This window comes from Ranitomeya variabilis, chromosome 5 (genome assembly GCF_051348905.1).
Source record: "Ranitomeya variabilis isolate aRanVar5 chromosome 5, aRanVar5.hap1, whole genome shotgun sequence".
NCBI classification, from domain to species: Eukaryota; Metazoa; Chordata; class Amphibia; order Anura; family Dendrobatidae; genus Ranitomeya; species Ranitomeya variabilis.
The window spans coordinates 175,450,925-175,523,013 of NC_135236.1; the positions used below are offsets into that span (position 1 = coordinate 175,450,925).

At 44.3% G+C, this 72,089-nt stretch overlaps 1 protein-coding gene across 2 annotated transcripts; it reads right to left on the reverse strand.

Moving 5' to 3' along the window:
* Positions 1-9,870: 9,870 nt before the first annotated feature.
* On the reverse strand, positions 9,871-42,864 carry LOC143773521 (protein shisa-like-1a). 2 transcript variants are annotated; one of them, XM_077260939.1, is made up of 4 exons: positions 42,409-42,864; positions 33,716-33,887; positions 17,814-18,027; positions 9,871-12,712 (listed from the first exon to the last, which is right to left on the reverse strand). In XM_077260939.1, the coding sequence occupies exons 2-4, from the start codon at positions 33,882-33,884 to the stop codon at positions 12,448-12,450; spliced, it is 648 nt and encodes a 215-aa protein (XP_077117054.1). In that variant the 5' UTR covers positions 33,885-33,887; positions 42,409-42,864; the 3' UTR covers positions 9,871-12,447. The 2 variants fall into 2 exon arrangements, with proteins under 2 accessions (XP_077117054.1, XP_077117053.1); XM_077260938.1 differs by lacking the exon at positions 42,409-42,864 and adding an exon at positions 41,360-41,503.
* Between the last annotated feature and the right edge of the window lie 29,225 nt (positions 42,865-72,089).

A 72,089-nucleotide genomic window follows, 5' to 3' on the forward strand; every position in this document is an offset into this window, starting at 1 on the left:
AGGAAGAGTGGAGAGGCCACATTCCAAGCTGTTTGAGGTCTAGTGTGAAGTTTCCACAATCAGTGATGGTTTTGGTAACCATGTCATCTGATGATAATAATAATAATTTTTATTTATATAGCGCCAACATATTCCGCAGTGCTTTACAACTTAGGGTACTGTCACACTAAACGATTTACCAACGATCACGACCAGCGATACGACCTGGCCGTGATCGTTGGTAAGTGGTTGTGTGGTCGCTGGGGAGCTGTCACACAGACAGCTCTCCAGCGACCAACGATGCCGAAGGCCCCGGGTAACCAGGGTAAACATCGGGTTACTAAGCGCAGGGCCGCGCTTAGTAACCCGATGTTTACCGTGGTTACCAGCGTAAAAGTAAAAAAAAAAAAACAGTACATACTCACATTCCGGTGTCTGTCCCCCGGCGTTCTGCTTCTCTCCACTGTGTCTGCGCCAGCCGGAAAGCACAGCGGTGACGTCACCGCTGTGCTCGCTTTCCGGCTAGCCGGCGCTCACAGTGCAGAGAAGCAGAACGCCGGGGGACAGACACTGGAATGTGAGTATGTACTGTTTGGTTTTTTTTACTTTTACGCTGGTAACCACGGTAAACATCGGGTTACTAAGCGCGGCCCTGCGCTTAGTAACCCGATGTTTACCCTGGTTACAAGCGAACGCATCGCTGGATCGCTGTCACACACAACGATCCAGCGATGACAGCGGGAGATCCAGCGACGAAATAAAGTTCCAAACGATCTGCTACGACGTACGATTCTCAGCAGGGTCCCTGATCGCTGCTGCGTGTCAGACACAGCGATATCGTATGGATATCGCTGGAACGTCACGGATCGTACCGTCGTAGCGATCAAAGTGCCACTGTGTGACAGTACCCTTATAGAGGGGACTTGTACAGACAATATACATTACAGCATAACAGAAATCACAGTTCAAAATAGATACCAGGAGGAATGAGGGCCCTGCTCGCAAGCTTACAATCTATGAGGAAAAGGGGAGACACGAGAGGTGGATGGTAACAATTGCTTTAGTTATTTGGACCAGCCATAGTGTAAGGCTCGGGTGTTCATGTAAAGCTGCATGATCCAGTTAACAGCCTAAGTATGTAGCAGTACAGACACAGAGGGCTATTAACTGCATAAAGTGCATGAGATGATGATGATCTCACTGTGTTTTATCAAGACCAAAGTCAGAGCAGCCGTAAATTTTAGAGCACTTCATGCTTCCCTCTGCCGACAAGCTTTTTGGAGATGGAAATTTCATTCTCCAGCAGGACTTGGTACCTGTCCACACTGCCAAAAGTACCAATACCTCGTTTAAAAACAACAGTATCACTGTGCTTGATTGGCCAGCAAACTCGCCCGGCCTTAACCTCATAGAGAATCTATGGGGTATTGTCAAGGGAAAGATGAGAGACACCTGACCCAACAATGCAGACGAGCTGAAGGCTGCTATCAAAGCAACCTGGGCTTCCATGACTCCTCAGCAGTGTCACAGGCTGATCGCCTCCATGCCATGCCGCATTGATGCTGTAATTGATGTCAAAGGTTCCCCAATCAAGTATTGAGTGCATTTAATGAAGATACTTTTCAGTAGGCCAACATTTCGGATTTTAAAATCATTTTTTTCAAGCTGGTGTTATAAAGTATTCTAATTTACTGAGATAATGACGTTTGAGTTTTCATTGGCTGTAAGCCATAATCATAAACATTAACAGAAATAAACACTTGATTTACATCACTGCCATGTGCAGGCACTGGGCCTCTCTGATCTTTCTCGGCGCCTGCGCACTGCAGTACTTTGCTCTGCCCTCGACAGGGCAGATAAGTACGCCTGTGCAGGAGCGCGATGCCGGGTAGCCTGTGAAGCAAGCAAGAGGGTGGCATCACAAGAAGATGGGAGGCACCGGACCAGCGACACCCAACGGACCAGACCGCCCCGTAGGTGAGTATAGTAAAACGTATTTTTCTTAATATGCAGGTCGGATCGGGGGCTTATCTACAGCATTATAGAATGCTGTAGATAAGCCCTGAAAAGCAGTGGCCACATCTTATATAGGCCAAAACAGCTGACAGATTCCCTTTAACTGAATTACGTTATCCAGGGCTGGTTAGGGTGGGAGTTTAATCATACATAGATGAATGTTGGTGGATTGGAGAGCATAGGAGACCTTTAAATATTCACACACCTTCCCCTCCCAACCTCCCCCCACCAAAAAAATTTTTTTTTGAGGTGTCTCATGTTGAATTGGCAAAAATCCTGCAATAAGACTTAGCAGTTTAAATAGCCTCAGAGGACCTCAGCCGATCCCAAATTTTTTCATCTTAAATTCACTTTTTGCTGAAATAGGTGGTAATGGAATTGAACTGTAGTTTTTGTAATTTTTGCTATGGAGCCCATTGCTACTTGCTAGTTACTTGCCACAGGGCTGCCACTAGGAATTTCCGGGGGGCCCGATACTGACAAAATTTTCGGGGCCCCCTTGAGACTCCGCCCAGGCTCCACTCCTCGAACTGTGTCGGGATCGTCACGACAATAACCCTCATTCACCAGTCATCCCAAATTAGACTATAAGCATGTGGTACCGGGTAAGAATGAGTCAGACAGGTAGCTGGTTCAATCTCAGTGCATGCTCGTGTGACTATATGTGTCAGCCACGGTCACAGCAACTGCGTTTATTTCCAAATACACAGCACTATATTGTTCTAGGAAAAGGAATGCAATAGGCGGGGTTTAAGCAGTATATGTCTAATATTCAGTCCTTTCTGATTTGTCTTGGTGTGTCCTTGCGAATCCTCCTTTCCTCGCATTCCAGAAGTTTCAATTTCAGAAGAAACGATACTTTTTCCTTCAGAGACGAAAACTAGGGTAAAGGTGAATATTGGTAGCCATCTTAAATAGTTATATCTGCAAGCATAGGAAAAACTTATTGTTTCACAGTATAAAAGTATAGCAGTACAAAAAGAGTATAAAGATATATATTTTCACCTTGACAACTGTCCACAGTCCCACCACCCTCTCTTAGAAAAAGTCCACTTCTGTACCATATCCTCACCAATTACACATTAGCAGTTCCCATCACCAGATCACATACATAGCCAGCATCTTTTGTTTTAGTCCACCACCATGACAAGGTAGATTCTTTTGGCCCGGCTCAACTCTACTCTAACCTATTAAACATTTGTTAAAATATCCAATATAATTTAGGTATATTTTTATTTATTTTTCAATATTTAAAATGACCAATAATATCACATACAAGTGACAAATGCCACCGCACCATGACCAGACCACATATTACCACCACATAGTGACTGAATACTACAATACTGATCATTCATAAAAAAAATACAATACTAAGTGCTATTATACACAGGAGCTCTGTATATAGCATATAGTGTATATTGTCAGTGTACAGGTAATACAGTGATCACTGGTGATATTAAACACAGGACCTCTGTATATAGTGTGATGCAACGGTATGACCATACACAGTGAAAACGGCAGTGACCCAAAACAAGTTCAAACAAAAGTTCTTTTATTGTGTTACTTCACACAGTCAATATAGTATTCAGCTTCTTCATACAGTCCATTAATAATGCATGGCTATATGACGCAGTCAATACACAGGCCGAACTTCCCTCTGTCCAGTTTCCCTGGGTGACCGCACCCGATAACAAGTCTCTGTACTCACTCAGCGCACTGCACTCTTCATCCTCTGGAGTGCAGCCGGGTACACATAAGACAGCCCAAGACGCAGGGTGTCAGTCTCTCTGGTTCCTTTAGCCTCTGTGTTGCTCCACACAGAGAGAGCTCTGCAGACATCTGCCCTGTCTGCTTCCAAGAACACACTGACACACCTCCCCCACTACTACAGGGCTTTTTAATCAGTCACTGCTTCATTATTCTAGTTACAGCCACATCTGTGTCTGTAGTACGCCCTCATGGCCTCACTACACTTCCATGCACATTCTGCAGAGCACATACAGCGCCCCCTAGCTGTAACAGGGGTCACTGCCTCACAATAGCATATAGTGTACAGGTAATACAGTGATCACCAGTGACATTGTACACAGGAGCTCTGTATATAGTGTCAGTGTACAGGTAATACAGTGATCACTGGTGACATTATATACAGGAGCTCTGTATATACTGTCATACTGTCAGTGCATAGGTAATACAGTGATCACTGGTGACATTGTACACAGGAGCTCTATATATAATATACAGTGTATAGTGTGCATGTACATGTAATACACGCACTCACCAGTGACGTTTCTAGGTGAAGTCTTTCATCTTCGCTTTTCATCTTCATCAGCATAGCCCGCCATCACTTCTTCCAGCCAGGACTCGTCTCTGCAGGAAATAACACAGTTATCTAGAGCACCACTTGCAGAGCACATTACTTAATTTTTTCCCAACTTCTACACTACAACAGATGAAGAAAAAAAGGCGACAGTGTCGCTCTGCACAGTAACAGGACCTCCCCCCATTGAAAACAGTATCCTCAAAAAATAAAATATATCACTGCATTAATAATATCCCTTAATCAGCCCCTACAGTAACAATATACCCCATATTGCCCCCTTGTGTCTCATTTCTAGTTCCAGCTATATGTTCTACCATCCTGACCCCATATGTTCTCCCATCCTGCCCTGATGAGTATTCATTCTGCCCCCATTTGATGTCCCATCCTATCCCATCTGTCTCCATCCTGCCCCATTTGTCCCATGATCCTGCCCCATCTCTCCCATGATCCTGCACCATGTGTCTCTGTCATATCCTTCCTGTCCCATATGTCTCCATACTGCCCTGTGATACTGCACCATGTGTCTCCATCCTGTCCCATGATCCTGCCCCATCTGTCTCCATCATGCCTCTTCTGTCTCCATCCTGCCCCCTCTGCTCACCAGGCCCCATATGCCAGTCAGTGCAGTAATGCCCTGATTGCGGCCCTTTTTATCCACCAATGATGACTGTTCTTCACTCGAGTCACATCGTCTGGCTAACTAGTCATTTAGAGAGTCTTGTCAGTAGACCAATCAGAGGACTGGGTCAGATGCCAGTCAGAAGTCCTGGAATCCTAAATATTCTAATTATTTTTGTTCTCGTTCTGTTTTTATCACTGTGTCCATTATTACAGTTAGGTCCAGAAATATTTGGACAGTGACAGAATGTCCATGATTTGGGCTCTACATGCTACTATTTTGAAACAACTGAGGTGCAATTGAAGTGTATACTTTCAGGTTTAGCTCCTTCACCCCCAAGCCTGTTTTCACCTTCGTGACTAGGCTAAATTTACAATCCTGACCAGTGTCACTTTATGTGGTAATAACTCTGGAACGCTTCAATGGAATCCAGCCGTGCTGAGCATGTTTTCTCGTGACATACTGTACTTCATGAAAGTGAAATGTAGTGATTTCTTTGATATGACTTGCATTTATTTGGTAAAAATTTGTAAAATGTAGCAATTTTCAAATTTTAATTTTTATGCCCTTAAACCAGAAAGATATGTCACACAAAATAGTTAAAAAATAACATTTCCCACATGTCTACTTTACATCAGCACAATTTTCGAAACATAATCTTTTTTGTTAGGACATTATAAGGGTTAAAAGTTGACCAGTGATTTCTAATTTTTCCAACAAAATTTACAAAACCATTTGAAGTGAGTTTGAGTTATTCTCCAGAGGTAGCTGAGACCCCGGAGAACATGATTCGGGTCGGTTTTTATCTTCCTCAGTGTTGCGATCGCCGTTATTCACGGAATAATGGCAAGCGCAAAAAAAAGTCAGATTTCCCATTTATTTCTCTCTCCTCTGATATGATCTATCACATCAGAGCAGAGAGAAATAGCTTCCGCCGGGCCCCCCGGTACCTCCGGTACCTCCTGCACCCCCCCGGTCTTGTCCCCCGGCCCTCGGCGTCTTCTTCCGGGAAGAAAATGGCCGGCGCATGCGCCGTGCGCCCGCTGAGATCTGCCGGCTGCCACATGGCAAGAATAGGAGATTTTTCCTATTGGTTCATTGTTATCACTGTGATAGACCCTATCACAGTGATCAAAATATAAAAATGTTAATTAAACCCCCCCTTTATCACCCCCTTAGTTAGGCAAAAATAATAAAATTAAAAAATGTATTTTTTTCCATTTTTCCATTAGGGTTGTGGCTAGTGTTAGGGTTGGGGTTGGAGCTAGGGTTAGGGTTGAGGCTAGGGTTAGGGTTGGGCTAGAGTTAAGATTGGTGCTAGGGTTAGGCTTGGGCTAGGGTTAGGGTTGGGCTAGATTTAGGGTTGGGCTAGGGTTAGGGTTGGGGTTAGAGCTAGGGTTAGGGTTGAGACTAGAGTTAGAGCTAGGGTTAGGGTTGAGTTAGGGTTGGGGTTAGGGGTGTGTTGGGGTTAGGGTTGTGGTGTTGGGGTTAGGGTGGTGTTAGGGTTGGAGTTAGAATTGGGGAGTTTCCACTCTTTAGGTATATCAGGGAGTCTTCAAACGTGACATAGCGCCCACCATTGATTCCAGACAATTTTGCACTCAAAAAGTCAAACAGTGCTCCCTCCCTTCTGAGCCCTGCTATGCGCCCAAACAGTGGCTTTCTCCCACATATGGGTTATTGACGTACTCAGGAGAAATTGCACAACAAATTTTGTGGTCCATTTTCTCCTCATACCCTTGTGAAAATAACAAAGTTTGGTTCCCAAATACATTTTTTGTGAAAAAGTAAAATGCTCATTTTTTCCTTCCACATTGCTTTAGTTTTCGTGAAGCACCTGACGAGTTAATAAACTTCTTGAATGTGGTTTTGCGCACCTTGAGGGGTGCAGTTTTTATTATGGTGTCACTTTTGGTTATTTTCTGTCATATTGACCCCCCAAACTCACTATAAATGTGAGGTGGTCCCTAAAAAAATGGTTTTGTAAATTTGCTTGGAAAAATTAGAAATCGCTGGTCAACATTTAACCCTTATAACTTCATAACAAAAAGAACATTATGTTTCCAAAATTGTGCTGATGTAAGGTAGACATGTGGGAAATGTCATTCATCATTTTCCGTGACACAACTCTCTGAGATTTAAGGACACAAAAATTAAAAGTTTGAAAATTGCAAAATTTTCGTAAAATTTCAGTTTTTTTCATATATAAACGCAAGTCATATCGAAGAAATTTTGCACACTAACATGAAGAACAATATGTCACGACAAAACATTAAGTACAAAATTGGCTCTGTCACAAATGGCTTAAAGTAGCAAAAATTTATATTTTGAACACCATTTTGTGGCTAATCATCAAAATAATTTTTGATATAAAAAGACTGCTGTAATTGATGCAATACATTCAGTGCTATGTATCTATAATCATATTACCTCGCTGCTAATTATTTTATCATGTGAGTTTTCCATGCCTCCTCTTACCTAGTACCTTTTCCTGAATTTGTATCTTATATAATATATCTTTCTAATACATGTATAAATAAAATTTATTTAGTTTTAATGGTATCTTGTCAGTTCTACTTTTTTGCTCATTCATACCTAATCCTGGAGTCTATGGCAAATATCTCTTTGTGAATATTTATGCTAACATAGAAGTGCAACTCATTATGATGAGTTAGTTATGATTTGTTGATATCTATCTGCAACCCATCAGTTCATGCCTAAGGTTACACTCCAGACAGTGTGGGCCCAATTGAAGCCAGCCCTGGCAATCAATGAACAGGGCAGGATATGGGCAAGAATGACTGACAAGGTGCTTCGGACTGCCCATGGCTCTCCAGGAGTCCTATTAGCATATCATCATTATCTGGGAACGTTGACAAATCTGGTACAATTTTTCTCAGTGCAAGTTGATGTGTCCAGTTCAGAAGGGTTTTTTTTTGCCATGACTTTTGATAGTTACTCCGTAATGTCTGATTTTTTTAAATTTGTTCCGTCTGATAGTTTCATTACCAATATTATTACTCATTATCATTTCTATAACACATCATCGCTAAAACATGTTGGCCCTGATTCTTCCAGACTGGCCATTTTTATGCCAGTCTCAATGAGGGGCTACAATGGAGTCAAGACACTCCTGATTTATCAAGAGGAGCATGGCTCTTAATGAATCAGGAGCATCTGAGTAGTGGTGTGTGTAAGGTACTGGTGAAAGATTTCGGCATAAGGAATGTTACAATTCATCATGAATTTGATGAGCTGTGGTATCACGCTCCCACTGTGCCCCTATCCTAGCTTCACCCTTTTTGGCTGGGTTGGGCGAAACTAGTGTAAAAATACCTAAAATCAAACCAGATCTCACACTATGCACTGACGAGGGTCAGTACCCCGAAACACAGAGTCTGCAAATTGAGATTTTGGTTTGGCTTTTATCCTAAGTCATGTAGCAAGGCTCGTTAGGGAGTCGATATTGACTTTTAGGATTGACACTTCCAGTAGGTGGCACTAGAGTTCTAGTCCTCTTCCTGTCTGAAGAGACAATTTGCATAACACCTAAAGTCACAACATTTTTGCGGAACTCTGAGTTCTGCCATTTTGTTGCGACTTTTCAAAGCTTTTTATGCCAGCATCACTTTGAGTAACCGGGTTTGTTATGTTGAAAACACAAGATGTATTAATAAGTAGATTGTCACAACTTCATACAAATTTCTTTCATTTTATTATGATCCATATCAATATTTAAATCCATATATTAGTTTCTAATGGTTATTGCTAGAAATCACAAAACGGCATGTTTACCAGTTCTGAAGTACCCCTGCCTCAGTTACTTGGGGACAAGGCTCCAGGCCTATATTTTCCATGGAATGATGATTGGTAAATGATTTAGCAGCAAGTGGCATATTGCTCCCAGGGCTGTGCTTACTTCATTTTCAGCTCTCATTCCTGCAGTTTACCTGCTGTGCCGTATCATTAACAACATAAATATCAAATATCCTTCAATTAATTAGTAAAGTTCAGGAATACAATTTTTTTTATGAGCCGCCTTGTCGGAGAAATGTGCAGTTCTGTCTAAGAGTGATCAGAAGAATTAAGGTTGCTGAGGGCACATTTCGCTACCTTTGGATTCATAAGATATTAGACTAATAGGCGACATGCATCGCATTACGAGGTTTCTGTACTCTTTCACCACAATAGCTTTGCACTAAGCTGAGAAATATTTAGCTATGAGAAGGTTACAAAGCATCTACCTCCATAAAATGACCCAGTGATTGCGCCTTCTGGACATTATGAGCTGCTGTAAGGCATCAGAGAGGAGCGATCAGCCACCGACTTCTCCCAACATTAGCAGTACCCTACTATTCCTGACAATTGTATCCACATGTTTATTGGTATTATTTGCTGTTAACCCCTGATCCAAAAGGACAAAATGGATGGGCAATAAACAATATATTGCAATGTTTCCTAGTTTGTAAGTCATATATATATTTCAAAATGTGTCTAGAAATGTAACCTTTACTTTAAATGGAAAGTGTCAGCAGGTTTTTTGCCATGTAATCTGAGAGCACCCTAATGTAGAGGCAGAAACCCTGATTCCAGCTATGATAAAACCCCTCTTTTCTCTGTTGTATACGTGACAATAGTCAGAATGCTGAGCTGTACATAACCGCTGCCACAGCACTGATTGACAGCTTCCTGTGTACACTGTGAAATCTGCCAATCAGTGGTGGGGGCGGAGTTACACACATTAGCCTGACTGGCCTGCATGTGCAACCTAGTCAGGCAGTCATAATCTCCTGCTGATTAAACACTGATTGTATTTAAACTACATGGGGAGAACTAGATGGACTTAAAGTCTTCCTTCAACCTTAAATACTATGTAAGGGTATGTGTCCACGTTCAGGATTGCATCAGTATTTGGTCAGGATTTTTCATCAGTATTTGTAAGCCAAAACCAGGAGTGGGTGATAAATGCAGACGTGGTGCATATGTTTCCATTATACTTTTCCTCTAATTGTTCCACTCCTGGTTTTGGCTTTCAAATACTGATGAAAAATCCTGACCAAATCCTGATGCAATCCTGAACGTGGACACATACCCTTACTATGTTACAGCACACATCCCAATAAGTGACACGTCCCTGGAATCAGGTTCTCTGCTCCTACAATATGCTGCTCTCCGATTAAATAGCAAAACTATGTTGACAGATTCCCTTTAAAGGGAAGCTGTCACTCGATTCTTGGTGCCTGTGGTTTGGGAACATTGGCACCCAGGAATGATTAAACATCGCCTGAAGGGCTGGTCCTGGACTATTTATTTTATTTATGTTACTTTCTTATAGATCACCATTATTTTCCACAGCACTTTACAGACATTATCACAACTGACCCCATTGGTGCTCACAATATAATTTCACTATCAGTATATCTATGGAGTGTAGGTGGAAACAGGAGAACCCGGAGGAAACCCACGCATGTATACACATGGGAGAGACCTGTCTATCGACTAGAGCTAGGAAGCCAGGCTGTGACTCATGCTACCTGTGATTTGGCCAGCATGATTCAAGTGATAGTTTTGACATTATTCACCATAACCAACGGGGTTATGAAAGATAGCTCGGAAATGCTAGATTCAAGTTTACCAAGTTATCTAAAACTATATTGTTGAACGAATGCTTAATATCAAATTATTGTAAAAGGAATGTTACATTTCAAAATGTAAGATGAATGTAAAAATATTATTTTATGATGGGTATTCAACATAAATAAAACACTTTAAGATTTAAGTTGATCTATTGGCAGATTTCTCAATACAAATTGCAAATTGCAGTGTTAACTAGATCTGTGATGTACTTACTTTGAAAAACTATTTGTCAGAATGGCCGTACAATCCACCCAAACTAACTGACATCTTCTCAGTGTCTCTCCTCCTCTGCTACTGAATCTCCATCCACCCAGTGTGATTGACAGCTCCTCAGTGTCCCTCCTCTGCTGCTGCTGAATCTCCATCCACTTATTGTGATTGACAACTCCTCAGTGTCCCTTCTCTTCTGCTTCTGAATATCCATCCACCTAGTGTGATTGACAGCTCCTCAGTGTCCCTCCTCTTCTTCTGCTGAATATCCATCTACCTAGTTTGATTCACAGTTCCTCAGTGTCCCTCCTCTTCTGCTGCTGAATATCCATCCACCTAGTGTGGATGACAGCTCCTCAGTGTCCCTCCTCTGCTGCTGCTGCTGAATCTCCATCCACCTAGTGTGACTGACAGCTCCTCAGTGTCCCTCCTCTTCTGCTGCTGAATATCCATCCACCTAATGTGATTTACAGCTCCTCAGTGTCCCTCCTTTTCTGCTGCTGAATATCCATCCACCTAGTGTGGATGACAGCTCCTCAGTGTCCCTCCTCTTCTGCTGCTGAATATCCATCCACCCAGTGTGATTGACAGCTCGTCAGTCTCCCTACTCTGCTGCTGCTGAAAATCCATCCACTTATTGTGATTGACAACTCCTCAGTGTCCCTCCCCTTCTGCTGCTGAATATCCATCCACTTATTGTGATTGACAGCTCCTCAGTGTCCCTCCTCTTCTGCTGCTGAATATCCATCCACCTAATGGGATTTACAGCTCCTCAGTGTTTCTCCTCAATGCTGAGATCTCACACTGCTCAGTACAAGCTGCAGCTGTCAATCAGGTTGGGTGGATGAAAACTGAAGACATTTGGACTTTTGAGCTATTTTATAGCTGGACTCTTAATATGCTCATTTTCATAGTGGGATTATACAGCCATTTGGACATGGATTTTAGAAATCTGTTTAATAATTGATGCTGTTCACATTACATAACCTGACAACAGAGCCACTTATAATAGGCTAAATAGGTTACACTGTAAATAGCCTGTAGTGGCTGCATAAAACTCTTTTAAATAGTTTATGTGAACTCATTGTGGTCTCCTCTATATTTTACCAACAGAGTACAGGAGATATCTAGTAAAAGTGTATGCAGCCCCCTTATCACATCGCTGTAATGACCCCTCGCCATTATAGTTTGATGTATTTCACTATGATTTTTTACACTTTTTATGCTTTGGTCCTTTACAAAGCAGAATTTTAAAGCACAAAAGAATTAAACAATGCGCCCTACCTTACCCTGTTTGTTAATACTGTGCTATGTAGAGGAGGAAATGCATAATTGATGCAATACAAAAACATCAATTATGCAATTTCTTAGCACTAACTAATGTAAAGTATTTCAGCTTAGTGTTGAGCAAGCGGGTGGACGTTAGAACGCTGTGCCGTTCAGCACTGTTGGCTAAACACGTATGTCGTACATTCTTAGAGCAGATTAATCTCTACATTCATCTGACAGGTGTACATCCACTAGCCCAGTGTGGCAGAATAAATGGAAATATTGTCCTCATAAGGCTGCTGATTGTCATATCGAGAAATAAATATATCCTTTATAGTGAGCGGAGCAATATTTCTCAGTCATCCATTGTGAATCCGCCCCCGCATCTTCCTCACACATTGCCTTCTAAAGGTCTGTGCTCGTCATGTCTGGCATCTGCTGTCATTCTTGCTGTTGCACCTTTGTTCCTTTGCTGAATATCATTTCCCAGGCTTCTCTGGAATATAGGAAGGATTAGATGCTTCCCAATCCACGTGTGACTCAACATGTTGTGGAAAGCTGTCTTATTGAGTCTGTAGTAATAGATGAAGTCTACAATCATCAAGGAAAGGATTAAGAGTCCATAGAAGCCAATGCCAAGAAGAGGAAGAGGGCTCCTAGGAAAATGACAAGAAAAGTCAGTTGACCTCAGATGTAAATATGTCTGATCACGGTTCTGTGTCATCTATACAATACAACATGTTAACTTGCTGTTCTTGTTTCATGTCTCACATTAATGGATCATCAGATGATAAATACTGATGGTGTAATCTGGGGACAGCGTGAGGCAGGGGTTAAAACACTGATCTCAACGGTGTGTCACATGTCAGGCTGTGTGCTGTTGTTTACTTACACTGAACGTTTTATCACCTGGTGACTATTATTGTCTGAACTACAGTAGCTATAGCAGCATTTGCATGCTAGTTTGACTCTGCCCCTTCTGCGATAAGCAGCTCACTGACAATAGACAATGTACACATTGAGCCTGGTGTGGGTGAGGGCAGCTTTTCAGCGCTGCTGTATTGCTAAATCTAATAGCTCTGATTGTGTGAGAAATGATCGTACATCGTACAATTCAGAGTCTCTATGTCTACATCAGGCTGCACTCAGAGGAAAATAACCAAAAGAGAATGACGCTACAGCTTAATTAAAAAATACAGTCTTTATTCCGAACAGGTAATTTCCGTTTAAAAACAACAAAGTCATATAGATAAATATAATGACTCAACAAATAACATGGGGGACGACACACAAGTACCACGTACATGCCAAGGAAGGACCGAATAAGATTGATATACAAAACAGCCAGTACTAATTGTAATATATACGTAATGGTATGCACACAGCTGTATGCAATGAGAGCACATCAAAAATACCATAAGTAGTCAGAGGTAGAGTTGAGCGACTTTTACTTTTTTTCGGATCGAGTCGGGTTTCGCGAAACCCGACTTTGTCAAAAGTCGGGTCAGGTGAAATCGGCCGATTATTGCGAAAAGTCGGGGGCCGACTGAAACACGAAACCCAATGCAAGTCAATGGGGAAGCAAAGTCGGCAGTGAGCGGAGGACAGGAAAACACCTACAGTACCCATTTTAATGCCAAAAACATCAATTCTTGTTACTTAAGCTTGTCAATCTTAATTTACTTTATAATAATAGTTAGAAAACTGGGGGTCATTTGGCTAAAGTTGTGGGGGGGTAGGGCTGGCTCAAGATTTTCGTGGGCCCAGGAAACGCGGAATACGGCGCGGTGGTGGAGCAGGGAGAGGTAAGTATTTCAACTTTGCAAGTGCTGTGATCCTGAGCAAGCAGGGGAAGCCCACTCGTTGGCACTGGCACAGGACCACTCATAGTACGGCGGTGTGTTTGACAGCGGGTGGCGCCTCCCACTGGCATAGACACTTTTGCATACTATGAGGGGCCCTGTGTTAGTGACGTCGCCAACCAGTATGCCCCCCCCCACCTGATGAAGGAACCTGCACTTTCATCTGCACCTTCCTCTTTGTCCCCGTGTAAGGTGGTATAGTATGCGGGAAGGGGAACCTGACTTTCAGCAGGGTCAGATTCTGGCTGTGTAGAGTGCAAGGGGAATGTAGTGGTCTGGGTCAATGTACCAGCAGACTCATCTAGCAGTGGCTGGGCAATGGGCAGGATGAGGAGGAAACACAGATATAGGCCCAAAGAATAAAGTGGGCTAAATGCAGTTCAAATGTGGTAACAGAACTAAACAGGCGGCATTGCTTTGTTCAGTGGAGGACAACTGTAATGAGTGGCAGACACAGTCAGTAGGCCCAAATAATAAAGTAGGCTAAATGTCTGCCAAAAAATTGTTCATAAATAAACAGGTGGCATAGCTAGGTACAGGGGAGGGCTCCTCTGCTGAGTAGCAGACAGTGGTAGTAGGCGCAAAGTATTAACTGGTCTAAATGGAGGCCAGGGCCCCTGTATATTTTAACTGTCATCTATCATTTCAACAAATTTGTATTGGCAGTGCCATTGAAGGATTTAACAGCACAGACTACACAGTGGTGGAGCAGGGAGAGGTAAGTATTGCAAGTGGTAGAGCACTGTTCGAGCTAGGGGGGAACACTCTCTCGTGGGCGGTGGTACTGGCACAGGGCCCCTCATATTACGACGGTGTGTCTGACGTTGGTTGTGCACCACCACCGCCAGAGACACTTCATTGTACTATGAGAGACCCCGTGCCAGTGCCGTCGCCCAAGAGTGGGCCCACCCACCTGTCCAGGCAAACGGCACTTGCACGGGTGCTTGCGCCAGACTTCCTCATTTTTTGGAAAATCTAACCAAAATAACAACCGTTATATGGTACTGTAAAACAAGGTAGAAGGTGTATATAAACTTGTTGAGAATTTAAATCTCCCTTTTTTTGGGGGGAGACTGAACCAAAACTCAGGCCCTGTGCATAAGGCCTGTTTCACACATCAGTGGCTCCGGTACGTGTGGTGACAGTTTTCTCACGTACCGGAGACACTGACACACGTAGACACATTAAAATCAATGTGTCTCTGCAGATGTCAGTGATTTTTCGCGGACAGTGTGTCTGAGTGCAAAACACGGAGACATGTCAGTGTTCGTGTGAGCGCACAGATCACACAGACCCATTAAAGTCAATGGGTGCATGTCAACACGCACCGCACACGGATGCCGTCCGTGTGCCGTCCGTGTGCTGTCCGTGTGCCGACCGAGGACCACACGGACCGTGCAGGAGACAGCGCTAGAGTTAAGCGCTGTCCCCCCTGCGTGTGGTGCTGAAGCCGGCATTCATTTCTTCTCCCCAGCAGCGTTCGCTGGAGAGAAGGAATGAAAAATCAAGGTTTTTGGGTTTTTTTTTGTGTTTAAAATAAAGTTTGTGGTCCCATAGGGGTGGAGCCGCATATTCATCACTGTAATGAGCGGTATCACGTGATCGCTCACACAGGACAAGCTGCCAGGGCTGAGAGGAAGCATCGTGGGAGCTGGGTGAGTATTTTAATGCCAGCGGGCGGGCGGGCGCACAGGGGGTGGGAGGCGGGAGGTGACCACGAACTTTATTTTAAACACACACAAAAAAAAACACCTTGATTTTTTATTCCTTCTCTTCAGCTAACGCTGCTGGGGAGAAGGAATGAATGCCGGCTTCAGCACCACACACAGAGGGGACAGCGCTTAACTCTAGCGCTGTCTCCTGCACGGTCCGTGTGGTCCTCAGTCGGCACACGGGCGGCACACGGCTGCCGCACGTGTGCCACACTGATGTGCCACGTGAGCACACGGACACACGGACACGGATAACTCTGGTACCAATTTTTCCGGTACCGGAATTATCTGGACGTGTGAGACTGGCCTAATACAACACAATGTAAGTGGCAGAAAGTGGCTGGCTGATATACGACAAACTAACAGGACTGAAGTATATCCACTTTGTGAGAATTTTAATCTCACTTTTTTGGGGGGGAGACTGAACCAAAACTCAGGCCCAGTGTATAAAACAACACAATGTAAGTGGCAGAAAGTGGCTGGAAGATATATGAAAAAATACAAGGACTGTAGTACAATTTCAATCTCCCTACAATGATCTCAGGACAAGTATGGCAGCAATAAAAAGGACTGCTGCACACAAAAGTGTGGACAAATAAACAAGATAACTGTGCAGAAAGGAGCAACAGGATTTTTGCTTTTAAAAAAGCAGTTGGTTTGCACAGCAGCGTGCAAACAGCAATGCAGCTATCAGGGAGCCTTATAAGGCAGCCTAATAAGCTACAGAGCTGATACACAAAAATATAGCCTCCACTGTCCCTGAAAAAAAAGGTGGTGTTGGACAGTGGAAATCGCTACAGCACAAGCAGTTTGGGGGTTAATCTTCCGTCCCTAACTATATCCCTTCTTCTGATGAAGCTGCAGCAACCTCTCCCTATGCTAAGATCGGCAGAAGTAAGATGGCGGTCAGCGTGCACTCCCCTTTATAGCCCCTGTGACGCCGCAGAAAGCAAGCCAATCACTGTCATGCCCTTTTCTAAGATGGTGGGGACCGAGACCTATGTCATCACGCTGCCCACACTCTACGTCCTCCTTCATTGGCTGAAAAATGGAGCGGAAAGCGTCATATGAAACGCGACTTTTGCGCGCAGATCGGCGACCTCATGGCCGATCCCACACTAGGATCGGGTCGGGTTTCATGAAACCCGACTTTGCCGAAAGTCGGCGATTTTTGAATTTGTCCGATCCGTTTTGCTCAACCCTAGTCAGAGGGATTATCGCAGGCATATATCCACCACTATAATCAGTGGGATATATATGTGTGAATAAGAATGGCTGAAACTCCACAGGGTAATCAAGTTATATCAGAGTGTATAGGCAAAGATAAATATAATAAAGTGCAGAGTGCATTGTGCAATTTATAACTTAATGTCAATATACAAATAAGTACCATTGGCAAGTGCCATAAGAAGTTCCATTATTAGGACAACATTTAGAATGCACTAGCCAAATACAGTCTATACACTCAATGTATGACACCCGCCCCCCGAAGAAGCGTAGAGCGAAACGCGCGTAGGGGTCTTCTCTGTCCACGTGTACCTCAGGTTGGTTCTCGTATTCTCCTATTACGGGTTACTCTCTATAAGTGGTATACACTTTATGTCATCCAGCATGGATGGGACCTACTCACACCTAATCATAGGTGTCATACATTGAGTGTATAGACTGTATTTGGCTAATGTATTCTAAATGTTATTCTAATAATGGAACTTCTTATGGCACTTGCCAATGGTACTTATTTATATATTGACATTAAGTTATAAATTGCACAATAACTGGTGACGCCACATCCACACTACGACCATTATGGGTGAGGTTCAATCCTGTAACTTTTTTTATGCCTGTCTATACTAGCAAAAGTAGTGGTGATGATTTTGCATATGAGCATATACAATTGTGCGAACTTGAACCTCGGATTGACTACATTAGTGTGGGAGTGGGGTATTTTTACATGGATCCTTTGCATAGGGAGTTAACCCCTTTTTTGTAATTGTGTACACAAAAAAAGTTTCTTGTGATTTTGTTATAAGATGTTTATTAAATAAATACTATACCTTTTTACCTTAACAGTTCTTTTGACTCCAGTTATCTGATTATGTATATACACATACACATACAGTATACTATAGTTACTTTACAATCACCCCAGAACGTCATGGCTGTATTCTGTATTCTGGCCATACCTAGAGATATACGTGGCAAGCTTCTCTGACAGGTTGACTTTCATCACGGACTCAAACTCTTCTTGGTTACAGCAGTACTTCAAGGATTCGTTTCCCGGCCAGCAGCAGTACAGGTGTTCTTGAGAGTCACTTAATCGCGGACAGTAAAATCCTGAATGGTAAACGTCACCTTGCCCAGGATAACCCTCACAAGTCCGCACATTAACAGTCGAAGCTAGAAGACAGATGAAGACTGGTTATTACTCCAATATTCTTAATTAAGACCCACCATCATTATATTGGTCTTCTGTCATTGATTTGGCCTTTAGTAAAGGTCACAACTTCTTATACTAATTGTAGAGATAGCATTTAATGGGGATCCATCTATCTACCCATCAATGTTGTATCTTATTTATTTTATATCTCGTCTAGTGCCCCCTGCCATTTTTTCATTTACTGTGAAAATAAGTGCTGCATTTTTTTTATGATGCTACAAATATAGCAAAGCCTTTAAAAAAATGCTATTAGCTGAATTACATATTGCTTAAAATATGTGTTAGACTTTTAGGAAGAAATTTGAATGTAAAACTCCAGTATTTTTGTTTATGTTTTTTAATTTTGTTATCAGATATGTAGAGTGGATGCAGTAAAATACCAGTCACTGCCAGTTCCAGCGCCGCTCCGGTCCTGTCCTGCACCATGTGCCTGCAGCTATGACTAACCGGCTCTCTACAGCCTCTTCTGTGTGACCGGAAGTCACTTTCTCAATGTAAGTCTATGAGAATCAGACCGTTGCATCCGTAGACTTACAATAAGAGAGTAACTAACAGACCACGGTGTGAGTTGGTTAGCCGAAAGTGCAGTCACATGACACAGGAGAAAACTGGAACAGTGCTGGAAACGGGAGAAGACGGCAACCAGAAGTATTTTAATGCATGTACCGTACATATATTAATGATGTTAGTAGTATTTTACCCATATAGCGCCATTAGTTCCACAGCACTTTGCAGACATTATCATCACTGCCCCATTGGGGTCACAATCTAAATTCCCTATCAGTATGTCTTTGGAGTGTGGGAGGAAACTGGAGAACCCAGAGGAAACCCACGCAAACACGGGGAGAACATACAAACTCCTTGCAGATGTTGTCCTTGGTGGGATTTGTACCCAGGACCCCAGCGCTGCAAAGTAACAGTGCTAACCACTGAGCCACCTTGAAATCTAACGGATTGGTAAAATTAAAAAAAAAAAGAAGCTGAAATGGGACTTTGAATGTTGCCAGTAGCATTTCTGCACTATGTAGAGATCATTTCTACTGTATTTTTTTAAAAGATTTTTTGGGGATTATATTTCCTAGAAACAGGAAATGGTGCAAAAACTAACCAACAATCACCTGGTAATTCCTCCTGCACTCCACTCCCTCCATTCCGGTGGTTCCTGTTGATAATATGCAATGATGTCACATCCATTATTCACATTTCCACTGCAGCCAATCATAGACCTCAGCAATCACTTGTAAGTATCACCGCTGAGACCAGTGATTGTCTGCAGCAATTACCTCAATAATGGACACAGCGTTATCACTGCAGGACTAAAGGAGACCACTAAAGCAGAGTTGTTGGGGGATTTTAATGGGTTAGTAATTCTTATTTTTATACTCCCTGCAATTTAAATCAAAGACAACCCCGTTAGAGGGTTGGGAAGTGCGGTTATAATGTGTGAGCAGGGCCAGCTCCAGGTTTTCGTGGGCCCCGGGAAAAAGAGTCTCAGTGGACCCCTGTAACGCATGCCACATGATACACAGACACGGAGAAATATAGGTATAGTACAATGCCAAAGATTTCACTTACTTTCTACATTACATAAGTGATATCTATAGCTCAGAAACCAGACAGTATAGTCCTCTATATAGTAGTATGGGCACCACATAGTGCTCCATACAGAATAATGAGCCCCATATATTGCTCCAAACAGTATAATGAGCACCATACAGTGCTCCATACAACATAATGGACCCCATATAGTGATCCATACAATATAATGGACCCCATTTCATGCTCCATAGAGAATAATGTGCCCCATATAATGCTACACATGGTATAATGAGCCCCGTATAATGCTCCATTCAGTATAATGAGCCACATATAATGCTTCGTACAATATAATGGCCCAGATATTATGCTCCATACAGAACAATGAGCCCCATACAAAGCTTAATATAGAATAATGTGCCCCATATAATACTCCATACAGTATAATCAGCCCCATATAATGCTCCATACAATATAATAGATCCCATATAATGCTCCATACAATATAATGGACCCCATATAATGCTCCATACAGAATAATGAGCCCCATATATTGCTTCATACAGAATAATGGACCCCATATAATGCTCCATACAGTATACTGAACCCCATATAATGCTCCACATAGTATATTGAGCCACATATAGTGTTCTATACAGTATAATAAGCCCCATATAATGCTCCATACAATATAATGGACCCCATATAATGCTCCATACAGAATAATAGACCCCATATATTGATCCATACATAATGAGCCCTATATAATACTCCATACAGTATATGATGGGCCCCAAATAGTGCTCCAGTATACGATTGGCTCCATATGATGCTCCATATTTAATGGGCTCCATATGATACTCCATATATAATGGGCACCAAATGATGCTCCAGTATATGATGGGCCCCATATGATGCTCCATATATAATGGCCCCCATATGATGCTCCATATATAATGGTCCCCATATGATGCTCCATATATAATGGCCCCCATATGATGCTCCAGTATGTGATGGGCCCCATATGATGCTCCATATATAGTTGGCCCCCTTTGATGCTCCAGTACATGCTGGGTCCCATATAAAGCTCCATATATAATGGGCCTCATATGATGCTCCAGTATATGATGAGCCTCATATGATGCTTCAAACATAAAAAAATGAAATACTTCTCCTCGCTGGCCGCTTTTCTGCTCTGGACTGTTCAGGCAGAGGGCGCACAGACGTGACATAATCACGCCCCCTCTGACCTGAAATGTCAGAGTCAGAGGACGTGGAAGACACTGCAGCACAGGAACGGGGAAAGGTAAGCATTGCAAGTATCGAGACCCTGAGCAAGTGGGGGGCCCACTTGCGGGTACTGGTCCTGGGCTCCCATAGTGCGCCGGTGTCCCAACAGCGAGTGGGCCCCTCCGCCTGCTCAGGGCTCCAGCACTTGCCCGGGTTTTGTTAATCCTGGAAATCTTTTTCAAATATGTCCTAAATTCAGATGTCATTTACCCAATCCACCCACTATTCTGTCAATAAACATGCATTTCTAGGTTGTTTCTAATACAACTCTAGCTCTTAATCTTTAGAAACAAAAAATATTGCTCCATCATGACAGTAGTCAGCATATATAGAACTTATTGTCATCATTACTTGCACAAGTTTTTGACTAATAGGAGTCCCCCATTGACAAGCAGTGGGACACAAGGTTGTAGCCTATGTTCACGCTGGGCATTTTTTGCTGCTTTTTTATGCTTTTTCATGCTAATTTTCAGCTGCATTTTACAGTACAAACTATGTCTATGAGATTTCAGAAAACTCATGCACACATCTTGGTTTTCTTGTCATCAGTATTTTGTGCTTTGCATGTTTTTTTTGGACATAGAGCGTGTTACTTCTTTCAGGGATTTTTCAGCAATTTTCACCCATTGAAAAGTATCGCACCAAAAATGCAGCAAAAAAAACGGACCAAAACCTGTTTTTTGTTGCAGCTTCTTTCTTGCCAAGCATTCAGGTTTTGGTGCGGAAAAAAAACAGCAAAAACTCCCAGTGTGAACTTACCCTTACACCACGTTATCTTAAGCAATCAATTGTGTTCTGGGAAGAATCATTTGCCAGAACTGCCCGATGGCCAGTCCAGCCCTGGTCATGGCATAATGGTTCATTTTCCTTGTTATAGTGCCATGCAATTGTTACCATCCACCTCTCGTGTCTCCCCTTTTCCTCATAGATTGTAAGCTTGCGAGCAGGGCCCTCATTCCTCCTGGTATCTATTTTGAACTGTGATTTCTGTTATGCTGTAATGTCTATTGTCTGTACAAATCCCCTCTATAATTTGTAAAGCGCTGCGGAATATGTTGGCGCTATATAAATAAAATTATTATTATTATTATGCATGACCATGATTAAGGGAGCTTAGTCTCCAGAAACGCATTGAGATTCTTACCCATATGGTTCGTGCTGAAGTCTGTATCCTCTATGTTTAAAGTTTGTGAATAAAGAAAACTCTTTTTTACGGATTCGGTGAAGCTGGACATTCTCTTCTTACAAAGATATTATACAGTCACCATGCGACAAGTGGGCCTGTGTAACCTCAAATTCCAGGGCTGAATTTTAGTCCCAGTCTGGCCCTGGCCATGACCATCAAAGTAATGTGGAGGTATGGCAGGTTGTGAGAGATGTGGCCAGTAGATGAGAGTGCTAAACGCCAGCTCTCTTTCAATCACTTTTTTAAAATAGGTTTCCTAAATTTGTTAAAATGTTTATTTTTTCCCCATTCTGTTTCTAAGATTATAACATATTTGTCAAATTGTTTTAAATGATTACTATAATTTCAGCAAACTTTGCATAAATCAATAGTACAGGCAAATATTCAAAATGTTGTAATATATCTTATCAGAGAATTCTGCATTTTTCTCCACTTTTGACTACTTTTTACCCTCTTCTTGCCTCCTGACCTCACCATCCCTAGCAATAGCTCAAATCCATCTTGGTCAAAGCAAGAGGAATTGCCATCACAGTGAGGTGTTAGGTTACAGCTCCAATTATACTGAAGAGAGAAATGGAGGAAAACGCGACCATAAAGTCCATATACAAAATATGTAGTGAATAAGTATTGATTTTATTAAATTACATCAGGTGACAACAATTGAACATAAAACAATATAAATAGAATGATTAAAAAAACTATGTTAAAAACAGGGCTGCACATCCAGATATACAAAAGATAGTAGTCAAGAAGGAGCAAGAGAAAATGTACTTTGGTGACTAGTAAATCACAGTACTAAGAGTTATGTAGTTAGATAGAAATAAATCTGTCATGCATTTGAAGATTTAATTGAGGTAGTAGAAGTAGCTGTAAAGTGCTTGTGCAAAATGGCTGTAATAAGTATCTCTACTAGTCCAAGATGTAAGTACATATAATCACAGTACTGGAGGATGGCATGGGAGTGTGGTGGTAGGAAATGTTATCACTACCGCATAGTAAGTACATCAGCTGGTGGTGTACAAAAAGTAGTGAATATCACTAGTTGTAATGAATGTACTTATGGCAGAGAAGGTTCCCTCTCCTGGATGGCGTCCACCCCGACACGCGTTTGGGCAATCTGCCTTCGTCAGGGGGAATAAGCCAGTAAGCCAGGAGAAATAGACTGTTATCTATATGTTGACTTTTGAATGTATGTGTTTCTTTATGTTGGTCAAGAAAAACAGACTTTTGTTTGTATAAGCCTGTAATATTGACTTGTAAGTTGACGCTCCTTGTAACATCTTGTGCTGTTATCCTGGATAATGGAGACACAGGATAATTTGACAAGGATGTTTGCTGATATGTTGATTACACATTGTCCATGCCAGCTAGCTTGTTGACTTGCAGAACAGAGGATTAAAAAACTATGCAAATAGATTACATTATCAAACAATGCGAGTTGATCTCATCACCATTCTTCACCTTTACCTCTGGATGCTGGCTTGAAGGACAGTTGTTAACTATAAAAAGAGGATATATGTGCCTCTGTAACAGATACCTCCATATACAGGTATACATCCAGTCATCCAGACAGCCAAGAGATCCAGAGATCCAAACACTCTACAGAATGTCAGCTTTGGGACCACGGTCCCAGCTGGAAGAACACAGAACTGCTTCATTGTCCATCACTGAACCCTCAGACACGAAGAATCCAGGTTGGGACAATAAGGTCACCTGGCCACATACCTCACTGCTCTCAGTTAGCTTCCTAAGCTTGTCATTACCTCCTCTCTGCGGGGGCCCACCAAAAGCAGGGTGCCACTGGTGGGGGTAGTCAGCCCTGGAAGCAGTGGAAGGGTGAGACTCTGTAATTTGCACCATCTTGGGTATTTGCTGGGACTGTTCTATATATTATTGCCTGTTGGTGGTTAAATAAATCATTGCCACACTGTTTTACCCACACCCTGTGTTATCTGAGTAGTGTTCTGCCCTCAAAAAGGGAGAGCGGGCGTTAAGTCGTATGAGCCCTGGTCCATGCAGTCTTTCTAAAGACAGCCGAGCCAGCAGATGAGAGCACCCACTGACCCTGTGTTTCCACAATAATGTAAATTGCAATTACACACATACTTAGATAAAGTTAAAATGCAATGTTTCTGCATAGATTGTTTTCAAGAAGAAATTAGTCTCTGATGTAAATTTCCATCCAGCTACTAGACTACTCCAATTGCTTGAAACTCGTCCAACAGGTCCACATAGCAGCCAATCCAGATATATGTAAGAAATGCTAAAGCACACATTATCATTACCGGTGCTCTATTCCTAATAATTACGGATTTGCTGTCATTACATGTGGCCCTTAATCCCATCGTATCCCAATGACCTGCAGCAGTTCCTCCAACTCAGTGTCACCATGTAGAAAATCCCCATGCCTGAACCGTGATCCACAGATAGACTCATGAATATCACAATTACTGCTCTGTTATCAAGTATTACATTTAAGCTAATTTGAGATCAAGACTAGGGCATTTTTCTCATCATCTTTAAATGAATGTGACTGGCTCACCAAAACTGCATGGTGGAAAGTAGAAAATTATATTCTCATTTATAATCTGAATATAAAATACATGCAGATTTCCAGTGCCATTTCGAAAGAGAAAATCATTAGAATAGATATAAAGAAATAATAATTAAATAATATTGGTATATTTATATTATTTAGTCACCATTACGGAAATATCCGAGACACTCCATAGAGACTTGTCAATATCCACCATCACTAGGGAGGGTTTACATGCCAACAATCTTAGCACAATCAGGCTCATTTGGATCTCATCCGGAGATAATTACTACAATAAATGATCTGTAGTGACTGTTCTCAGTTTACAATAATCACTGCTGTTGGAGTGGAAATTAATCTGAAATGAATGCCCTCCCATTGTTAAACCCCAATCATGGCTATTAAGGAATCGTATGCAATTTAATGTAAAATGTTGGTCTTTTTAAGTTTTTAAGTTTTCAGCAGAATAAGTTTTATCACATGTGGCTTTGGGTATGTTTCTATGATAACCAATCTGTATACTTTACATCCACTTCTACTGTATCTACTTGTCTATCCATATCAGTACAAAAATCTTCAAAAAACACATTATCAATCCAGGCTGGGGACTAAGGGTACCGTCACACAGTGCCATTTTCATTGCTACGACGGCACGATCCGTGACGTCGCAGGGTCGTATGATTATCGCTCCAGCGTCGTAGACTGCGGTCACACTTTGCAATTACGGCGCTGGAGCGATGCCGAAGTCCCCGGGTAACCAGGGTAAACATCGGGTTACTAAGCGCAGGGCCGCGCTTAGTAACCCGATGTTTACCCTGGTTACCAGCGTAAACGTAAAAAAAACAAACAGTACATACTTACATTCCGGTGTCTGTCCCCCGGCGCTGTGCTTCTCTGCACTGTGTAAGCACCATAGCCGGAAAGCAGAGCGGTGACGTCACCGCTGTGCTGTGCTTTCCGGCCGGCAGGCGCTCACAGTGCAGAGAACCTGAGACGCCGGGGGACAGACACCGGAATGTGAGTATGTACTGTTTGTTTTTTTTACATTTACGCTGGTAACCAGGGTAAACATCGGGTTACTAAGCGCGGCCCTGCGCTTAGTTACCGGATGTTTACCCTGGTTACAAGCGAACACATCGCTGGATCGGTGTCACACACAACGATCCAGCGATGTCAGCGGGTGATCAAGCGACGAAAGAAAGTTCCAAACGATCTGCTACGACGTACGATTCTCAGCGTGATGTCTGATCGCAGTAGCGTGTCAGACACAGCGATATCGTAACGATATCGCTAGAACGTCACGAATCGTGCCGTCGTAGCGATGAAAATTTCACTGTGTGACAGTACCCTAATGGTACATAGTCCCCCTTAAGTAAATATACCAAATAAATAGTACAGTACTCCCATAACATTAATAGACCTGAAGACCAAGGCAAACAATTGGAGTCAACATAAACCACCAAAGGAAGAAAAATAAAATTAACTTTTATTAAATAAATGTTCAAAAATGTATACATTATCATCAATAAAGGAATACAGTAAAGGTCTAATAAGGCAATGCAAAATATATACGGTAAGTGATATTGGCAAGCACAATATAGACCAGTTCCTATAGGAGCACTTAGAACTAGGCAAAAGAGTATATACAATAGTGATAGAAACAAAGTGACAGTGACATAAAGTGCCATATGCTGCTCAGTATATAATGTAGTGCTTACCCATGACAAGGGAGGATTTTGATGAGTGCACCACAGCTGCCCCGACGCGCGTTTCATGCTATGCTTTCTCAAGGGGAGGTGTGACCTTGTTGCAGTCCTGCCATGTGTATATATATATATATATATATATATATATATATATACATATATATATATATATACACACCCCGAACCTCAAGTGCCACGTAATGCAGCGCATGCACTCCGTGCTATTCTAAGTGCTCCTATAGGGAACTGGTCCATATGGTGCTTGCCAATATTATTTATATGTTTGCATTGGAATTTATTGGAACTTTATTGTATACCTTTATTGGTAATGAATTTTTAAGCATTCAGTTAGTAAAAGGTGATTTTATTTATTTCTTTGTTTAGTGGTTTCTGTTTATTCCATTTTGTATTTACGTTAATTAATAGGAAGAACCTGGTAACAGGTTGGGGAAGATGTTTTATGATTAGCTTACAAAGGTGACAGCAGAAAAGCCAGTAAAGACAGTAATGTAAGGATAAGGACAACTCACATTGAAGATCACTAAAGGTACCGTCACACTCAGCAACTTTGCCAAGAGAACGACAACAATCCGTGACGTTGCAGCATCCTGGTTAGCGATCTCGTTGTGTTTGACACGCAGCAGCAATCTGGATCCCGCTGTGCCATCGCTGGTCGGAGCTAGAAGTCCAGAACTTTATTTAGTCGCCAGGTCGGCGTGTATTGTCATGTTTGACATCAAAAGCAACGACGCCAGCAACGAGCATAGGGGGCATGTTTGACATGGAGGTAACAACCAGCGAGAACGAGAAGTGAGTCGCCGTTACGTCACTGGATCGCTCCTGCATCGTTCTGGAGCTGCTGTGTTTGATGTCTCTACAGCGACCTAAACAGCGACGCTCCAGCGATCTAGTTTAGGTCGGCTCGTTGTCTATATCGCCGCAGCATCGCTGAGTGTGACGGTACCTTTAGGCCACGTTCCCACCATGTGTATTTGGTAAGTTTTGATGTTGCAGATTTTCTGCAGCATTTCTGCACCTATTAGCTATATTGGTTACTTGCACTTTTATTGTGTTTTGTCGCTGTGGTTTTTGTTCTTTTTGGTGTGTCATGGTGTAAATAAAGCTGCTTTGTTTTTAGTACTTCCTCGTATTTGGCTTTGACAATACCTTATTATCATGTGTGGATTACATGCGGGTTTTTTTTGTAGATTTTCCGCAACTAATGCAAGTCTATGGGAAAAATCCACTCATAAAACTCAGAGTACCCTCAAGAGATATTGACATGTTGTGGATTTCCAACATGGACCGCAGGTCAATTTATACTGCATAAAAAAAATGGGTCTGAGATTTCTATAGATCCCATCCACTTTGCTAGAAATGTAAGAATACCAAAAAGGGGGATGGCGAAATAATTAAGGTAAAAAAATGGAAGCAAATGCAACTAGCTACATAAATAGTAGAAATCTTTATTAGCAATTAATCTGACATAAAAAGTTTAAAAAGGGGAGAAATGTGACAAAGAAACCCCACCAATCCAGTGAACAGAACAACATAAAAAAATACACACAGAATCCCAGTGGATCATGTAAGGCTTCTTTCACACATCCGGTATTTGCCTTCAGGCATAATCCGGCTATTTTTGAAAAAAACGGATCCGGTACAAATTGTGAAAAACTGATGCACCGGATCCATTTTTTTTGCTGGATCTGTTTTTGTTTACCGGGCCTAGATTTTGGACTTCCTGTTTCGGGGAAAAGAGAGAGAGAGAATGGAAAACGAAGCTACGGGGCATGCTCAGTGTGAAAATACTGGAATCGGTAGACAGATCCAGTGATTTCATCTCACGTTTCATCCGTTTATCGCTAGAACCGTCGCTGTGCGTTTTTTTGCCAGACTAAAAAAAACGTTCCTCTGTACGTTCCTTCCGTCCGACGGAAGAATAATTTTTGACGGATACGGCAAAACGTGTGGCCATCAGGCGCAATTCGGCGCTAATATAACTCTATGAGAAAAAAACGGATCCATTTTTTTCAAAACTCGCCGGATTGTGCCTAACGGCAAAAACCTGATGTGTGAAAGTAGCCTTAGACTAAACACTGCATCTGATAATCAAGCCTTGATCTGGTATGAAAAAGGTACAACAGAGTACACAGTAAAGTACCTTAAGGGGTAATGTAAATTATATGCCAGTAATAGGTGCAATCACAGCAGAGTCCACAATGATAATTCTAAGTGTGGAGAGCTACCCCAATGCACATTTCGCATTAGCTTCTTTAGGGGGTATTTTTTTATGTTGCTCTCTTCCCTGGATTCAGGGGCAGACATATCAGTGGTGCAACCTGTGTGGCCGCACAGGGGTCCAAAAGGTAAGGGGGCATTTCTACCTCCAAAGCAGGTGCAATTTTGTATTTTAGGAGCTCTTGGGTTGCAAAGGACCCATACAGTATATTGTTCTTGAACAAGGGCACCTTTCTGTCTGTGTCTGCCAGTGTCTGGATTGGTGGGTTCTCTTTGTCACATTTCTCCCCTTTTTAAACTTTTTATGTCAGATTAAATGCTAATAAAAATTGCTACTATTTATATATCTAGTTGCATTTGCTTCCATATTTTGGGAGATTTTAGAACTATAAGAAGCATGCATGTGCATGGGGGTATGTCAGGAGGATTATCTGTCTGTCACAGTGCATTCTTCCCACAGCTATTGATGGTATATAGCCAGCTTTATAGTATACGTATGATGGTAGAGGCATCGAAGATCACAAAGGAGGATCTACCTGTAGGGCCTCCTGTAAGGGATCTTATAGGGAAAGGCGGGCACCTCCTTCGCCCACCTCGGGGGAGGGAAGGACCCGGCAGGGATCGGCTCTTTGGCACTATCACTTGCCTCAGGTCAGTCAGGGAACTGCACCGAGGGCAAATAGTCGCCGGAAAGGATTCCCTTATAGGTACGAGTTAGTGAGGCGCTCCCAGTGAGGGGGATATACAGTGCCTTGAGAAAGTATTCGGCTCCCTGGAAATTTTCATCCTTTTCCCACATATCATGCTTCAAACATAAAGATACCAAATGTTACTTTTTGGTGAAGAATCAACAACTAGTGGAACACAATTGTGAAGTTGAACGAAATTTATTGGTTCTTTTAAATTTTTGTGGAAATTCAAAAACTGAAAATTGGGGTGTGCAATATTATTCGGCCCCTTTACTTTCAGTGCAGCAAACTCAATCCAGAAGTTCATTGTGGATCTCTGAATGATCCAATGTTGTCCTAAATGCCTAATGACGATAAATATAATCTACCTGTGTGTAATCAAGTCTCCATATAAATGCACCTGCTCTGTGATAGTCTCAGGGTTCTGTTTGAAGCACAGAGAGCATCATGAAGACCACAAGAACACAACAGGCAGGTCCGTGATACTGTTGTGGAGAAGTTTAAAGCCGGATTTGGATACAAAATGATTTCCAAAACTTTAAACATCCCAAGGAGCACTGTGCAAGCGATCATATTGAAATGGAAGGAGTATCATACCACTGCAAATCTACCAAGACCCGGCCGTCCCCCTAAACTTTCATCTCAAACAAAGAGAATACTGATCAGAGATGCAGCCAAGAGGCCCATGATCACTCTGGATGAACTGCAGAGATCTACAGCTCAGGTGGGACAGTCTGTCCATAGGACAACAATCAGTCGTACACTGCACAAATCTGGCCTTTATGGAAGAGTGGCAAGAAGAAAGCCATTTCTCAAAGACATCCATGAAAAGTGTTTTTTAAAGTTTGCAACAAGCCACCTAGGAGACACACCAAACATGTGGAAGAAGGTGCTCTGGTCAGATAAAACCAAAATCGAACTTTTTGGCATCAATGCCAAATTATATGTTTGGCGTAAAGGCAACACAGCTCATCACCCTGAACAGACCATCCCCACTGTCAAACATGGTGGTGGCAGCATCATGGTTTGGCCTGCTTTTCATCAGCAGGGACAGGGAAGATGGTTAAAATTGATGGGAATATGGATGGAGCCAAATACAGGATTATTCTTGAAGAAAACCTGTTTGAGTCTGCAAAAGACCTGAGACTGGGATGGAGATTTGTCTTCCAACAAGACACTAATCCCAAACATGTCCTAGCTCTTTTAATTAAAAGAAAACAATGAGGAGTGAAGGAGTACTAATGAGTATTACACTTGATTCACAAAGTGCAGAAGTAGGTATAGTCGAATCACCTCATTAAACAAGTTAGCCAAGTTAATACTACAAAAAAGCAAAAGTAAATTTGTGTACTTGTGTCAGGTTATTTTTGCATGTAGCTGAACAATGGGCCCCAAGGACCAATCAATGTTACTAGTGGGCCTTTGCCAACCCAGTCAGATACTGGGTACATGTGGCATCGGTGAAAAAAATGGATGCCACACGTACTGCAAACTTGGACATGTGAAGGAGGCCTTATAGTCTGCTAGAAGCCACCTTATATCATTCCCCCCAAATTACAGAATAACCTGAGCAGTCCCATCACCCCTCCCCAAGACCTGCTGTGGCTCCGATGACCTGTAAGACCCAATTACTAGAATTATCTCCCTTATCGGAATATGTTCATGGGTAATTTACAGAGAGCACTGGCCAGGGTATTATATAATTAATTAGAAGTTATGCTTATGCCTTACTAATGAACAGCCCATCCCTCATTATCTTTATTATGGAAAAAAAACCTTAGTTGGCAAAGACTAATTATTAAATGGTATTAAAAGGAAGCAATCACCACAGGCATATAATAGTGTGTGTCCTGGACCTGCCATGTGACTCGCTTACTGACAAGGTATACATAATTTAGCATAGATTTACATAATCACAGAAAATATATAAAAATGAAGCATAAAGCAATTAGTGCCATTACTCTAGTACAGGTTTAGTTTCCCTGTAGGGTCATACAGTGCTGGCATATATTGAAAGGAAATCTGTCAGCAGGATTTAAAGGGGGTATTCACTTTCAAATATTATTACTCCAGAGGTTCAGGGAGGGAAACAGACTGAGCTGTTAGTTAACTTCTCAGGTTCCAGCGCTGCCTCCCGCCACTGCTTCGATGATTGTGTACAAGCTGCGCCAGTGATGTCACATTGCCAGGTTTGCAGCCAATAACTTAGCTCAGAAGCTCGTGTCATCTACACCGGGATGACCTCTGAGCTCAGTGACTGGCTGCAGCGCTGTCGACATGATGTTATTGTAGCAGCCTTTACACAATCACCGAAGAAGCAGTGCGAGGCAGCGCTGCACCCCGGGAGGGGGGTGAGTAACAGCTCAATTTCATTTTCTTTGCCTTCTTGAGCCTTTAGGCTATGTTCGCATTATAAAAATTTGGTAAGTTTTTGATGTGGCAGAATTTTTGCACCTATTATTTAAATTAGGTTACTTGCATTTTTGTGTGCGATTTTATCGCATTTTGACGCTGCATTTTTTGTCTCTGTTTGTTGTCACAATCTTTAAATAAAGCTGCCTTGATTTTGAAACTGCCTGGTATTTTGATTTAACTGAACTTTATTGCTATAGTTTGGTGCCAATTACATGTATTTTTTATGTAATTTTTGCTGCGGAAATGCACTATAAATGCATGTGCATTTTCATTTAAATGTATGGGGAAAATCTGCGCATAAAACTCAGTGTACCCGCAAGAGAAATTGACATGTTGTGGATATGAAAAAACTGTCAGTGTATGCAGCGTAAATAAGAAGCCCCAGTGGTAAAAGAGTTTTCTATATATCCCACCCACTTTGCTGGAACTGTAAGACCCAGGGAAAATGCTTAGCGTCAAAAACGCAATAAAAGCTCATCGTTGAAAAGTAGCCTTAGGCCGGTCCCTCTTGAAACTGCAATGCGAGGAACTCGCGCAAGTCTCTCGCCTCAAAACCTGGCACTGCGGCCGGCGGTTCGGACTGGGGCGTTCAGCTGCATTGAAATACATGCAGCCGCACACTCCGGTCCTGAATGCCTGCGGCGGTGCCGGATATTGAGGCAAGAGACACCGGCCTTATAGTCTAACCTTGTAATTCCCCACCAGCACAGTATCAGCGTCCTAAAAAAGCTTTCTATCACACCCTTATTACAGGAAGGCAGTTTTGCTAAATATGAATGTCATTATCACCGCACATCAAATATAAAGTACGGTAGCTTGCCTTGTCAAACTGGCTGAACCTAGCCCAGGGACAAACTGAGGCCACGTTCACATGTTCAGTATTTGGTGAGTTTTTTACCTCAGTATTTGTAAGCCAAAACCAGGAGTGGCTGATAAATACAGAAGTGGTGACGTGTTTCTATTATTCTTTTCCTCTGATTGTTCCCTCCTGGTTTTTGCTTACAAATACTGAAGTAAAAAACTCACCAAATACAGAAAGTGTGAATGTGGCCTAACAGTAATCACACTCAAATATCCATCAAATATCTCTGTCCGCCTCCCCCTATTGCTTGAAGTCTCATTTATGTATGTGAGCTGAGCTGTGTCTTAGTTGCACATATGCAGTGAAGTAAGGTGTATGTCTGTAAGTTTCAATTTTCCGCCGCATGCCCAAAGAGAAGACAGCTCACGCACATGATTGGCATTGCAAGCAATGGAGTTGAGGTGATCAGTGACTTGTCAGACGTCATTCACACCTCTTTGTTCCTGGATGAGGAGCAGCCCCTGTGAACCAGTCAAGCTACTTTATATATGACATATGGTGTTATTAGACTATGGCCCCAATTTTTTAAAGTTTTCTATGCCAGAAAAAAATTGACATGAACAGCTTTGAAAAGTCGTAAAATATTTGGTCTACACGAGATTAGGCAATCATTTTGTGACTTTTCTTGTTTTTATGCCATTTATGTTGGAGCAGAGGTGGGACGATGGCTGAGCATCCACCACTCCTCAAATTCACGAGGAGCGATGGCGTTCCTTACACCACAAATCTGTCACTGATACATTAAGAGATGTGCGCCTCTTAGTGAACCAGGCGCCTCGCACCCCACCCCATTACCTCATCACGACCTATGTTTTTTTGCAAAACAAATTACTGTGTCTACCTGCTATAATAAGGGCATGATAGGAAGCCGTTCTGTTAGGCTGATACGGCCCTGATGGTGGATTCCTGCTGACAGGTTCCCTTTAAGTCTGAGTTTCTACTATAGTCACCCCAATTATTCAGTGCTACAACCCTGCGTCTGTCACTTCTTGTCTCAGTCTAATACCTATACAAAAATAAGACTACAGGTTAAATAACATTTCTCGCCATTATAGCTGCGTATGACGTCAAGGATCTGAATACATGAGGGAACAAAACCAGATCTGATAATGGCAGAACTGGCGTCAGCGATTCTCTTGTGTAGTCAAAAATGTTTCCATACAGAGAGGAGGAGTGAAATCAGCAGATACCTTTCCAGAGATAATTGAGGAGCAGCACACTCAGGCGAAGCAGGTTAGCTGAATTCAGCCGCTTCATCTTCTCAGGAGTTCCTGTGTGCTGTGGACATTGTTTGCCAGAGCAGTGGGGTGGGAAGAGGGATACAAAGAAACCGCAAGCAACATTATCTTTTGCATCCATTACCTGTGACAATAAACAGAGAACAAATGCCATTAAGGCTTGCCACACGAGCAAATACATTTTATTGTTCCAGTTCAATTAGTTTCTCTTTTAAAAACAATACTCCCTTAGAAGTCTTCTGGGTGCGAGCGTTTTATTCCAGCAGCATTACTTACCTGGCAGGTCACCATTCAGGGATTACCGTACATTTCATTCTGGTACATGAGTGATCTACTGCTGGGCACCACACAATCAGCTTCTATCTATCTATCTATCTACAGTTGAAACCAGAAGTTTACATATGTTATATAAACAGACACATATGCACGTTTTTTTCAATATCTGACATGAAATCAGAATAAGGCTTTCCCGTTTTAGGACAATTACAATTACCATAATTATCAATATTTGCCAAATGCCAGGATAATGAGAGAGAGAATGTTTTAAGGCATTTTTATTACTTACTGCAAAGTCAAAAGTTTACATACATTTCTTTAGTATTTGGTACCATTGCCCTTAAACTTAATGACTTGTGTCAAATGATTGGTATATCCTTCCACAAGCTTCTCACAATAGTTGGTCGGAATTTGGGTCCATTGCTCCTGAGCTCCTGATAAAACTGGTGTAACTGATCCAGGTTTGCAGGTCGCCTTGCTCGCACCTGACTTTTCAGCTTTGCCCATAAATTTTCAATAGGATTGAGATCAGGACTTTGTGATGGCCACTCCGAAACATTGACTTTGTTATCCTTAAGTCACTATGTTACCATTTTGGCAGTATACTTCGGGTCATTGTCCATTTGGAAGACCCATTTTCACCCAAGCTTTAAATTCCTGGTTGATGTTGCCTCAGTATTGCCACATAATCTTCTTTTCTCATGATGCCAGCTATTTTGTGAAGTGCACCTGTCCCTCCTGCAGCAAAACAACCTCACAATATGATGCTGCCACCCCAGTGTTTCACAGTTGGGATGGTGTTCTTAGGCTTCCTAGCTTCTACCTTTTTCCTCCAAATGTACCAATAGTCATTATGCCCAAAAAGTTCAATTTTAGTTTCATCAGACCACAGGACATGACTCCAAAAAATTAAGGTCTTTGTCCCTGTGTGCATTTGAAAACATTAATCTGGCTTTTTTATGTTTCTTTTGGAGTAATGGCTTCTTCCTGGCAGAGTGGCCTGTCAGCCCATGTTGATACAATACTCGTTTCTCTGTGGATATTGACACACTCTTACCAGCTTTGGCCATCATCTACACAAGATCTTTTGCTTTGTCTTTGGGTTGATATGCCCACGTCGGACTAAAGCACATTTATCTCTGGGACACAGAACCTGTCTCCTTCCAGAGCGGTATGATGGCTGGACATTCCCATCTTGTTGGTGCTTGCATATAATTATTTGTACAGATAAACGAGGCACATTCAGGTATCTAGAAATTGTACTCAAGGATGAGCTAGACTTGTGTAAGTCCACAATTCTCTTCCTGATATCTTGACTGATTTCTTGAGATTTTCCCATGATGCTGCACAAATAAGCAGTGTATTTCAGGTGCGCATTAAAATACATCCACAGGTGTGTCTCTAATTAAGTCAGATGTTGCCAAAAAACTTATCAAAAGCTTCCAAATACATGACATCATCATATGGGAAGTCGTTGAATTGTTTAAAGGCATGATAATCTTAGTGTAAGTAAAATTTTGACTTTGGCATTTGGCAAATATTAATAATTATGGTAATCATAACTGACCTAAAATAGGAAAGGTTTATTCTGATTTCATGTCAGATATTGAGGCATGACCCCCTGAGGAAGCCGACACAAAATGCTCGTTGGGGCTTGTGGCGTGTCATCCTATACATAACATCATGGGTAAAGGTACCGTTATACAAAACGATTTACCAACGATCACGACCAGCGATACGACCTGGCCGTGATCGTTGGTAAGTCGTTGTGTGGTCGCTGGAGAGCTGTCACACAGACAGCTCTCCAGCGACCAACGATGCCGAAGTCCCCGGGTAACCAGGGTAAACATCGGGTTACTAAGCGCAGGGCCGCGCTTAGTAACCCAATGTTTACCCTGGTTACCATCGTAAATGTAAAAAAAAACAAAACAGTACATACTCACATTCCGGTGTCCGTCAGGTCCCTAGCCGTCTGCTTCCCACACTGACTGAGTGCCGGCCGTAAAGCACAGCACAGCGGTGACGTCACCGCTGTGCTCTGCTTTTACTTTCCGGCCGGCAGTCAGTCAGTGCGGGAAGCAGACGGCTAGGGACCTGACGGACACCGGAATGTGAGTATGTACGGTTTGTTTGTTTTTACATTTACGATGGTAACCAGGGTAAACATCGGGTTACTAAGTGCGGCCCTGCGCTTAGTAACCCGATGTTTACCCTGGTTACAAGCGAACGCATCGCTGGATCGGTGTCACACACACCGATCCAGCGATGTCAGCGGGAGATCCAGCGACGAAATAAAGTTCCAAACGATTCTCAGCAGGGTCCCTGATCGCTGCTGCGTGTCAGACACAGCGATATCGTATGGATATCGCTGGAACGTCACGGATCGTACCGTCGTAGCGACAAAAGTGCCACTGTGAGACGGTACCCTAAGAGCCTGCGGGGACATGGTGGGGCCTGACTTGATTAGGGTTGGATTGATTACAGGCACAGGCTTACTATGACGTAATCATACCTCCCCTACTATCTTCTAATGTCTCTTAGGTCCACATAAACCCCATTTGATGTAATATGGTTGTACATGCCGCTCTTTACCTGATCTTATTTCTGTATTTTCTCTATAATTGATTCATTTTCTGCTTACATGTACTGATATATATTTTATGTTTATGTAATAAACTTATACCTTTTTATATGCATCACATATTGGATAGAGGGAAATTTAACCCCATGCGCGCGAGGGAGGCGAATAGACGCGCCGGTCCATGCCGGGAACGCAGAGCGTCGGAGCGCATGCGGACTCCCACTGAAGCACCAATGATAAAAGAAGAAATAAGAAGGAAAAGGATAGGGGGCTGCTCATAAGTGTAACCCACCACTGGATATCAGTAGAAGCGCATACGCTGTTATATTAGAGCCACCATTGCTGTAAATCAGATTATTTACATAAAGTATACATATATGAAATCATATTCAACAGGTAAAAATACATTACAAATGAACTAACACAGTTCACATACAGTATAAAGAAACAGTACATATATATATATATAAATACAGCAGGAAGCCAACGTTGATAAATAGGCAAATCCAGTGGTAGGTTGAAAGTTGCAGCCATCAATCATACACATACATTAAGGATAGGGGAAGCCAAAAGGACCTGCTGAAAACCGATATATACAAGTAAAGATTAATTGACATCAATAAAAAACAAAAAAAATTTAAAAACCATAAAAACCCCTACACCAAACAGAAGGGGTATATAGAGAACAAAAACAAAATAATTGTACATATATACTAAATAATATCCAGAAACAGTTATCTAACTTATCAAACCCAGTATTTAACATGAAATAGGACATGTCTTACCAACTCTGGGAGGCATGTAAGACTGCATTCTTTGCTATTCCTGATGACTTCATTAATAAATTGTATGAATCATTGTTGAACCGCATGATGCAGTCTTTCAAGCTCATGGAAGTCACACAAAATATTAAATATGACTAATAGCACCACAACTTCATTCACCAATGTTAGGCAACTTATATTTGTATTTTAAGTTAATTATTTGTTTGAATATCACATTAACATCTGTGGGTGACAAAACTTTTGTCTTGCCAAAGTCTGACCCTTCTGTGTCCATTAACTGATCAATATTTCTGCATTGATGCCAATTTATTTTCTTAACCTAAACCACATTTCGGAGGGTTTCAGCTTTCAAAAGAATAATTTGTACAACCAATGGATGAATTTGACGTCAGGTTATAAGCTTTTATTTACATAACATGGATAAGCGACATAATTTCTGTCAGGGAGTGTATTTCATCTACCTGTCTAAAGCTGTATTTACATGATAATTATACAGTCTAAACACACTAACGATCACTGGACGAAAACGCTCTATTTTTGGGTGAAATTATTTTTTGGTTCTCGGCAGCGCATCTTCCTCAGTAAACAGGTCCTGTGCTGCAGAGAACAATGGCAGCCTGCTACAAATGGCAGTCTATGGCAGGTCATTCAGTGTGCGTCTGATGTGCGGTCTGCCTGTGGAAACAAGCTAGGAAACAGTCACCGATCTGCAAACTACCTGACCGGTGCTGCCAGTGGACTAGTATATACAGACACTAACTATCCTCATCTTTGTATTTAATCTGTCATTCTCTATTCTTCAGACATAATTTTATAGAGCATTTTACAAAATCAAATAGCCTAATCAGTAAATAGGCGTCAAGCATTACAAATATTATATTGGGCTTTAACAGTACTGTATAGTTAAAGGGGTTGTCTAATCTTCTTACATACGTAAAATGGAAAAGTGTTTATAAAGACAAGCAACTTTGCAATTTACTTGCTATTAAATTTCCTCCCTGTTCTCAAGAATGGAGGGATTTTTACTTTTAATGTTTGCTGCTCGTTGCCTAGGTTACTGACCACTGCTGTAGTCTAGAGGCGGTTGGTCTCTTAGACAAGTTGCACAGTGATTACAAGCTTTTTTTCTATAGATTTTGCATGTGCTGCTCTCAAGCTTCCTAGATTGCTGCACTTTCAATCCTACAAATCTGCCTCTGTTGGAAGCATCGGAGAGCACAGAGTTTGGGCCAGAGACTGAACTATGCCACTGGTCCGAACTGGGAGTCATCCTGGAGCAGATCTGTCACCAGATTTCACAATGCAAACAGGAGACATTAGTAAATGCATCTCTTAGACCTGAGGAAGCTGGTGTGCATTACTTTGAAAATCCATGTCAGAATGGCTGTATAATCCTCTTACTAATGTGAGCATTTTACAAGTGGAGCCAGAACTGGTCTCATAAAATGCTCATGGTAGGAGGGAAACGTTCAGAATACATTGTACATACAGCTATTCTCCAACTAGGTACATCAGCCTCATCAGTTCAAACAGTTCAATCCATTTACTCTTTATAGGAAATCTGTGACCAGGTTTTAGCTATGTAATCTGAGCACAACATGGTGCAGGGACAAAGATCCTGATTCCAGAGATTTGTAACTTACTGGTCTGCTTGGTTTCATTTTGATAAAATGTCTGTTTTAGGCTACTTTCACACTAGCGTCAGGCTCGGCCCGTCGCCGTGCGTCGGGCCGAGGTCCCCGACGCTAGCGTTGTCCCCGCCGCACAACGGGGGCAGCAGATGCATTTTTCCCACGCATCCGCTGCCCCATTGTGAGGTGCGGGGAAGTGCGGGGAGGTGTGGGCGGAGTTCCGGCCGCGCATGCGCGGTCGGAAAAAGCGGACCGTCGGGAGCAAAAAACGTTACATGTAAGGTTTTTTTTTCCCGATGGTCCGCTACCACACGCCCAAGCGTCGCAAAACGGACGCGACGTTTGGCAATGCGTCGCAAATGCGTTGCTAATGCGTCGCTAATGTTAGTCTATGACGAAAAAACGCATCCAGCAAGAACTTTTGCTGGATGCGTATTTTCGGCAAAACAACGCATTTGCGACGTATTGCAGTTAACGCTAGTGTGAAACTAGCCTTATTTGCTCTAGACCTATCAGTCCTCTGAATGCTGAGCTCTGTATAACCCCATCCAACACTGATTGGCAGCTTTCTGTCTATCCACAGTGTACATAGAAACCTGCCAATCAGTGGTGTGGGTAGGGTTACATAGAGCTCAGCATTTGGAAAACTGATAGATCTATAGCCGATAAAACAGTGATTTTATAAAAAGTTGCAGCAAGTAGCCCAGTATGACACATCACTGGAAGCAGTGTTTCTGCCCTACAGTATATCATGCTGCTCTAAGGTGTGGTAGTAAACACCTGGTGACAGATTCCCTTTAAACTTTCAACATTTATTATATAGCCATTCAAGAATGGATTTTTACAATAAGTACATCAGGCTCATCCAGTCTAAGAAATGTGCACAGTATCATTCACACTACAGCTGCTGAAGTATCTCATTTTAATGAAACAGACAATATACTATGTCAGCTAAGCAGTGGCTGTCACAAGAGAAGGAACTTCAGACAAAGTGATCTATGCATGGTTCTGCTGGAAAAGATAAGTAGTGTCCAGGTAGCAGCTCTACTCTCTACAATTGTCAGCTCCTGACATGAGAATATAATGTTTACACAGATATTATTGACAGACACGTCCACCGACAAATAGTAGGATAATAGAAGTATTAATATTAGTTAAAGAGAATCTGTCACCAGGTTCCTAACTTAAGAGCAGCATGATTTAGGAGCAGAGACCCTGATTCCAGTGATATATATCACTTACTGTGCTGCTTGCTGCAGTTTAGATAAAATCCGTTTTATCTGCTTTAGATCTACTAGATATCCAGCTGCTGAGCTCTTTATAATCCCGCCCACATCACTGATTGACAGCTTTCTGCCTGCACTGTGCATAGGCTGAAAGCAGGCAATGAATTGTGGGGACAGGGTTATACGGCGCTCATTAATTTAGAGGACTACATGGCAGCAGGTTCACTAGTCCTCTAATAATAATCTCCTGCTGATAAAGCAGGTATTTTATCAAAACGGCAGCAAACAGACCAGCAAGTGACACATCGCTGGAATCAGGGTCTCTGCCTCTATGTTATGGTGCTCTCAGATTAGATAGCAAAAAGCTGGTGACAGATTTCTTTGAAGATGGAACTTGTACTACACGCTGGAAAGGTCCAAAGCTAAACAGTTTGTTTAATTAAAATTAAAGTTAAAATCAAAAGTGCTATAGACAATACCGTAGATTTTTTCATATATTCAGATCATAAAGTAATACTGTAAACTGCAGGAATATGGTCTGACCAAGCAATAGCCATGATAAACGGGAGCAGGTGAAAGGGTAACAATAAACCCCTGATGGGGCGAACAATGACAATTCTGGGGAACTCTGTTGATATCTTTCTGTTTAGCTGAAAATCATTACAGTGGTGATGAAATGATATCGTTAGCTATGCTGCATATCTATATAGCAGGCCCTATGGAGGGGCCACATGGGAAGGGAACCCTAAACAGTGACAGGTAATAATAAAGAATAATGTTATTTATATAGCGCCAACATATTCCACAGCAATGTACAACTAAGTGAGGGATGTAGTCCTGTCATTTCAATCATCTCTTAATAACCTATATATAAGGCACATTCCGTAATGAGCAGCACAATAGATGACTGATATTAAAAAAAATAAAATAAAAAAAGTTGATTTTTTTTAACCCTTTTTCTGCCACCCTGTAGGGTGCACAAGCAAAATCTGCATTTACGGTCTGAACGAAATGCAGCAGCTTTTCTCTACAAACAGTAGGCAACAATTCCAGTAATGACAGCGACAGGCACAGGGTGCATTAGGATGGAGACTTACGTGTAGCACCGAGGGATGGCTGGAAATCCATTCTCTTTGGACAGCTCCTTTGTTGAGGCAGCCTTGAAGAGATCTCCGCTACTTTGTAACGTGTAATGTAAGGAGAGGTGTTTTGTTCTGTCTGGTCCTGACCTTTGCCCTTCCCTCTCCCACACAAAACCAAAAAATCAAAAGTCTGTGACTCGTAGCCCCCTCTTCTGTAAAAGTCATTTATTAAAATGTATTCAAGGTCTAAACGCTTTAATTAAGCCCGGACTGAAGAAGCGGATCTCTAAGAATGACACTGCTGGTGCAAGTCTCAGTCTTTGTGGGATTTTAGGGAAAACTCTGGACATGAGGGATTACATTGTAAACCCTTCTGGACACAGGGAAGAGATTACAGTGTTTAAAAAGAGAATTCATAGAAAAATGCAGGAAAAAATTCTTTGGATAGGAAGGTTTTGGTGATTTTGGTGCAGATTATCCCCAGAGACATATGGACGTGGTTGCACAGGTGTGTGGGCGGAGGAGGTTCACTACTTGCCTCTCTGACCTTTGGATGATCACTTTATCTCTATGTGCTGTACATTTAGCACAAATATTCATTTACAACAGGGGGAAACATTACTTGTCTTCTAAGAGCATGATAAAGCTTATTTCATGCCACAAATAATATTTACTATTGGGAAATTTTGAAGTGAAATCATGTCGTAAATAAAAATATCGGGATAAAAAAATAATTGGGGGAATCCTCTACCTTTTTTTGTCTACTTAGTAATTTACTTAATAATAATTCATCCAATTTAAAGGCTGCTTTATGGAAAAAAAACATATAAGGCTATGCAATGCATGTAATGTATGATTATGATAGGAGCACACATATAAGGCTATGCAATGCATGTAATATAATGTATGATTATGATAGGAGCACACATATAAGGATATGCATTGCATGTAATATAATGTATGATTATGATAGGAGCACACATATAAGGATCTACAATGCATATAATGTATGATTATGATAGGCGCAGTACATAGAATATCATGCATGCCGCCTCTGCACATACCTTCCATGTACCGGCCTCATTACTCGGGCTGTTCCTGACGCAGCATGGTCCCTCGTCATTCTCCTGGAGTTCCCGCTTACTCAATCCCCTGTAGTTAGGAACTTCTGTTCGGAAACTTGTCCCCCAGAAGCCGTAATTTGACTCCAATCCCACCAAGTTTCTTCAGAGACGTTTTTGGAGGAAAAGACAAAGCAGTGACCTCAATTACACGACACAGTTTTCGGCATTTCTTTTTGAAAATGTTTAAAAAAAAGCCATTAATATGGAGGAAATCCTCCCTTGCATCTGCATATGAGCTGAGTGCAGCTGCTTTTCTGGTTTCTCTAGGGTACTGAGCTTAACAGCAAAGTGTTTTGCACAAATTGAGTCACTGTGGGGACCTTAATTCAGCCCGGGGCCTTCTATTTAATTTTTAAACTAATGCAGTTTCTATGGATATATGTACTTTATATGAGGCGGCAGAAACAAATGCAAGCGTAGAAGTTTTGTGTGTGTTTGTATGCGTGCCCCTTTTAATTCAATAACTGCTTTTTAAAAAATGGATCTGGCTTAGTGATGTAATTGATGGTTTGTTTCCACTCGCAGCCTGCCAGCCCTTGATAATTACTCCTCTGGGAGAGATGGAGGTACTGTAAGTGCAATACAGCCTTCCATCAGTAGAGAATACTTGCTCTCCATAGCAACGGAAGGGATTCCAAACTGTAGCTGGTCCTGATGCTGCGGGTTTTGGGAGACTGGCTCCAGGTAGTTAGAAGAAAGAGAAGGGTCAGTAGAAGCGGAGCCGGGATCAGTATAAATAAAGCGATAACACAAAGCTCCAGTCCTTGTCACATGAGCCCCACAGGGACACTTTAGCTCCTCAGCTGCTCCTGTTTGCGGAAAAACAAAACCTGACTGTAGACGCCTCCTGACGTGCCTGATTAGATTTTCCATACTATGGAAAATATTGTAATTAAGAGCAGTGAATTGTACCTCTGTTCCCTTGACCAGTACACAACTGCAATACCTACCATAGCCACAGGGGGAAGTATGCACCAGTTTAAAGCCCGGAGTAGACAATGCAAATGCTGCAATGCTCTCCCAAGCTCTGCGATCCCTTTAATCAGTTAATTGGCGTCAATGTCAAGAGTTGTACCATCACCAATCTCTTAATGATGGCTCACCCTAAAGACTACATGCCAGATGTAGCCATTGTTCCAAGAACAGCACCATCATGGCACAGAAAAGTGCAATCTGACAGCTAACTTTAGATCAATGTTAACCCAATATACGTAAATGAGAACTTTCTGAGAAAAGTTATCAACATGGCTCATTATTTGTATAGTTAATTTTGGCTACATCTGTTGATACTGTTGCTCACAATTATTATTTTTTGGGTGCATGTGTATATTCCCTCACCATCCTGATGCTTATATATAGTAGGAGTAATAATAATATTATTAGCAAATATCTCCAATTAGAAATGTAGTATAGTTTTTCTGATTCGCTATGTCTCTTCCCTCATGTGCAGGCATTGCACGACCTTAGGTATCCATGGTTACGACCACTGCTAAAGTGACAGTTACCTAATTACTAGTGGTTGCAACAATGGACACCTAAGGTCCTGCAAAGCTTGCACATGAGGAAAGAGGCATAGTGAATCAGAAAAACTACACAACATTTCTAATTGGAGGTATTTGCTAATATTATTGTTATTACACCTACTACATATTGGGACACGATCTTGGAGATGGGAATACCTCTTTAATGTTGTCAGGCAGAAATATCTATAGAGGTGTTGTGACGTTCTGGTTTCTTTCAATTTACCTTTCTACAGTGAAAATGGTTGGCAAGAAGCATATCATTACATTACTAAAATATGTGTATGAGAGTGGAATGGTGCTTGAAAGTGTGTGTCCCTTTTATAATTTTTAATGTTTCTGTATAAATTTGACCAAAAGCTACATCAGAAGTCCTAAAAGTAGATAAAGAGAACCAAATCAAGCAAATGAGTCCGAAATATTAGACTTGTAAAATGATCCAATATCACATGTTTATGAATTGAAGAAATATGTGAACCTTTAAGGTAGCGATTCATTTGAACGTGAAATTAGAGTCTGACAATTTCAATCAATGGGTTGACAATGAGTTGTAAGTGGGTGACCTGTTTTATTTAAAGAACAGAGATCTATCAAAGTCTCATCTTCGCAACACGTTTATAGAAGTGTATCTTGGCATATACAAAGGATTTTCCTGAGGACCTCATAAGAAGTATTGATGCTGATCAGGCTGGAAAAGGTTATAAATCCATCTCTAAAAGGTTTGGACTCCACCAATCCAGTCAGGCAGATTGTGTACTAATGGAGGAAATTCAAGACCATTTTCAGCCTCTCCAAGGTGTACCAACAAAGATTGCTCCAAGAGCAAGGCGTATAATAGTCAGCAAGGTCACAAAAGTACCCAAGGTACCTTCTAAGCAACTAAAGGCCTCTCTCAGTTTGAAGGAGTTCACTGAACAATAATGCTGTGTAATGCTGTGCATGGCAGGTTTGCAACAAGAATGCCACTACTTTTTAAAGAAAACTTTTCTGCCCATTTTCAGTTTGCTAAAGATCACCTGGACAAGCCAGAAGTCTACTGGAACAAAGTTTTGTGGACAGATGAGACCAAAATAGTGTATGGCTTTCATAAGAAGTGTTTTGTTTGGTGAAAGAAAAACACTGGATTACAGAATAAAAACCTGATACCATCTATGAAACCCTGTGGTGGTGGTATCACGATTTGGGCTTGTTTAGCTGCATCTCGGCCAGGACAGCTTGCCATCATAGATTGAACAATGAATTCTGAATTTTATTTGCAAATTCTAAAGGAAAATGGCAAGACGTCTGTAGATAAGGCGAATTGCAAGAGAGTGTGGGTCATGTAGCAAGACAAAGAAAGCACATAGGTCGTTCTACAAAAGAATGGAAAAAGCTAAGCAATAGTTAGAAAAGACCTTTTGTTAAAATTATTATTTTTTCTTACATGTATTTTGTTTTATTTGGCTGAGTATTTTTTAATTCTATGATCTGTAAAAAATAAAAGTAATCTTGCAATTTTAAGGCTATGTTCACAAGTTGCGTTTTTGCTGCTTTTTTAGTGCAAATTTTAAGCAGCGTTTTACAGTACCAGCAAAAGCTAGGAGATTTCAGACATCTCATGCACACACATTGTTTTTTTTTCCTGACTGAATTGGAGAACTGCTGTGTTTTTGAAAAGTGCAGAATGTCACTTTTGTCATCGTTTTGCAGCGTTTTTTCACCCATAGAAAGCAATGAGTAAGGGTATGTTCACATGATCAGCAATCGCTACAGGTTTGACGCTGCGTACTTATGCAGCGTCAAACCCACAGCGCCCCGCTGTTACAGCGTAGTGGATGGGATTTCAAGAAATCCCATGTCCACAGACACCCGCGGCTCACTCGCGTAGATGGACATGCGGCGCTTTTCTCCAGACTGCAGCACATCAATTTCTTTTGCCGAGACCCAGAGGTTTCGCCCATAGAATGTATTGAACACAGTGAATCCACACGGTTCAGTGAATACATGCATATTCACCTGTGTTGAATAGACAGCAGTGCTTTGGATGCAGTAAACACGCGCTGCGTCCAAAGTGCTGCCAGTTCGGCATCATTTGCACCTGACCTAAGTACAAGAGCGCAGCAAAAACCGAAGGTATCAGAATTTGCTGCAGTTTTAGTGAAAAAAGCATGTAGAGCAGTATGTAGTAGTTTAAACCATAATGTCTTGATGTCCTCACATGAGAATGGCAGTTAAGATTAGTACAGTTTAATTAAATTAGTGATGTGTGTAAACATTGGTTGACCAAGGTGTGACATTGAACAATGCCTGACCAACTCAAGGGCTGACCAAAGTGTGAAAATAAACAGTGTAGTTTTTCATGATCTCATGTGAACCTTTTTGTTTAGGATAGTCACTATTTTTTCAGACATCAAATCTTATTTCCCCTAAATAATTTGATCAAAATGCCCTTTTTCCAAAAGTTTTATGGTTTCCCATATGTCTTGCATTGGTGACCTAACACCTTGCATTGTTCATCATATAGTTATCTATATGAGTAGCAAATTAATTATCATTAGCTACTTGGATTGAGCACTCGCTTTTTCTTCTGGTTCTTCTTTCTACCCTTGCACATCAAAATTCTTAATCAATAAAGTGTTTAATGATTTTTCCACCATTATTATTGACCTTCTTGTCGATTATTTTCTCAGTCTGGTTTTCATGCAATTTTTCTGAAGGGTCACTATAGTCCACACAGGGGTAATGTTTCTCCTTGTGCAGAGAGACATACCAGCTCTGACTTGTCAAGGTAAGGAGGCTTATTCACCGTGCAATGCTCCCCTGGGAAATTTTAATATGCAAATTGCTTCTTCAGAGAGAAAGAGGACTTGAACTCTATAGCGCCACCTGTTGGAAGTAGCGATCCTACAAGTCAGAATCGACTATTTAATGAGTCTTGCAGTATGACTTACGATAAAAGCTTTTATCCTGTCATATTGCAAGACTCGTTAAAGAGTAGATTGTGACTTGTAGGATCGCTACTTCCAACAGGTGGCGCTATAGAGTTCAAGTCCTCTTTCTCTCTGAAGAGGCAATTTGCATATAGTCCACACATGCACTTAAAAATAGGATATTTCTCATTACATATGGACAGATATTGATTACCATATAAATATTGTTTTAATATTTGCAGGTGTATTATGTTGTACTCTTGAAGTGTTCTTTAATTTTTTTTCTGTGGTGGAAGCAAAGTTGAACATTGGGATCCAGAAAAACGCAGTAAAACTTGCTTTTTGTAAGCAGCTTCTTTACTGTCAAGAGAGCAGGTTTTGCCTGCAGAAAAAACGCAGCAAATCGCAGCGTGTGAACATAGTCTAAGAGAGGTCATGAAGGTTTTTGTTATCATCAGAGGCAGGGTTACAATTACTCATAACATATCTATACACAGCTGATAGCACAGGACCCATCAATCACAATAGGGGATGTCACAGCTGCTCTCCCTGCTCCCCCTCCCTTTACAATGATCTTTGCGCAGGCTCATTGGATGTCCCAATACAAAAACCAGGTTTGGAGTCTGTTTATTTTGGCTAACGTACATGTGTCCCTTCTTGAGACGACAGGCATTGGTTAGTCTATATTAGACCCAGTAGTCAGTGTGAAAATTGCAAGTTTTTCAATACAAAAAGTGAATCTCATCTATATATAAAGCTGATTGTATGTGTGTGTATGTATCAAACCACGCCCACTCCACATAGCCCCACCCACTCTGCATAGCCACATTCACTTCACATATCCTCACCCACTGCACATAGCCACGCCCACTCCACATAGCCCCACCCACTCTGCATAGCCACATTCACTTTGCATATCTTCACCCACTGCACATAGCCATGCCCACTCCACAGCTCTATCCCTTTTGTGATATACTATGTGAGTTTGGAGCGCCCCCAGACGCAGGGCCGCGGGGTACTCGGTATCGGGCCTCTCTGTCTCAGTTCTGGGGTTGTCACGGTGGCTAGACCCGGTCCGTGACCCTGCTAAGGGGCGTCCAATAAAAGGTGTAGGTGGTGGTGCGTGGTGCAGGTCGCGGTGAATAACGAGGACACAGGGTTGCAGTCTCTTTACCTCTTTACTGAAGGCTTCAAGATCCTCAATCCAGAGTACGGTTAACAGGGCTGGCTGAGACCGGCCGGTCCGATGGCACCTCCAGAGTTCCCTTTGCAGGTGGAAATCTGTGCCTACCTTCTAGCGCCTGTGTGTTGTAGTACTTCCCTGCTGAGCACCACGGGATAGTCCTCACAACTGTTGTGTCTGTTTCTGATGTTCTTTCCCACAACTTATGTCTGTTCTGATGTTCTTCTCCGTCCCTCAGATGATATGGCTAGGACGCACCCGTATGACGGGTAGGCCTGGAGTTCTTCCGGGACCCTAGTGACGCCCCTCTCCCACAGTTGCCCCCTATGTCTGCTTAGGTGATTTAGGTGAGACAGCCAACCTATAATTAACTGTCCTGCCGTTGGTTTGAAGTAATGCTTGGAGCCCAATACTTCCTCGGTGTTCCGGCCACCGGCTACGCGCCTCAGTAGGATGTTGCCTTGATCTTACGGCACGACTCCTACTGGTGTTATCTCCTTTTTGCTATGATCTCGTTTCTCACTCTTCACAATAAACCTCGCTTCTTGTCCTTTCTTGAGATACCACCGCGATGTAGTGCAGGCGCGGTTCCTTAACGTTCTGTCTTGTTCGCTAGGCCTCTGTCAGGATCCCACCCCTGACAGGGACCCCCCTGAATCTTCCCCTGCAACACCCTCTGCCACAGGATGTTGCCTGGTTCCAACCCAGTCAGCTTCTGTCTAACTTTCTATCCAACCCCCAGTTTTACCAAATTGTGAGGAGTAGCCTAATACATAGTGCCCTTTGCTCCCCCTGGAGGCCAGACTATGAAGTATATTGGTGTCTGTGATACCTGGTCAGGTGAACTCCTTAAGTGCCATCAGACGTACCATCACTCCCCTTAGCAGCGGAGCATCAGTACTGCAACGACCAGGACTCTGGGGCGCTGCACTCCCCCCCCGGTTAAATCCAGTACTCCCGGACTGGGAAGAAAACAACAATACATGTCAGCAAAAGACATACAAATTTTGAAATGCAATAAACAAGTAATAAGAAATAATAACAGTGCTTCCCTTTATGGGAGGTAAGGACTCTTAAACGTTACAAACAAAACATGGTTATTTTAAATAACACACTATAAATAACTTTTATTACCCAGCCGGGTATTCTACTAAGTGCAAATTCTGAACAATAATTTAACTTTGCCTCTAAGGACATATAAGCTGGATCCACTAAAGGCTTACTATAAAACTCCTAAAATATAAATTAACTTTTCTTCATTTCTCTCTTCTAAGTGCAACACCTTCTTCTTAATTTCTGATTTGTCTGACGCAGGACCGCCTGTCTATCTGCCCAGGTCTACTGCCTCTTTTCTTAGCACATCTCTCTATGGCTCCTAGGAGGACTCACCCACTAACCCCTACGGGTTCACTTCCTGTCCTCAATTTCTAGCAACATTATCAAACATTTTCTATAACTAACTAGCTACATATAAGTTGCTATATAAAACATTATTACTGTTCACTTTCTTTTAAGGCAACATTGTAGATTAAGTGCAACTGGTGATCATCCCCTTTAAGAGGGAACCAAGTCTCTTTGAGGTAGTGCAACTGCTTAAGTTGCAAGTCCGTGTAAGGCAGGAACTCCTGTACTGTTTCCAGGAACAGTTTCTTCGCAAAGAGTTCTTTTTTTCTTGTAAAACCAGTAGGGGGCACCCTTAATAGGGTGCGAACTATTTACAACACAGTTTGTGAACCATTCACCGTCCATGATTCGGTAGTCTTTTCAAAATAGGGGGTGCAACGGAGCAAAAAGGAAAACAAAAGCAAAAATAAAAAGTAATAGGGATCCCGGGTAAACAAAGGGATCCCTTTAAGAACAACCCTGGTCGGGTATTAGCAGCAGAAGACACAGAAGACGAACAGTTAACTATTTACAGTTTGTAGAACTTTAGGGCTTCATTCTTACTGATCAGGAGGTGGCCTCCTTCCGGGCCTTACCTGGCAAGCGGCCCTCGGTGATCTGGAAAGGCCCGATCCTCGTCCAGGCAACGGCGGCGCCCCTCTTTGGGCCACCCTTCCCAGCCGGGAACGGGCGCGACCTGTTATGACCCCAATGGCAGAGGGTCTCAGGAATCAATACCAAGTCTGCAAACACAAAAAACCAGCTCATAGGGCAGTGGTAACTGGGCTGACCATATATCTAATCCTAGCACCACAAATAGAAGTAGCCGGGGAACGTGCCTACGTTGGTTCTAGACGTCTCGCGCCAGCCGGAGAACTAACTAACCCTAGAAGGGAAAAGAAAGACCTTTCTTGCCTCCAGAGAAAAGACCCCAAAAGTTGGATACAAGCCCCCAACAAATAATAACGGTGAGGTAAGAGGAAAAGACAAACATAAGAATGAACTAGGTATTTAGCAAAGAGAGGCCCACTGACTAATAGCAGAATATAGTAAGATGACTTATATGGTCAGCAAAAACCCTATTAAAATATCCACGCTGGATATTCAAGAACCCCCGAACCGTCTAACGGCCGGGGGGAGAACACCAGCCCCCTAGAGCTTCCAGCAAGGTCAGAAATCACATTTAGTACAAGCTGGACAAAAATAGTAGCAAAGCAAGTAACTCGAAAAACAAAGAAGCAAGACTTAGCTTAATTTTGCAAGAGCCAGGACCAGCAGACAGGAGCAACAGAAGGATCTGATTACAACGATGCCAGGCACCGGACCAAGGACCCAGGAAGCCAACACAGCGACACCCCTGGACCAACGACCCAGGTGAGCGCCAAACAGAAAAAAGACAACCCCAGAGCCACACCACCAGTGACCACAAGAGGGAGCCAAAAAGTCCAATTCACAACAGTACCCCCCCCTTAAGGAGGGGTCACCGAACCCTCACCAAGACCACCAGGGCGATCAGGATGAGTTGCGTGAAAGGCACGAACTAAATCGGCCGCATGCACATCAGAGGCAACCACCCAGGAATTATCCTGACCATAGCCCTTCCACTTGACCAGATACTGAAGCCTCCGCCTGGAGAGACGAGAATCCAAGATCTTCTCCACCACGTACTCCAACTCGCCCTCAACCAACACCGGAGCAGGAGGCTCAACAGAAGGAACCACAGGTACAACGTACCGCCGCAACAAAGACCTATGGAACACGTTGTGAATGGCAAACGACACAGGAAGATCCAAGCGAAAGGACACAGGATTAAGGATTTCCAATATCTTGTAAGGACCGATGAAGCGAGGCTTAAATTTAGGAGAGGAGACCTTCATAGGAACAAATCGAGAAGACAGCCATACCAAATCCCCAACACGAAGTCGGGGACCCACACCGCGGCGGCGGTTGGCAAAACGCTGAGCCTTCTCTTGTGACAACTTTAAGTTGTCCACCACATGATTCCAGATCTGCTGCAACCTATCCACCACAGAATCTACCCCAGGACAGTCAGAAGGCTCCACATGTCCCGAGGAAAAACGAGGATGGAAACCAGAGTTGCAGAAAAATGGCGAAACCAATGTAGCGGAACTAGCCCGATTATTAAGGGCAAACTCAGCCAACGGCAAGAAGGTCACCCAATCATCCTGATCCGCAGAAACAAAACACCTCAAATAAGCCTCCAGAGTCTGATTAGTTCGCTCCGTTTGTCCATTAGTCTGAGGATGAAAGGCAGACGAAAACGACAACTCAATGCCCATCCTAGCACAAAAGGATCGCCAGAACCTGGAAACAAACTGGGATCCTCTGTCAGACACAATATTCTCAGGAATGCCGTGTAAACGAACCACATTCTGAAAGAACACAGGAACCAGATCGGAAGAGGAAGGCAGCTTAGGCAAGGGTACCAAATGGACCATCTTAGAAAAGCGATCACATACCACCCAGATGACAGACATGCCCTGAGACACCGGGAGATCTGAAATGAAATCCATGGAAATGTGTGTCCAAGGCCTCTTCGGGACAGGCAAGGGCAAGAGCAACCCGCTGGCACGCGAACAGCAAGGCTTAGCTCGAGCACAAGTCCCACAGGACTGCACAAACGACCGCACATCCCGTGACAAGGAAGGCCACCAAAAGGACCTAGCCACCAGATCTCTGGTGCCAAAAATTCCCGGATGCCCTGCCAACACCGAGGAATGAACCTCGGAAATGACTCTGCTGGTCCACTTATCAGGAACAAACAGTCTGTCAGGTGGACAAGAGTCAGGTCTACCAGCCTGAAATCTCTGCAACACACGTCGCAAATCCGGAGAAATAGCTGACAAGATAACTCCCTCTTTAAGAATACCAACTGGTTCTGTGACTCCCGGAGAGTCAGGCACAAAGCTCCTTGAAAGAGCATCAGCCTTCACATTCTTTGAACCTGGTAAATACGAGACCACAAAGTCAAAACGGGAGAAAAACAATGACCAGCGGGCCTGTCTAGGATTCAGGCGTTTAGCAGACTCGAGATACATCAAATTTTTGTGATCAGTCAAGACCACCACACGATGCTTAGCACCCTCGAGCCAATGACGCCACTCCTCAAATGCCCACTTCATGGCCAACAACTCCCGATTGCCAACATCATAATTCCGCTCAGCAGGCGAAAACTTCCTCGAGAAAAAGGCACAAGGTCTCATCACAGAGCAACCAGGGCCTCTCTGCGACAAAACGGCCCCTGCCCCAATCTCAGAAGCATCCACTTCAACCTGAAAGGGAAGTGAGACATCAGGCTGGCACAAAACAGGCGCCGAAGTAAACCGGCGCTTCAACTCCTGGAAAGCCTCCACGGCTGCAGGAGCCCAGTTAGCAACATCAGAACCTTTCTTGGTCATATCCGTCAAAGGTTTAGCAATGCTAGAAAAATTAGCAATAAAACGACGGTAGAAGTTAGCAAAACCCAAGAACTTCTGAAGACTCTTAACTGACGTGGGTTGAGTCCAATCATGAATAGCACGGACCTTGACTGGGTCCATCTCCACCGCAGAAGGGGAAAAAATAAACCCCAAAAAGGGAACCTTCTGTACTCCAAAGAGACACTTTGAGCCCTTAACAAATAAAGCATTCTCACGCAAAACCTGAAACACCATCCTGACCTGCTCTACATGCGAGTCCCAGTCATCAGAAAAAAACAGAATATCATCCAGATAAACGATCATAAATTGATCCAGATACTTCCGGAAAATATCATGCATAAAGGACTGAAACACTGAAGGAGCATTAGAGAGCCCAAAAGGCATCACCAAGTACTCAAAATGACCTTCGGGCGTATTAAACGCGGTTTTCCATTCATCTCCTCGCTTAATGCGCACAAGGTTGTACGCACCACGAAGATCTATCTTGGTGAACCACTTGGCACCTTTAATTCGGGCAAACAAGTCTGACAACAGAGGCAAAGGATACTGAAATTTAACAGTGATTTTATTCAAAAGCCGATAGTCAATACAAGGTCTCAAAGATCCGTCCTTCTTGGCCACAAAAAAGAATCCCGCACCAAGAGGGGAAGAGGAAGGACGGATATGCCCCTTCTCCAGAGATTCCTTGATATACGAACGCATTGCGGTATGCTCAGGTACAGACAGATTAAATAGTCTTCCCTTAGGAAATTTGCTTCCTGGAATCAAATCTATGGCACAGTCACAGTCCCTATGAGGAGGCAGAACACTGGACCTGGACTCGCTGAACACATCCTGATAATCAGACAAATACTCAGGAACTTCCGAAGGAGTAGAGGAAGCAATAGACACCGGCGGGGAATCACCATGAATACCCTGACAGCCCCAACTTGACACAGACATTGCCTTCCAATCCAAGACTGGATTATGAGTCTGTAACCATGGCAAACCTAAAACGACCAAATCATGCATTTTATGCAGAACAAGAAAACGAATCACCTCCCGATGTTCAGGAGTCATGCACATGGTTACCTGTGTCCAAAACTGCGGTTTATTTTCTGCCAATGGCGTAGCGTCAATACCCCTCAGAGGGATAGGATTAACCAACGGCTCAAGAACAAAACCACAGCGCTTGGCAAATGACAGATCCATAAGACTCAGGGCAGCACCTGAATCCACAAACGCCATAACAGGGTAAGAGGACAATGAGCAAATTAAAGTCACAGACAAAATAAATTTAGGTTGCAAATTACCAATGGCGACAGGACTAACAACCCTTGTTAGGCGTTTAGAGCATGCTGATATAACATGTGTAGAATCACCACAGTAAAAACACAACCCATTCTGACGTCTATGATTTTTCCGCTCATTTCTGGTCTGAATTCTATCACATTGCATCAAATTAGGTGTTTGTTTAGACAACACCACCAGAGGATTAGCGGTTTTGCGCTCCCGCAAACGCCGGTCAATTTGAATAGCCAGCGCCATGGAATCATTCAGACTTGTAGGAATGGAGAAACCCACCATCACATTCTTAATGGCTTCAGAAAGGCCATTTCTGAAGTTTGCGGCCAGAGCACACTCATTCCACTGAGTAAGCACGGACCATTTCCGAAATTTTTGGCAATACACTTCAGCTTCATCCTGGCCCTGAGAAATAGCCAGCAAGGCTTTTTCTGCCTGAACCTCAAGATTGGGTTCCTCGTAAAGCAATCCGAGCGCCAGAAAAAACGCATCAATATTTGCCAATGCCGGATCTCCTGGCGCTAGCGAGAAAGCCCAATCCTGAGGGTCGCCCCGTAAAAAAGAGATAACAATTTTAACTTGCTGAACTGAGTCTCCAGATGAACGGGGTCTCAGAGATAGAAACAATTTACAATTATCCCTGAAATTCCTAAACTTAAATCGGTCTCCAGAAAACAGTTCAGGAATAGGTATTTTAGGTTCAGACATAGGACTACTGGTAACAAAATCTTGTATGCTTTGCACACGAGCAGCAAGCTGGTCCACACTTGTAATCAAGGTCTGGACATTCATGTCTGCAGCAAGCTCAAGCCACTCAGAGGTAAAGGGGAGGAAGAGAGGAAAAAAAAAAAAAAATTAAAAATTTCCTTTCTTATATCCCACTTCTGCAATGCATTAAACATTCAATGTGGGCCTGGCATACTGTTATGACCCCAATGGCAGAGGGTCTCAGGAATCAATACCAAGTCTGCAAACACAAAAAACCAGCTCATAGGGCAGTGGTAACTGGGCTGACCATATATCTAATCCTAGCACCACAAATAGAAGTAGCCGGGGAACGTGCCTACGTTGGTTCTAGACGTCTCGCGCCAGCCGGAGAACTAACTAACCCTAGAAGGGAAAAGAAAGACCTTTCTTGCCTCCAGAGAAAAGACCCCAAAAGTTGGATACAAGCCCCCAACAAATAATAACGGTGAGGTAAGAGGAAAAGACAAACATAAGAATGAACTAGGTATTTAGCAAAGAGAGGCCCACTGACTAATAGCAGAATATAGTAAGATGACTTATATGGTCAGCAAAAACCCTATTAAAATATCCACGCTGGATATTCAAGAACCCCCGAACCGTCTAACGGCCGGGGGGAGAACACCAGCCCCCTAGAGCTTCCAGCAAGGTCAGAAATCACATTTAGTACAAGCTGGACAAAAATAGTAGCAAAGCAAGTAACTCGAAAAACAAAGAAGCAAGACTTAGCTTAATTTTGCAAGAGCCAGGACCAGCAGACAGGAGCAACAGAAGGATCTGATTACAACGATGCCAGGCACCGGACCAAGGACCCAGGAAGCCAACACAGCGACACCCCTGGACCAACGACCCAGGTGAGCGCCAAACAGAAAAAAGACAACCCCAGAGCCACACCACCAGTGACCACAAGAGGGAGCCAAAAAGTCCAATTCACAACAGCGACCCCTAGATACACGGTGGGTCTGGATATTCTGGTGATCCGCAGTGGAGGGTTCCGCCACCTTTTCTGCAGCGGGTTTGGCCTCCGGAGTCCCAGCAGCAACCTGGAGAGTGGCACACCGCTGAACGCCCCGGGCCGTCCAGGCGACCTCACTCCGCCACCGGGTATAGGTCATGGCATCTCCGGGTTCCAAGTCGCGGTCCACATCATACTTTCCACCGCAAGGCTCCACTTCCCTCCGGTCAACGCGGACCTGCAGCGGCTCTCCGATCTCCTGAATAACTCCCCTTACTTCCCGGGAGTTGAAGAAAACCACTACACCCCAGTGTGACGGTGGGACCTCCGCAGCACCCGTCAGGTCGACCAGGGCCGCAGGTTGGGGCCTGTCCTTCCATGCTGCTACCAGGCGCCGTAGATGTTCCGCCGCCGGCAGGATCCTCAGGTCCGGCGTCTGCAGCTCACGCTCTGCCGCGGTCGGGATGGATAGGGCGGGGGACACTGGAGACAGGCGGACCTCCGTAGGCTGGCCCAGCCGGGAGATCACACAGTCGTCGGCCTCCCGGTAGCGTGCTAACCGCCGGGCCTCAGCCGCAGCCACCCATTCCTCAGATGGCTGCCAGCTAGGTCTTCCCATCGGTAGCTCCGTGAGGGCCAGTCCTTGCAGCGACGGCGACTCCGGGGCTGCTACAGGTGATGCAGCCTCACGCTGGGTCGGGTCGTCCCCATGCGGTGCTTCGGACGTCGCCATCTTTGTCCCTCTCTCTGGGTCTTCTTCCCGCGCTCTCTTTCGGGGACGGCCCCGTCCCCATTGTCCCCAGCCTCCATAGAGGATGAGAAGGCGGACCTCAGCAGCTAACGGGTACGTCCTCAGGATGCAGTAATATTTAGACTGGGCGGCCATTGTCTTTCGCGCTCTTCAGCTTGTCTACACCCACTTCACGCTCCTCTTCTTCTCCTGCGCCCTTCTTAGCGCTATAATGGCGGCGGTTTTGGCGGGAACTTTTGGCGGCAAGTGGCAATCCACAGTCTTTGCAATAAGTCACAGTTCAAGCACAATAAATCACAGTTCCAAGGCACACATGACCTGATTCTTCAGGCTTAAGTAGATCCTGTTCGTGACGCCAAGCCCCACCCACTCTGCATAGCCACATTCACTTTGCATATCTTCACCCACTCCACATAGCCATGCCCACTCCACATAGCCACCCCCACTCCACAGCTCTATCCCTTTTGTGATATACTATGTGAGTTTGGAGCGCCCCCAGACGCAGGGCCGCGGGGTACTCTGTACCGGGCCTCTCTGTCTCAGTTCTGGGGTTGTCACGGTGGCTAGACCCGGTCCGTGACCCTGCTAAGGGGCGTCCAATAAAAGGTGTAGGTGGTGGTGCGTGGTGCAGTTCGCGGTGAATAACGAGGACACAGGGTTGCAGTCTCTTTACCTCTTTACTGAAGGCTTCAAGATCCTCAATCCAGAGTACGGTTAACAGGGCTGGCTGAGACCGGCCGGACCGATGGCACCTCCAGAGTTCCCTTTGCAGGTGGAAATCTGTGCCTACCTTCTAGCGCCTGTGTGTTGTAGTACTTCCCTGCTGAGCACCACGGGATAGTCCTCACAACTGTTGTGTCTGTTTCTGATGTTCTTTCCCACAACTTATGTCTGTCCTGATGTTCTTCTCCGTCCCCCAGATGATATGGCTAGGACGCACCCGTATGACGGGTAGGCCTGGAGTTCTTCCGGGACCCTAGTGATGCCCCTCTCCCACAGTTGCCCCCTATGTCTGCTTAGGTGATTTAGGTGAGACAGCCAACCTATAATTAACTGTCCTGCCGTTGGTTTGAAGTAATGCTTGGAGCCCAATACTTCCTCGGTGTTCCGGCCACCGGCTACGCGCCTCAGTAGGATGTTGCCTCGATCTTACGGCACGACTCCTACTGGTGTTATCTCCTTTTTGCTATGATCTCGTTTCTCACTCTTCACAATAAACCTCGCTTCTTGTCCTTTCTTGAGATACCACCGCGATGTAGTGCAGGCGCGGTTCCTTAACGTTCTGTCTTGTTCGCTAGGCCTCTGTCAGGATCCCACCCCTGACTGGGACCCCCCTGAATCTTCCCCTGCAACACCCTCTGCCACAGGATGTTGCCTGGTTCCAACCCAGTCAGCTTCTGTCTAACTTTCTATCCAACCCCCAGTTTTACCAAATTGTGAGGAGTGGCCTAATACATAGTGCCCTTTGCTCCCCCTGGAGGCCAGACTATGAAGTGTATTGGTGTCTGTGATACCTGGTCAGGTGAACTCCTTAAGTGCCTTCAAACGTACCATCACTCCCCTTAGCGGCGGAGCATCAGTACTGCAACGACCAGGACTCTGGGGCGCTGCATGTGCATATATATATATATATATATTTATGCTGTGTCATGCACAAATTATACGCACATGGCACTGCAGTGCAGACACATACGTCTCTATGATGAATGAAGCACCTGACCTCTGGCCCTGAACGTTACCGAAGGCCCTTTAGCTTCCTCGGATTTAGCTATTACCAAAAGAAGATGGCGTCCTTGGTGCAAAAGTGATGAGTGGGCTGGCTTCCCTAACACTAAGTACAGCCGCGCTGATGTAGCGGAAACTAACAGAGCCGGGAGCTCATTCCCCGGAGCAGAGGCTGGCTGAGGGCAGGTGACAGTCTGTGGGGTACATACTTAGTCCTCAGCCTCCTGTGGATGTGAAGCTGCTGTTCTGTCTGTGGTGCCTGGAATGTATTGTCTATTGAGGCCGAGTACCCTCTTATCCCCTGTACTGCCCCGTGGTTGGTGCTGTGACCGAAGGTGCTCATCCCATGTGTTATCAGCCACAGGGCGGCGCTGTCCTGGCTGCTGTAACACCCCAGCTCAATGATGGCTGGTGGCATAGAGTCCATGCCTCAGCTGAGCTGCCTGGCAATCTGTACACACAGACCCCACCATCACATCACTTCTACTGAGCAAACAAACAGTGAAATACAAGACTGTAGGGTCTGGCTGTAGTCTACGCGCTCCCGGCTGTAGGGCCCCACCATAGTTTGCATGCTCTCGGCTGTAGGGTCTGTTTGTATTCTGCGCGCTCCCAGCTGTAGGGTCTGTTTGTAGTCTGTACGCTCCTGGCTGTAGGAGGCGGGGGCCAGGTTTAGAGGGGTCACCACAAGCAGAGGCCAGAGCCGGAGGGGTCACCACAGGCAGGGGCAAGAGTTGGAGGGGTCACAACTGGCGGGGGCTAGGATTGGAGGGGTCACAACAGGCAGGGGCTAGGGTTGGAGGGGTTACTAGGGACAGGGTCCACGGTTGGAGGGGTCACCCCAGGCAGGGGCTAGGGTTGGAGGGGTCACCACAGGCAGGTTGGAGGGATCACCACAGGACCACAGGCGGGAGCCAGGGTTGGACGTGTCACCAATGGTGGGGACCAGGGTTGGAAGGGTCATCACAGGTGGGGGCCAGAGTAACGGCACCAAATAAATAAAATACTATCAATACCTGGGTAATCATCAGTGGCGTAACAACAAAGTTATGGGCCCCGGTGCGAATCTTCAAATGGGCCCCCCCCCCATGCCAAAATATTTTCCACCCAAATTCACATGTTTTCTATTCATTTTGCACACTATAGTTTTGTTGCAATATTTAATAAATATAGGCATATTTAAATACAGTATTTAAAGCAAAAGATATTCAAATGCTGCACAAGAGTTATGGCCCCATAAGATGCTCCGTACAGCTACTTGCCCCTTATAGTGCTGCACAAGTGTTATGGCCCCATAAGATGCTCAGCACAGCCACTTGCCCCTTATAGTGCTGCACAAGTGTAATGGCCCCATAAGATGCTCCGCACAGCCACTTGCCCCTTATAGTGCTGCACAAGTGTTATGGCCCCATAAGATGCTCAGCACAGCCACTTGCCCCTTATAGTGCTGCACAAGTGTTATGGCCCCATAAGATGCTCCACACAGCCACTTGCCCCTTATAGTGCTGCACAAGGGTTATGGCCCCATAAGATGCTGCGCACAGCCACTTGCCCCTTATAGTGCTGCACAAGAGTTATGGCCCCATAAGATGCTCCGCACAGTCACTGCCCCTTATAGTGCTGCACAAGAGTTATAGCCCCATAAGATGCTCCGTATAGCCACTGCCCCTTATAGTGCTGCACAAGTGTTATGGCCCCATAAGATGCTCCGCACAGCCACTTGCTCCTTATAGTGCTGCACAAGAGTTATGGCCCCATAAGATGCTCCGCACAGCCACTTGCCCCTTATAGTGCTGCACAAGTGTTATGGCCCCCTAAGATGCTGCGCACAGCCACTGCCCCTTATAGTGCTGCACAAGAGTTATGGCCCCATAAGATGCTCCGCACAGCCACTGCCCCTTATAGTGCTGCACAAGAGTTATGGCCCCATAAGATGCTCCGTACAGTCACTGCCCCTTATAGTGCTGCACAAGAGTTATGGCCCCATAAGATGCTCCGTATCGCCACTGCCCCTTATAGTGCTGCACAAGTGTTATGGCCCCATAAGATGCTCCGCACAGCCACTTGCCCCTTATAGTGCTGCACAAGAGTTATGGCCCCATAAGATGCTCCATATAGCCACTGCCCCTTATAGTGCTGCACAAGTGTTATGGCCCCATAAGATGCTCCGCACAGTCACTGCCCCTTATAGTGCTGCACAAGAGTTATGGCCCCATAAGATGCTCCGTATCGCCACTGCCCCTTATAGTGCTGCACAAGAGTTATGGCCCCATAAGATGCTCCGTATAGCCACTTGCCCCTTATGCTTTTGCTGCCATAAAAAAAATAAATCACATACTCACCTCTCTTCGCTCAGGACCCCCGGCACTTTCAATATTTACCTGGCTGCTCCTCGTGCGGCTCCGTCTTCGGCACTGACTTTCAGCAGAGGGCGCGCACTGACTACGTCACCGCGCCCTCTGACCTGAGCGTCACTGCCAGAGGACGCTGATGACAGAGCCGCACCGGAACGAGGAGCGGTAAATATCACGCAGCGCTGTATACTCACCTGCTCCTGGCGCTGCGTCCCTGCTTCTTCCACCGCTGCGTCTTCTTCCTGTATTGAGCTGTCACAGTTACCGTTCATTACAGAAATGAATATGCGGCTCCACCTCTATGGGAGGTGGAGCCGCATATTCATTTCTGTAATGAGCGGGACCATGTGACCGCTCAGTGCAGCAAGAATCTGCAGTGCTGGAAGAAGCAGGGACGTCCAGGGACCGCGCCGGGAGTAGGTAAGTACAATTAGAGAGCCCCCGCCACCCCTCCCCTGCTTCCCGCCACTACTCACATACAAATTATGTCCTCACGCCTCCGGGCAGCTGCAAATAACAGGACAAATAAAGATCGGCTTGAGGGACCCCTCAGCAGCAGGAGGAGGAGGACGCAGCAACAGCAAGTTGCAGCTTTTTAGGTTTAAAAAGTGCAAGCTGCGGCACTCGGCCACTCACCCAAGCAGCTGCGGCAGCTGCCTTAGACCAGTCCTCTCCTTTCCTTTGTGGCTGAAGGTCTGAAGGACCTGTGGACACGCCTCTCCAGGTCACAAGGTTGGATCACGTGACCGCATTGAATCCATCTTCCCCCATGTAACTGGAGGACCTGCGGTGACGGCTCCCTGCTGCGGGTCACTCACAAATGGTGGGTCATCATGGGTCATTTCATTCTCCTTCACTACTGTCCATGGGGCCCCTAAGTAGTCTGGGCCCCGTCGCAGCTGCGACCGCTGTGACCGCGGTAGTTACGCCCCTGGTAATCATTTAGTTAATTTGTGTTGCAAATCTGTAGTGTTGAATATATGATGTGAAATGTTTTTATGTGCAATATAATCATTATAATTTGTTATAACTAACCACAGTTAGTTACAATGCCCGGGCAATGCAGAGCTCTTCAGCTAGTATATTATATAGAGTTATTACAAACAGAGTGATCTATTTCAAGTGTTTATTTCTGTTAATGTTTATGATTTTGGCTTGCAGCCAATGAAAACCCAAAAGTCATCATCTCAATAAATTAGAATAATTAACAAAAAACATCCAAAAGCTTCCTAGGCTTCTAAAAAGGTCCCTTAGTCTGTTTCAGTAGGCTCCACAATCATGGGAAGACTGCTGACTTGACAGATGTCCAGAAGGCAGTAACTGACACACTCCACAAGGAGGGTAAGCAACAAAAGGTCATTGCTAAAGAAGCTGGCTGTTCACAGAGTGCTGTATCCAAGCATATTACTGGAGAGTTGAGTGGAAGGAAAAAGTGTGGTAGAAAAATGTGCACAAGCAACCGGGATAACCACAGCCTTGAAAGGACTGTTAAGAAAAGGCCATTAAAAAATTTGTGGGAGATTCACAAGGAGTTTACTGCTGCTGGAGTCATTGCTTCAAGAGCCACCACATACAGACGTATCCAGATCATGGGTTACAAGTGTTGCATTCTTTGTGTCAAGCCACTCATGACCAATAGACAATGACAGAAGTGTCTTACCTGGGCCAAGGACAAAAGGAACTGGACTGTTGTTCAGTGGTCCAAGGTGTTGTTTTCAGATGAAAGTAAATTTTGCATTTAATTTGGAAATCAAGGTCCCAGAATCTGGAGGAATAGAGGAGAGGCACACAATCCAAGCTGCTTGTGGTCTAGTGTGAAGTTTCCACAATCGGTGATGGTTTGGGGAGCCATGTCATCTGCTGGTGTAGTTCCACTGTGTTTTATCAAGACCAAAGTCAGCGCAGATGTCTACCAGGACATTTTAGAGCACTTTGTGCTTCCCTCTGCCGACAAGCTTTTTAGAGATTGAAATTACATTCTCCAGCAGGACTTGGCACCAGTCCACACTGCCAAAATTTGATTGGCCAGCAAACTCATCTGACCTTAACCCCATAGAGAATCTATGGAGTATTGTCAAGAGGAAGATGAGAGACACCAGACACAACAATGCAGACGAGCTGAAGGCTGCTATCATAGCAACCAGGGCTTCCATAACACCTCAGCAGTGCCATAGGCTGATCGCCTCCATGCCACACCGCATTGATGCAGTAATTGATGCAAAAGAAGCCCCAAGTATTGAGTGCATTTACTGAACATACATTGCAGTAGGACACATTTCGGATTTTAAAATAATTTTCCAAGCTGGTGCTCTAAAGTATTCTAATTTACTGAGATAATGACTTTTGGGTTTTCATTGGCTGTAAGCCATAAACATCAACATTAACAGAAATAAACGATTGAAATAGATCACTCTATTTGTAAAGGTACTGCACGCACCAGTGCAGAGTTAGCCTTTCTGACCTAACATGAAAACAAAATGAAAAAAAAAACCATAGCATATGGCACAGTCTCTGTTGCTGCAGAAATCTGCCCAATCAGCAAAAAACCATAAAAAGGTCCAACTTTCCTTATCACGTGCCCACACAGCTCTGGAGCTCTGATCTCCAGGCACACCCAACCCTGAATGAGCCAGAAGGCTGTGTATATACCTTTTGGACTCCACCCTGGGTTAAAGATATGGTGAACAGCCTCCCACCCACACTTCAGCTGTTCACTACAAATAGCCATTAACATGGCCAATTAACCCCTCTCAGCAATTAGCGTGCTTGAGCATTTTCCTAGGTTCATATTACTGAAGCTAATAACCTCAATGATACATATATTACCTCTATTACTTTGCCAGTGACTGTGTCACATATCCCCTTTCACCCCCCACCACCCAAAGCCAGGCAACTCTGAAAAATGGTTCTGCTTAAGCAGTTCTCAGAACTGTTGCTTTTGGGCCAGTGACAGTGTCTCTGCCACCTCTGACATCCTCGATCTTGGCTTCAGGATTAGTCTCCAGGCACGCAGTTTCCACCAGTTCCCTGTCTCGCCACGGTTTAAGTAGGTTAATGTGGTACACCTGGTAAGATTTTCTTCTCAGTGGCTGGTGGACCTTGTAGTTGACATCACTCAGCTTTTCGACCACCTCTCATGGCCCCTGCCACTTGGCCAGGAACTTACTTTCGACCTTGGGGATCAACACCAGCACCTGGTCTCCAGGGCTAAATTATCTTAGCTTCACTGCCTGATTGTAGAACCTTGCCTGGGTCTTGTGTGCTTGAATGAGCTCTCCCTCACAACTGGTATCACTTGACAATCCTGTCTTGCATCTAGGCCACATACTCGACGATACTAAAGCAGGGTGCAACCTTTGCTTCTCAGGTCATCCTTGCAATATCCAGAAGTCCAATAGGGTGCCATCCGTATAATTGCTCGAATGGTGAGAACCCCGTAGAGGTCTATGGAACTTTCCTAATAGAGAACAGCAGGTTCGGGAGTAGGCAATCCCAGTTTCGGCCATCCTTATCCAGAACCTTCTTAAGCATGGACTTCAGGGCTTCTCTACCAGGCCGTCCATTTGCGGATGGTACACCGACGTCCTGAGTTGTGTAATCATGAGATCCTTAGATAACTCTGTCATTACTTTAAGGTACCGTCACACTAGGCGATATCGCCAGCGATCCGTGACGTTGCAGCGTCCTGCATAGCGATATCGCTATGTTTGGCACGCAGCAGCGATCTGGATCCTGCTGGGATATCGCTGGTTGCAGGGAGAGTGGACGAACTTTCTTTCGTCGCAACTCTCCCGCTGACACCGCTGGATCGCCGTGTGTGACGCCGATCCAGCGATGTCTTCACTGGTATCCATGGTAAACATCGGGTTACTAAGCGCAGGGCCGCGCTTAGTAACCCGATATTTACCATGGATACCATGGTAAAAGTAAAAAAAAAACACTACATACTCACCGTCTGTTGTCCGTCACGTCCCCTGGAGCTTGCCGTACTGACTGTCTCAGCGCCGTCCGGCCGTAAAGCAGAGCCCAGCGGTGAACCTGCAGTAACAGCGGTTCACCGCTGGGCACCGCTGTTACGGCCGGCCGGCGCTGAGACACAGTCAGTGCGGCAAGCGCCGAGGGACATGAAGGACGACAGAAGGTGCGTATGTAGTGTTTTTTTTTTTTTTTACATGGGGACTTCGGCATCGCTGAAGACAGTTTCAGCGATGCCGAAGTCGCTTGGTCGCTGGAGAGAGCTGTCTGTGTGACAGCTCCCCAGCGACCACACAGCAACTTACCAGCGATCACGTCGCTGGTCGCGATCGCTGGTAAGTTGCTTAGTGTAACGGTACCTTTAGACATGAACGGCATTCCTTGGTCCATCAGGATATCGTTTAGCAGGTCTGTCCAGTAGAAAATATGGACTAGGTCTCGGGCTATACTCCTGGTGGAGGAATTTCTGAGTGGTACCACCTCCAGGTACCATGTTACATAGTTCATGACAACCAGGATATATTGGTGACCTCTAGCGGACTTCACTAGGGGCCCGACAGTGGATTGCAGTTTTCTTGCAATTTCACCGCACTTGGAAATGTTTTCCCATTTTCGAGTATGCAGCGCCCCAGAGTTCTGGTCGTTGCAGTACTGTGGATCCGCCACTATGGGGAGCCATGGTGCGTTCGATGGCACTGAAGGAGTTCATCTGACCAGGTATCACAGACACCAATATGTTTCACAGCAGGGCCTCCGGGGGGAGCTAAGGGTGCTATTCATTAGGCCACTCCCCACCATAGTGGGTAAACTGGGGGTCAGGCAGGAAGTGAGAAGAGAAAGCTGACTGGATTGAACGAAGCAACACCTTGTGGCAGAGGGTGTTGTGGAGGAAGAGACAGTGGGGTCTCTGTCAGGGGTGGGATCCTGACAGAGGCTTGGCATTAGAGGGAACGTAACGGGACCGTGCCTGCTCAGCATAGCGGCGGTGCCCAAGAAAGGACTAGAAGCGAGATAGATTGTGCTGAGTGAGAAACGAGATCAAGCAAAAAGGAGAATACCAGTAGGGGTCATGCTGTAGGACCGGAGCAACATCCTACTGGGGCGCATTACCGGTGGCCGGAACGCCGAGGGAGTGGAATAGCATACAGCTTCAAGCCATACTCCAAACAGCGGCAGGGCAGTCAGTTTAAGGCGGGCTGTCTACCACATATCACCTATGAAGTCTTGGGGGGCAATTGCGGGAGAGGGGCGTCTCTAGGGTCCCGGAAGAACTCCAGGCCTACCTGACAAACGGGTGCCGTTCCAACCTGAATAACAGGGAGGGATGGAATACGAGAAGAACATCAGTGAATCGAGTTGTGAGGGAACTTAAGAAACAGACACAACAGTTGTGGGGTACTTTCCGTGAGCACAGCAGGGAAGGACTACAACACATAGCGCTAAGAAGGAGGGCACTGATTTCCACCTGTGAGGAGAACTCTGGAAGTGCCATCGGACCGACCGGACTTGCGCAGCCTGGTGAACCGTATTCTGGACTGCGGACTGAGAGATCTCCAGTAAAGAGGTAAAGAGACTGCAACCTGGTGTCCTCGTTATTTACCGCGACCTGCACCCCACAACTGCACCGCTACACCACCGTTACTGCACCATCATCATCACTTATTCTACCGGACGTCCCCCACTGACAGACAGGGCCACGGACCGGGTCTAGCCACCGTGACAACCCCAGGACTGAGACCCAGAGGCCCGGCTCCGGGTACCCCTAGGCCCTGCGGCGGTGTGGGGGCGCTCGAACTTGGCGTCACGAACAGGATCTACTTAAGCCTGAAGAATCAGGTCATGTGTGCCTAGAGACTGTGATTTATTGTGCTTGAACTGTACTTTATCGAGAGGCTGTATATTGCCATTGACCAAGAGAAGTTCCCGCCAAAAGCCGCCGCCATTGCTACGCCAGCGAGGAAGGAGGGCGTGCTATGGGAGGAGACTACCAGAATGGCGCGAGAAATGGATACCGCCCCCTGCGCTTCTGGCTGCAAGGAGATGACCTGCCCCAAAGCAGAGGACAACCCCCTGATTTGCAACGGCGGGAAGCGGGTGACGGAGAAGCTCGACCTCGGAGAAATGGCGGAGTCAGATGCATGCATTGCCACCGATCAGCAGATCATGATGAAGAACAGCGAGTGCCGGGATGGGGAAGGAGCAGTCCCGGCTTACCCTCGTTCATTAGAGGTGGACCCGTGTCCTCTACAGCCGGCGGATCCGAAGCCTGTGGAACAGATAGAGGAGCCGAGTCCCCCAATCCTGGTCTCGGAGTCAGCGGAGGAGGAACCACAGCGAGCGGAACAGCGTTCGAGGACCGCATCGGAGGAGCCGCGGTCCGGGCTGCGGCCGATTCCAGCACCCTTGTTAATGGACCAGGTCGGCATCGATGGAACCACGTCAGGCGCAGGTACGGAAAGCGCCCCTGCTTCCCCCCACGGGCCCGCTCCCACGATCCGCCCCCATCTCAGTGAGGGTCGACGCTTCTCGGCGGGGTTAATGGTATTACCTCCCGATGCCCTGGGAAGGATGGTGCCACCGCTGCCGACTAGAATGGGGGAACCCGTGGATGTGAGCCCAGATGGGGTAGTTCTTCGGTGGGACAACCCCTGGGTTGGGACAGATGGATCCCGGGAGAACGGATTCACTCTTGCGGTGCTTACGTGGGAGCAATATAGACAGTGCTTGATCCTACATTGGGAAGGACGGAAAGAGATCGAGTTGATGGGTCCATTGAAAGTACAACAATCCCCTCCGGCATGGGATGACCGAGACGCGGTCAGGCGGGGAACTGTGTTGGCCTACCATGAAAAGAGGGGATGGGGCCTCATACATGAGCCGGGATTGGATACTGATGTTTTTGTTGCGCACTGTAACGTAAGGACTCCCTGCTGTGGCCGAGGCGGAGAACCGTTGAAAAAGGGGGATCAGGTGACCTACAACCGCCACCAGAACCCGCTTGGGTGGTATGCACGGAACGTTCGGCGGTGTATGTCTGGAGCCGTGACACTCACCACTCCGGACCTGGTCCCAGGAGCACCCGACCTTGTCACCATCGCAACGGTGCGCCTGGTAGCCGCCACCGAGTTGGCCAGCCGAGTTCACCTTCACGTTCGGGCCACGAGCACCGGCGCCACAGCAGCCGGGGGCCCGGACCCCCAGCCACCTGAACAAGAGTAAACCTCGGAAACCTGAAAATGTAAATAGTTTTCTAGTTAACTGTTTGTGAACTGTTTGCTGCTAAACCCATCCAGGGTTAACTCCTTATGGATCCCTTAGTTGACCCGGGATCCCTATTGTTTGCTTTTCCTACCAGTTTTGCACAAGTTTTACAAACTGAGAAATCATGAACAGTGCATGATCCAAACTTTCTTGTAAATAGTTTGCACCTTATTAAAGGCGCTTCCTACTGGTTTTATTTAAAGACTCTTTGCGAAGATATTGTTCTGGAACCTTTGCTGAGCAAAGACTGGTAGGCTGAGAAGACGAGCTACCTCAGAAAGACTTGATTCTCTTTTAAAGGGGATGTACAACAGCGTACTTATGAGAAGATACTGTTTTAGAACAGTAATGCAATGATAATGTTTGAACGAGAAAAGTTGTATGTGTTTTAACTAGTTAAATGTGAAGAAATACTGATGATGATGCTCTGGAAAGAAATGTAACTGTTTTGCATGAAGAAAAGTTATGTGTGTTTAATTTGTTTAAAGTGAGAAATCTAGATAATGTTCTTTAAAAGGAAAGATGCAGAAAGCCCGTAGGGGTAGATTTAGAGTTCTGCTTAGTTGAAAGTAAAGAAAGTAGTAATGAAGGTGAGGATAGAAGGTAAACCCTGAGTCCCCATAGAAAGTTCGTTCGTTACTAAGGACAGAGAGTGAACCCGTAGGGGTTAGAAAGTGAGTCCTAATAGGAGCCAAATAGAGCTGGCTCAATGTTCTCTAATTGAAAGGAATGTTATGTCTATACCATGTATAGTAGCGAAAGGCAGTAGGCCCTGGCTGAACGGGGCGGTCCTGTAATAGAAAGGAGAGGCAGTAGGTCTGGTGCCGTTAGGACAGGCGGTCCTGCAGGTTCAAAGTAGGAGAATGCAAAGTTAAAATACCTTATAATGTGATTATAGGAAGGTCTTTAGCGGATTAAGAGTGTATATCCTTAAAGGCAAAGTTAAATTATTGGTCAATAATGTTTGCACCTAGTAGAATACCCGGTTGGGTAATGAGAGTTAATTGTAGCCTGTTGCTATGATATTTAATTATGTTTGTAACGTTAAAGTGTCCTCACCTCCCATAAAGGGAAGCTTGTTCAAGTATGCTTATTGTTTTGCACTCAACAAAATTGTATGTCTTTTTGCTAACCTGTATTGTTGTTTTCTTCCCAGTCCCGGAGTACTGTGTTTAACCAGGGGGGAGTGCAGCGCCCCAGAGTTCTGGTCGTTGCAGTACTGTGGATCCGCCACTATGGGGAGCCATGGTGCGTTCGATGGCACTGAAGGAGTTCATCTGACCAGGTATCACAGACACCAATATGTTTCACAGCAGGGCCTCCGGGGGGAGCTAAGGGTGCTATTCATTAGGCCACTCCCCACCATAGTGGGTAAACTGGGGGTCAGGCAGGAAGTGAGAAGAGAAAGCTGACTGGATTGAACGAAGCAACACCTTGTGGCAGAGGGTGTTGTGGAGGAAGAGACAGTGGGGTCTCTGTCAGGGGTGGGATCCTGACAGAGGCTTGGCATTAGAGGGAACGTAACGGGACCGTGCCTGCTCAGCATAGCGGCGGTGCCCAAGAAAGGACTAGAAGCGAGATAGATTGTGCTGAGTGAGAAACGAGATCAAGCAAAAAGGAGAATACCAGTAGGGGTCATGCAGTAGGACCGGAGCAACATCCTACTGGGGCGCATTACCGGTGGCCGGAACGTCGAGGGAGTGGAATAGCATACAGCTTCAAGCCATACTCCAAACAGCGGCAGGGCAGTCAGTTTAAGGCGGGCTGTCTACCACATATCACCTATGAAGTCTTGGGGGGCAATTGCGGGAGAGGGGCGTCTCTAGGGTCCCGGAAGAACTCCAGGCCTACCTGACAAACGGGTGCCTTTCCAACCTGAATAACAGGGAGGGATGGAATACGAGAAGAACATCAGTGAATCGAGTTGTGAGGGAACTTAAGAAACAGACACAACAGTTGTGGGGTACTTTCCGTGAGCACAGCAGGGAAGGACTACAACACATAGCGCTAAGAAGGAGGGCACTGATTTCCACCTGTGAGGAGAACTCTGGAAGTGCCATCGGACCGACCGGACTTGCGCAGCCTGGTGAACCGTATTCTGGACTGCGGACTGAGAGATCTCCAGTAAAGAGGTAAAGAGACTGCAACCTGGTGTCCTCGTTATTTACCGCGACCTGCACCCCACAACTGCACCGCTACACCACCGTTACTGCACCATCATCATCACTTATTCTACCGGACGTCCCCCACTGACAGACAGGGCCACGGACCGGGTCTAGCCACCGTGACAACCCCAGGACTGAGACCCAGAGGCCCGGCTCCGGGTACCCCTAGGCCCTGCGGCGGTGTGGGGGCGCTCCAAGTACATGACATGCTAAAACCAATGGTGTCGTTCAAAAATACAACTCGTCCCTCAAAAAAAAAAAAATCCTCCAGATAAGCATAACTATTCATAATGCAATTGTATGCACATAAGACCCAAAACAAATATAATGTAGAGCAGACTCACTGACTGAGCATTTGGAAAAAGGAGAACCTGAGTCAAAACTACCAAAAATATTAAAATTTTTATTCGAATACAAAAAGACACATAAATACGACAGAACACATTAAAATGGTAAAGTGAATGAGTAAATGGCATATGTAGTAACCAGAATACCCAAAGAAAAAAAATAAGCCCTCAAATGGCCATATTGACGGAAAAATAAAAAAGCTATGGCACTGGGAAGGAGGGGAGCGAAAAACAATAACGCTGAAAAAAGCTCTGGTCATGAAGAGGTTAATCATATAGAAATGTTGTGGAAGGAACTGGAGTGAGCAGTTCATGGGACAAAAACTTCTCCAAGCCGACATGCAGAACTATTTAACAATTACAAGAAACCTTTAAATACAGTTCCACAAAGGGGTCACACCAGATACTGAAGGCAAAGGTTCACATACTTTTGCCACTCAAAAGACATGTGATCTTAGATCATTTTTACTCAATAGGAAAAAAAAATTCTTGATTAATTTGTTTGATTTCTTTGTCTAGTTTTAAACTAACACAAACATATGATCTATTTTAGTTTATAATTATGCAGAAATATGGAAATTTCTGAAGGGATCACAAACTTAAAGCAGCACTTATGAAGTAAGGGTTAGAGACACATGAAAGAGTTCTTTTAAACTAAAATCTATTTTATTGGATTACTGCTAATTTACTTTCCCTCTAAAATCATTGAGTACCGTATATGCTGCTGGTATCTTCTGTTTGTAATGCTCATAGAAAATGGACAATCAATGTACTTAGTGTAATATTATTTTCCCAGAAATCTCTAAATGGGCAGCGCTGTGTGCTAAAACATAGCTGTCAGCATTTTATATTTGTGGTGTGGAAATGGTTTAAATCAAATTTTAACTCCTTCCCGACATGGCGCTCTTCCATTTTTGGGTTTTAATTTTTACCTGCCTCTCTTCCAAGAGCCATAACTAATTTTTTCTGACCATAAGGCGATATGAGTGCGTTTTGTGGGATGAGTTGTAGTTTTGAATGTCGCCATTTATTTTACCACTAGATGGTAGCCCGATTCTAGCGCATCGGGTATTCTAGAATATGTATGTAGTTTATTTATGAAGATTTTAGAATAATACATTGAATACACAGGATTTGGCCAGCCGTGACCAATTAGCCTGTCACTGATTGTTCGCGGCCGGCCATGTAGTATATAGCACAGCCACGTAGTATATAACAGCCCACGTAGTAAATAGCACAGCCACGTAGTATATTGCACAGCCACGTAGTATATTGCACAGCCACGTAGTATATAGCACAGCCACGTAGTATATAGCACAGCCACGTAGTATATAGCACAGCCCACGGAGTATATAGCACAGCCATGTAGTATATAACACAGCCCACGGAGTATATAGCACAGCCACGAAGTATATAGCACAGCCCACAGAGTGTATAACAGCCCACATAGCATATAACACAGCCACGTAGTTTATAACAGCCCACGTAGCATATAACACAGCTCACGTAGTATATAACAGCCCACGTAGTGTATAACACAGCCCATGTAGTGTATAACACAGGCCACATAGTGTATAACACAAGCCACGTAGTGTATAACACAGCCCACTGTTATGATCCTAGTG

Excerpts from the sequence above, each read along its gene's own strand:
- LOC143773521 (XM_077260939.1), bottom strand. The coding sequence starts at position 33,884 with ATGGATGCAAAAGATAATGTTGCTTGCGGTTTCTTTGTATCCCTCTTC. Across the intron at positions 18,028-33,715 it reads CCTCAATTATCTCTGGAAAG|CTTCGACTGTTAATGTGCGG; the intron begins GTATCTGCTGAT and ends TCTGTCTTCTAG. Across the intron at positions 12,713-17,813 it reads CTTGCCACGTATATCTCTAG|GAGCCCTCTTCCTCTTCTTG; the intron begins GTATGGCCAGAA and ends TCATTTTCCTAG.